General features: G+C 34.1%; 3 protein-coding genes across 26 annotated transcripts in view; 1 reads left to right on the top strand and 2 right to left on the bottom strand.

Annotated features, from left to right (window-relative positions):
* Window positions 1-40,036: 40,036 nt before the first annotated feature.
* Window positions 40,037-42,568, top strand: LOC132607930 (uncharacterized). Its single transcript, XM_060322013.1, has 4 exons — window positions 40,037-40,072; window positions 40,204-40,376; window positions 41,429-41,573; window positions 42,428-42,568. Exons 1-4 carry the CDS (start codon window positions 40,037-40,039, stop codon window positions 42,566-42,568), a joined length of 495 nt encoding a protein of 164 aa, XP_060177996.1.
* A 20,426-nt stretch (window positions 42,569-62,994) lies between these two features.
* On the bottom strand, window positions 62,995-71,679 carry LOC132607929 (uncharacterized). Its single transcript, XM_060322012.1, has 8 exons — window positions 71,637-71,679; window positions 70,248-70,382; window positions 69,303-69,361; window positions 67,877-68,014; window positions 63,972-64,131; window positions 63,836-63,878; window positions 63,524-63,615; window positions 62,995-63,389 (listed from the first exon to the last, which is right to left on the bottom strand). The coding sequence occupies exons 1-8, from the start codon at window positions 71,677-71,679 to the stop codon at window positions 63,292-63,294; spliced, it is 768 nt and encodes a 255-aa protein (XP_060177995.1). The 3' UTR covers window positions 62,995-63,291.
* The window catches only part of LOC132606276 (pentatricopeptide repeat-containing protein At4g33990), a 10,800-nt gene continuing 6,362 nt past the window's right edge, over window positions 67,652-72,089 (bottom strand). For 16 of the 24 annotated variants that reach the window (XM_060319698.1, XM_060319697.1, XM_060319689.1 and 13 more), the window contains 3 exons: window positions 71,637-72,089; window positions 70,266-71,423; window positions 67,652-69,302 (listed from right to left, as the gene is read on the bottom strand). The exon at window positions 71,637-72,089 is cut by the window's right edge. In XM_060319698.1, coding sequence (XP_060175681.1) covers window positions 71,796-72,089 — 294 coding nt within the window. In that variant the 3' untranslated portion in view covers window positions 67,652-69,302; window positions 70,266-71,423; window positions 71,637-71,795. Of the gene's footprint in view, window positions 70,021-70,265; window positions 71,424-71,636 lie in introns of all 24 variants that reach the window. The other 8 variants (XM_060319701.1, XM_060319696.1, XM_060319693.1 and 5 more) reach the window with 8 other exon arrangements.

Below are 72,089 nucleotides of genomic sequence, written 5' to 3'. Positions count from 1 at the left end.
AATACCCCGCTATAGCCGTATCGCCGTAGTGGGCAATTGCTCGCCACAGCGGCCCCAAGAGAACGTGGCTGGCCGCTGGGAGCGGCTAGCCCACCGCTACAGCGGTACCGCCGCAGCAGTACTCCTACCGCCACAGCGGCTCATTTTGGGCAGTGAGCTCGATTTTGTCCAGTTTTTTCCCCTATCACCCCACATTTCATCCAAGGCTTCAAAAACACAACACAAAACATGCACACATACAAAAAGACGTCCTACGAATCCACTCGCGGCCTCGGAATTCCCAAAGGAGTCCTAATTTCCCATAACAACCGGAAGGGTCGTTACAATTACTCACTAACAGAATTCTACTACTACCAGATTTTGCCACATGACATTATCTAAACCATTCATTTTACGAGTGGCATATATGAGTCATTTCGTATTACAACATAATGCATGTGTAGCTATGGAATTTTAGCTATGAATTCAAAAATTGTGGCTAATAGCTACTAATAGCTACAAAAATTTAAATTCCATGGCTATCTACAGATTCGAAAAAATTTCTTAGCCACGAAAATTAAATTGATAAAGCTAATTCCCTCTTTTTGCTATAATTGCTAACAATCGTGGCAATAATTACCTAAATTGATACAACTTTATTGCTACAATAAAGTTTTGTAGCTGATCATAAATTTTTGCCACGCGATAGAAGTTAGTGTAGCAATAGTAACTTTTTAGCCACAATAAATTATTTGAAACTAAATGTCGTAGCTAAATAAATATTTTTGCTTCAAATTATAAACAAGTGTGGCAATAGTTAAATGATATAGCTATAAAGTTTTTGGTATAATAAAATTTCATAGCTAATCATTAGTTTTTGCCACAAATTGAAATTTGTTGTAGCAATAGTAACCTTTTAGCCACAAAAAGTTATTTTAAACAAAATATTGTAGCTAAATAAATATTTTTGCGTCGAGTACTAACATCCATGGTAATAGTCAACTAATAGCTACAATAGTTTATCATGAAGAAATTAAATAGCAACAGGGTCATTGTTGTGCTAAAATTTCTGTAGCTAATCATTATTTTTTATCACGAGCTAAAGTTTACTGTAGCAATAATAATCTTTTAGCCACATTAGAATATTCAAAACAAAATCTAGTGGCTAAATGAATATTTTTTCTTCAAGTTATATTTGAGATAAAAGTGAAAATAGTTTGCTTAATAATTACACTTATTAGTCATGACAAAATGAATAACTATAAATTTAGAGTGTCAACGACAATAAACTTTCATAGTTAACCATAAGTTATATATACACATGAGGCTATCATTGAAATACTAGTATTTTAACCAAAATTTTGTAGGTACAAAAGATAAATATTTTTGCATCAGTTACGAAAATCATGATGAGAATTGGTCTAACAATATTACTTTTATTTTGTTTTATTATTTTCATATAAGAGCTTAGAGTAATTTCTTATGTAATCACTTATTGTGAAAAAAAGTATTCATATTGAAGACTTTAATAGTTGCAGAGATATTATGTATATAATCCTTAATTATTCTTGATAAGTATTTATAGTAATTTTGCATATATAAGAATTCAATTTTTAATAAGTGCTCATATATTGAAGAACTTTGCGGTAGTTTTAGTACATCAAATTTTGATAAATATAATAATAATTTTATCGATAATAACCGTTCATAGCTACAAAGCCACAAAACAATGATAAATTTATGATTGCGCCACTAAATTAAAAAGAGTATATTAAAATAATAACAATTTTTGATGAAAATGAAATTTGTTGATGGTTTTTGCCCTAACCTATGCAAAATAAATTAAGGCAGAATCTTTATCTCTAACATTATTATTCATAGTTAATTTTATATAATGTTCTTTTATTAAGTCATACTAAGAATTAAGAATTAAGAATTTAATATGGTTGATATCTAAGTCATAGTAAAACTAATTATATTATAAGTCTTATTAAATAAGTATGTAAGCTCCACTTATAATTTTAAAAACAGTAAATTGTATCTATTTAATAACAATAATTTTCTACCAATTATATAATTAGCTATCATAAATTAAATTATGAATCTAAAAAAATGATAATTTAATATGATTTGTATAATGAATAATCTTGTATTTCTTGTGACTATTATTTGATAGTTTATAACACTTTTCAATGTTATTAAGATTTATTTCAAAAAAGTAAATAATTTAACATGGTTAATATATGAGTGTATAAGAAAACAAACTAATATATCATAATTAATATTAAATAAAATATTGTTTGGAAGTTTCAAATACAATTTGGACAAACTTGTAATTATATTTAATTAAATTTGAATATTTGATTATGAAACAGACTCAAATAACTTTGTGCATGTATTTATCTACATTAATCGGTAATTATATTAATTTTAAATTAGTATAAAGTTATTCATGCTATGATCTAATGTTGTTTTAATAATTATCATCAATTTAACTATACAACATAAATTAAGAATTCAATAAAATTAAAATAAGGAAGTATATAACAAAATCAACAATACGGAGGATGAAAAAAGCTATAAAGGAATTCATAATTTAGAATAATATGGTTGATATCTAAGTAATAGTAAAACTAATAATATTATAAGTCTTATTAATTAAGTATTAGTTGTAAGCTCCACTTTGAAAAACAATAAATTATATCTAATTCTTAGCAACAATCTTTTACCAATTACACTATAATGGTCATGAACTATCTTATTAATTATCATAAATTAAATTATACAGTGAATCTAACAAATGAAAATTTAATATGATTTTTGTAATGAATAATCTTTTATTTATTGTGACAATTATTTGATAGTTTATACTAACACTTTTTCAATATGTTAAGATTTATTTTTAAAAAATAAATAATTTAATATGGTTAATATATGAGTGTATAAGAGAGTCCGGAACCAAAATTCCCCCGAAAAAAACTTTTTGAACCAAAATACCCCAACAAAAAAATAAGCTACCAAAGTACCCATAGCGTAGTATTTTACTGCGCTATAGCACTAACGGAGACGGAGCCGTTAAGTGCTATAACGCAGTAAAATAATGCGCTATCCAAAAGTTTCTCTTACCTATAACGCATTATTTTACTGCGTTATAGGAGCTTCCCATTTCCACCACCATCACACCTTCACTCCTCTTTACGTAATTACACTATCGAGGATGGGTCTCACATGTAGTCTGCCGGAGACTATCCCTAGGCCTAAAACTCATACCATCCCTCGCCATCGTCTCCGTCGCCCTTTTTCCTCTTAATAACCAGGCGCTACAAGTCATGATCATCTCCTCTTCCCCTAGCCCTTGCGCCCTTAACTACAACGTGCTTCTTCTTGGGATCTTGTCCCGCTGGCACGCTCAGAACCTCAGGCTGAACTGGGTCTGGAAACTCAACCTCTTCCTCGTCGGGAGTCGCCACCGCAGGCGCCGAAGGATGAACCTGAAATGTATATAAATATTAGTACCATTTCTTATTTATATTGAATACATTAACTTTATTTATTTAATCAAACATGTGTGTCAACGGGCGCCTGAGAAGGCTCCTGAGATGGGTCTGTAGGCTCCTGAGATGGGTGTGATGGTGAATATGAGGTAGTCTCCTGGACGAGATGTTGTTCGAAGTCCAAGTAACGGTTATAAAAATTAAATAAATATTTACCGTATATTGAATTAAAATTAGTTTTAAGTAAAAAACGTACATGCGCCTCGGTAGTCTCATGAGAATTCACCTCTGCCTCGGCAGGCTGATGAGAATGCTCCGGAATGGGCAGCTCCTATGGACCCACTGGCGCCGAATCCTAAAATATGAAAAAAATGAAATAATAAGTACTTTAAATGATCAAATATGTATATTAAATATTGACCTTATATTGAATAACACTAATTTTAATTAAAAGCTTACATGTGGATCAACAGTCACATGGGAAGACATCGCTGGCTCGGCAGGCCCATGAGAAAATGCCTGAGTGGGTGGCTCTGGTGGACCCGCTGGCGCCGAATCCTAAAATATAAAATAGTACTAAATAATGAGTAACATATATATATTTAAAATAAATAATTTAAATGAACAAATAAGTATTTTAAATACTAACCGGGATCAAAAACTCATCGAAGTCAAGAATCTGGGCTCTCTCAATTCCTCACAAGCCGCTCATCAGCTAATGAAGAGTGTAACGCCGCCCAATCAATGTTATCACGCTCCTCCATGTATGCATTCTGGCTCGGCTGTGATGAAGACTCGGGTATCTCAGCAAGTAAGAGCGCCGGCGTAAACGTAGGTGAGTCCCCAGGTGAGCTGCCACTAGACCGTGAACGCCCTCTAGAATGGGATCGGCCTCATTCGCCTCATCTACCAATCCTCCACCACCAGGTCCTCTAGCAGCAGCGCCGCGTCCTCTACGCGCACGGCGTCCTCCGGCAGCACGGCGTCCTCTGCCAGCACGACCTCCTCCTCTGGGAGCACCCGGTGCTGCCTGATACTCAGCCTCCGGAACAGGCTCCGCCATGCGCCTAATCTCGCCTGCCTGGCGGATACCATCTTCGAAAATCCTAACCATCTCCGCGGCAAGCCCCGCAAGCCCAGGGTAAGGCATATGCTCTAACCCCAAGATGTGTAAACGTTGTACGGCCATCAGCCGCATTTGTGATTAACAGAAACAAAAAAAGTTTATTTTTAAAACGTAATAATTAATTAAATTAGATAAATCTAAACACGATAAACTTACCAATGCCTCGTACTGCCCCGCGTGTGCTGAATATCCTACATCCCTAGGGGGACGCAAAGCTGGGTTGTCGATCAATCGGCGTGTGATCTAATGATACCAGCGCATGTAATGCTCAATGGGAGTCAAATGGCCGACCACCGCTAAAGTGCCCAACCTGTTCTCCCAACGGTGGAGATGGACATCCATAAAAGCCAAAAAATCATCATCAACGGCAGCCCGATCGTCCCGATGGTAGTGTCGGAGCTCATGACGGACATCAGGGGGTATACTCTGTGTATGCCCAAACTGTCGTAAGACACGCTCGGGCATGTGATCCTCTACGATGTCTAGGTGTATCAATGGACACCGCGACCTCCAAACCCTCTGACCTGCCCTACAGAAGGGGGGCAAACCATCTAATATAGCAGCGTACAGCGTCCATATAAATAGTTGCATAACATATAAATACAAATCAGTGATCACCAAGTAGAAAAGACGTTTAATTAAATTATTAATGTAAATTTAAATAGTTTTACCGCATCGTCCGTCATGTGATCAAGCTGGTCCCGGAATGGAAGAATACTATGGTGCGTATCGACATCCCGGTCAAAAACCGTTGTCCACCTCCTAGCATAAGGCATGTCAATCTCGAGGTGATGCCTAGGTTCGGGCTAAAAAGGCAGCATCCTCTCCCACGCCCATAACTGTAAGCGATATTAGAAAATACGATTTTTTTAGTCGTCCTTTCAAGAGGTTTGTTGACATTAAAGGAACACACACTTAAATATTACCTGGAGAAGAGCAAAAAATCCACACACATCTCTGACAGCACCAATAGACGCTCGGCACAGGCATCTGTAAAGATACGCCAAAACAGCATCGCCCCAGCTGTAGTCTCCCAAGCGGTCCAGATGCTCCAAGAAAACCAAGTAACGTAAACTGACAAAGGCACCCGATGAATTCGAGAACAAGATGCCCCCGAATATAATAAGCATGTACAAACGGGCATGAAGATCAACATCGTCCTGCGGGGTGCCGTCGTCAACCGGATCCAGACCCTCCAAATAAGTGCAGAGTGCACTAAGCTGAACCCGACTCTGTCCCGATATCTGGGCCGCGGCATCATGCACCAAGTGGGTGAGCCTAGTCAACTCTGTCACCCACGTCTGACTAGATGGAGGCTCGTACCGAGTGTACAGTGGCTCTCCATCAACCCGCAATCCAAAGAGGACCTCGACATCCTGAAGTGTAATCATGGCCTCACCAGTGCGAAGATGGAAGGTATGTGTCTCTGGTCTCCACCGCTCAACCATGGCTGTGATGAGCGCCCAATCATGCTGTACCCGACCAACGGACACGCAACGGTAGATGCCGCCCCGAAACAATAGCTCCAACACGCGAGGGTGTGGGGGGTGCTCGCGTAAAAGAGCCCACGCTCTCTGCAGCCTATGGGGACGGAGCCTAGTAGATATCCCTATAGTACTGGCCCATAATAACTCTGACCTATGATTGTCTTGCAAAGACAATACTGATCTATCAGCGGGCCCCGGGTGATCATCGAGCCCAGGGGGAACATTCGGATCCATGAAAGAGTCCGGTCTGTACAAACTAAATTAGTCATTATTCTTGAAATGAAAGATAAATTATATTAACTAATCGAAATTTAGCAGTAATATTTGTTTGGAACTCTATTTTGATTATGTGATACATTTTTAGTTGACCAAATAGCCAACACAACTACGATAAAATTAAACTAAGAGAGTATATTCGTCGACCACATATTTTCCTATAAACTTTACATTTTTATCGTTAGCTTATGTATTTATGAAAAGAAGAACTTTAACTATTCTTTTTTAAGATAATTTTTTTTTATTTAACATATATATTCACGCTTTTAAAATTGTATAGATTAACATTTCATAATCGTTTACAACTTGTTTGGATGGTTGTTACCTATTGTATTATATTATGTTGTTAGTTTAAATAAAATGTTTGCTTTGGTTGCTACTTTAATTTTATTGTTATGTAACGATGAAAGGTTCTATTTTATGTAACCACTGATTTGGTCCTATACAATACAACACAATACGATAAATGTCAAAACAATACATAACAATCATCCAAACAAAGTGTTAACAATATAATAATTCATTACCAATCAACTTCTTTGAATTCATAAAGAATATTTAACAAATACTCAATTAACAAAATAATAATTCATTAACAATTCATAAATAATTAACCAAATTAACAACTCATAAACATATAACAAATTAACAATGCATAAACATTTAACAAATTAACAATGCATAAACATTTAACAAATTAACAATTCATAAACATTTAACAAATAATGAATTAAACCAAAAAAAACGGAACAGTGGTCTAAGCCACTGCCCAGCCAGCCCGATCAAACCAAAAAAAAAAAAAAAACGAAATTTGCTTTTTTTTTTTTTGGAAATTAAGGACGATTAAATGTTAAATATGCATGCAATATAATGTATATAACAAAATAATAACAAAAGTTCATAGTAGAAAACCTTAATCCAAGATTTTTTGTAGAGTTATTTTAATTGAGTTGTACACCGCTTTTTCTCAAAATTCGAACTTAGAATCTTGCTCCTTGACTTAAATATACCGAGAATCTAAACTTTCCGGATGAAATTTAATAGAAAACGACGTTTTTAAGACGTGGGGACCACCTTAAATCGCCTCCAATGGCGTTTTGAATTTTTTTTTTTCACTGGAGGGGACCAGTGGTGGAACCCGATCGGGTTATAGTGGAGTTATATAGCGCAGTAAAATAATGCGTTATAGATGAGAGAAACTTTTGGATAGCGCATTATTTTATTGCATTATAGCACTTAACAGCTCCGTCTCCATTAGTGTTATAGTGCAGTAAAATACTGCGCTATGGGTACTTTGGTAGCTTATTTTTTGTTGAGGTATTTTGGTTCAAAAAGTTTTTTTCGGGGGCATTTTGGTTCCGGACTCTGTATAAGAAAACTAACTAGAATGCCATAATTCATATTAAATAAAATATTGTTTGTAATTTCAAATACAATTTATATAGCTTGTAGTTATATTTAATTAAATCTGAATATCTGACTATAAAACAAACTTAAACAATAATATACATGTATTTATCTACGTAGATCGATAATTATATTCATTTTAAATTAGTATAAAAGTTATTCACGATTGATCTAATGTTATCTTAATAATTATTAGAAATTTAACTAAACACTATAAATTAAGAATTTAATAAAATTAAAATAGAGGAATATATAACAAAATCAACAATTTCATAGAGGATGAAAAAATCTATAAGGGAATTCAAAATTTAGAATATTATTTATGTCATATGTATAGTTGACTTTTTCTATTTACTTAGAGTAAAGTATATATTGTCATTATTTTCACTAGGTAATTTTCTTTGTTATATACGTTAGTTTATTATAGAAATGTATATAAAGAAGTAAAAGAAAGCTAAAAAATATAAAGAAAACACAAATTAATAATTTAATATGGTTGATATCTAAGTCCATAGGAAAACTAATTATAACATAATTCTTATTAAATAAGTATTAGATGTAAGTTCCAATTAATTTTTACAAAGATAATAAAATTATATCTAATTAATATCAACTATAGTCTTTTAGCAATTACATTGTGATGGTCATGTCCTATCTTATTAATTTCATAAATTAAATTATATACTGAATCTAAAAAATGATTTTTTGTTTTTATTTTATAACACTTTTTGGATAGTATTATGATTTACTTTTAACAAAGTAAATAATTTAATATGATTAATATATGAGCGTTTAAGAAAACTAACTAGTATATCATAATTTATATGAAATAATTGTTTTAAATTTCAAATACAATTTAGATAAACTTGTAAATATATTTAATTAAATTTGAATATCGGACTAAAAATTAATTAAAGGAATATATTTTGGAATAATATTTATTCCAAATGAAAAGTTGAATTTTTTCATATATTTAAAGTAAATCAAATATTAATTATTATTACTTTGCATTAGGTAATTTTCTATGTTATATACTGCCGTTACTTTAATTTATAGGAGTAGTAGAAACGCAAATTACAGGCCAATTGGCGAACCAAAAACTCAAACCTAAATCCTCCATAGCCACATACCCTTTCCGACTCTCCCATACCCTTCTTCAATAATTGGCTTCTCTTTTCACTTGATAAAAGCAAATCAATCGAAGCCCTAGATCGCCCAACGGCCGCTATTCACGAGAATTTATGGGTTTAAGTCCCGAAAAGTGAACAACGAAAAGGATAAAAATGGAGCAAGAGAGAATCCACCGCTTTTATATTCAAAGTATGCTCAAATTTTTATATTTTAAGATTTTTGGATCTCAACTTACACCTATTTGACTTGAGTTTTTGAGTTCGGACTTATTCCAACAATTTTAAAAATATCGTGCCTTGTTTTTTATTAGTAGTGAGTGGGATTTTGAAAATTTTAAAGTTGTAATAATGCTGGCAGGAGCCATAGTTTGTCGATTGCAGCAACAAAACGACGTTATGGGGAGAATATCTTTTTAAGAAGTTTAAAAAGTCTACAGGTTTGTTTACTTTTTTTGTTCCTTTGCATTTTTTCTCTGTTAAATTTGTTAGTAATAGATTTATCCAAGACTTGTTTTGCGCTTGAATGCTATGTACACACACATATAATTAGTTGTTTATGTTTCTTAGTGCTAAAATAATTTATCATTATTAACAGGCAGATTTGTGGAATGAGAGCATATAAGTGACAAACTAAGACAACTATTGATCAAGCTAAGGTGTAGTTGAAGACCGTGGAAGGAGAGAAAGGGGAAGACTATACAGCTTTGGACTCGAATAAGATGGTGTCATAAAAAATTGTGTATTATGACTATATTGAAATTGAAAAATACAATTATCAGTAACTTTATTTTTTTTAGATCAAGTACAATTTTTTGTAACTTGAAAAGTGTTTTGGAATAAATAAATGAATTTGTTTATAAAATTCTTGTTACCTACAATGCTTGTGGAAAATTTAATTTGTAATAATGGAATTGTTGAACATGTAGCTATATATATATATAATTTCCCCATAAAATTATTTCACTTCCCATAGCAAATGAAGAAACATTGTAGCTATAATTTTATATATTTCATGGCTAATGATATAGATTCTTAGCTACAATATAAAAATGTTTGTGGCAAATACTTCAAATCATAGCTATGAATTTCTTGATTAGTAACTAAATATGAGTACTATTTCCACGAGATTAGACTGTAAAAATAGCCACAAATTTTGAGTTTAAGTGGCAAGTAAATTAAATATTTTGCTACAATACAATACCTTGTGGTTACAATATGAAGATAGCTACAAAATTTGTTTGTCGTGGCAAAAGAATAAAATCACTTGCTATAAGTATATTTTTTGTGGCAGAACTATTTACCATTACAGCTACAACACAAAAAAAAAATCATATGAATAAGTAATAGTCCTTAGCCACGGATCATGTAAAATTTATAGCTAACTTTTAGTTACGCTACATTTTGATATGAATGCTACGTAACAAAAAATTATGGCTAAAATGTTTAGCCATGGTGTTTTTTATAATTAGCTACAATGTACTTCGTAGCTATAGATACACAATGTTGTAGTTTGCGTGCCCTTGACCTTGAAATATAAATTCAATCAAACGATAAATGTTTTGTTAAAGAGGAGCAGCATGATTCACTCGTCTTCAACTACCTTTCGTTCACATGATCATGAAAAAGAGAGAAATTAGAATTCATAGATAGAAGAAAATGACCGAATAATTTTTTTGAACGAAACTGTTGTACGAAATATTTAAAATAGTGATCGACTCGATGGTTTCTCTCGCTAGAAGGTGCAATGAATAAATTTCTATAATGAATTTATCTTTTGAGAATTTAACAAAGTTATGTCCCTTTCGTATTAACAATTGCAATTCCATTTTCGGTAGTACTCCACAAACTTATATAATCTCTTGTTTAGAATAATAAGGTCATCAATAATATCTTTTCCGTTGGTGAACTATTAGTGCCTTTGCCTTTCGGTAAGTTTTCCACGCGGAAATCTTTACGACTTGAAATTTCCAACATTTCCCATGTTTTCACTACAAGAGTATTTTCGAAGTTTGAGTGAAAAAGAAAAAAAAAGTTGTTCAAAGCATGATCCCAGAAGACTTTGTTTGATATTCGTAAATTCAATAAAATCGTATGTCTAAACGTGCAATGCACGGTATTATAACGAATTCTGTATTGAATCCATCAACTCTAAAATACAACTACTACTTTTGATGTTTCAAAAAGAACCAATGGTGGAATAATAGGAGAGTCGACGACTCTACTCCGATTCATTTTATTTATCGTGATTATTGAAAATAATTGATTCAAAATACTGTACTTGTCATTTTAGAAAATCAAGATAGAATGAATTATTTTTTTGCTAATTATGACCTTACTAAAATGATTAATGTGGTTAAAGTAAGAGGAGTATCAAATTAAGATCAAATTCAGAACTTCCCAAAAGTCCAAATTATAAGAAAAAAACATAATTTTTTGCAAGACTATGTCAACATTTTTCATCTAATTGTAAAAGTAATATCGTCGGTTACCCTCATGAGTGCGTACAAAAAGCCAAAGCTAAAATCTTGAATTGAATAGTTAGTGCATCTACTATTTGTGAATAAGTTAGAAGTCATCATGTGATTTGTTTAATATCTTTTTCAAAAAGCAGCATCTGGATTTCCTCGTTGTTAGTTTTCTTTCAACGTATGACTACAGCAGAATTGGTCCATTGTTGGCTAGCAAATTTGGATAATAATTTAAGCCAAAAAAATAAAATTGGAGAGTAAAATTATGCCAGATAAGGTATATTTGATATCATGGCTAGTGCGGCTAGTGGTTGTTTTGAGGTAAGCCCTTTGTGGGGTGTGTGTGTGGGGGAAGGGGGGGGGGGGTTGCATATGAAAATAATTGATTTGTTTATCTTCTTGCTTATAGCCTAGAAAGTTTGAAATATATTATATGTTGCTTAACTATTTTTTCAGAGTGCTTGTACTGTAGGTATTCTATATGTTATTATTAGTATTAGTAGTTCTTTTCTTAGTTGTTTACTAACTCCAAAATTATTCTCTTGAAAGGAAAGCCACAATGATAATGTTTTAATAAAGGGCACGTTTACAGATGAAGGGAAAACTAAACTATATTTAATTAATCATTTAAATATGGGTTTCCAACTATTTTCTGTTACCTTTACGTCGTGTTATTTCATAGAACATTTCATACCTCAAATGCAATATACAAGCAATTTCAGTTTTTCTTTTCTTTTAATTTGAGGTAAATATGGATGCATGGTCCCCCCACCCACGCTAAAAAGTTAAAATAAACAACCATCCTAATCATTGATTAAGCAAGTTCGTGTTTTGGTTAAAAATGAAAAGTCAATAATTAATTACTATTAATGTGGAGAAAGTAATATAATTTGTTGTCACATCAAAATAAATGAATAAATAAAATAGGTATATAAATTTTTCTTGGTGTAATGGGTGCCTAGAAACAAAGTTGTAATTTTCTCTTGAACTTTTCACACACGTCTTTAATTAGGTACAGCATGGATTGATTCATGTATGTTAACGTTCGAAGAAACCTTCACTAAACATCATTATCACTTGTTTAAAAGCATTCTAGTTAAGATAGATTAACACTATTTAATACAGAGATAATGAGGTGCAGGGCGAGTTGGACGGCCTAATTAAATTGACTAAACATGCGATTATATCATTCAATATAATGCTGAATGAGACAAACTTAAATCGTCAAAACTTTAATAAAGAAAATCATTCCCTCTATAAGATTATAATTTTCATTATTATAAAGGCTAATGCATTCAGATCACTCATTATACTAGTATATAATTATGCGCTAGATAATCTTAAGACCTGATTAGAGTTAACATTTTCTTTTAAATAATTTTAAGTGGACCCCTGAATACAAGAGTAAGGGGAAAGAACCAAAAGAAAGTCCTTCCACGGCCCCAAAACCTATGGTTTTAGGATTAATGAAGTGGGTAAAAGTTATGAAAAATAGAAATAAAAAACCTAAGCAAACAAAAAACATTAGATATTTTCAATCTGTCTAAATTTGGAAGCTAGGAAAAATCATCAGATGGCTATGTTGATAGAAGGAAATAGATATCAGACAAAGTAATTGGGGTGTATTAAAATTATTGTAATAAGAAGAATTTTTTAATTTTTTTTGGTGAGATTTCAGTGATTGGCAACTAGTAGGTGTAGCTCAACTCCAATCTCTAATCATGGTTTAGCTAGAAACATGCTTATCCTGTTTTGCTCTTTTTAGAAATAAAAAATAAAAATTGTCAAGGTTATCCATAATGCGTACAAAATGTTGATGATAGTGATGTAGGCTACAACGATAAGTTGGAAGCATTTAGTTTGCTTCTACGGTTTTCCTTTGTCATGAAAATGACATTTGAGAAAAAGTTGTTAGTGATCGATTTCATGCTTTCAACTTATACTTCCTTCTGGTCCTGCTTTCTTTTCTCATTGCTTCATCATGTTCTTTGCTTTCGAACTACCCATGACTCAATAATAATACTAATAATAACAATATATACTATCATCGAGGGTTATGGTTAACGGAAAAATTTCCTTCATTCTTAATCAAATGTTTGGTTTTGAGTCTTGAAAATAAATTAAAAATGTTTTCCTTTTTAATTAATGGGTCTTACCATGGATAAATATGAACACCGAGTGGGAAAGCAATACTACTAAAAAGGAAAAATGATTTGTATAACTTAGAAATAACCCATTTTAAACGAAGATATTCTTCTTTCTTCCATATATATCCATATATAGAAGTAGACTGAGACTTTATATATTGGTATAAAATTTGAATATTAGATAAATTTAAACTCTGAACAACCTTGAGTTAGCATTTCCAAACTAGAGAGAAATGAGTACGAGTGTAATTACTTTTTAATTCGCTAACGTAATCAATCAGTCACCTGTATAAAAAAAATTAAATTAATTTACGAGATCAAAGGTTCCTAATCAATTACTATTATACATAGAGAATATTCACTATTATCTCTTAAATATATCATGTGTTTTAATTTAATAGTATATGGAGTACTTTATCTTTAATAAATTTAAGTCTAGGTGGGAATAACCAAGATGGTCATGATCTTCCCTGTGAGCCCGTTTGGATTGACTTATAAGTTGGTCAAACCAGCTTATAAGTCATTTTTTAATTTATTTAGGTATTGATAAAATAAAAAACAGTTTAAATTAAGTTAAAAAATGCTTAAAATAAGTCAAAATCAAGAAGTTACTCAATTCTAATTTTTTTTTTTTTGGCTTAAAAGCCATTTTGGTTTGACCAATAGTTTTACCCTTTTATCTCTTATATTTTTTGTTAATTCCAATACTACTCTTACTTCTAAAAATTCTTTAAACACTTTTATTCAAACACAAAATTATTTATTTATAAAATAACTCTCAGCACCTAAAAAGTACTTTAATTACTTATGCTTAAAAGTAAATTTTTTTCGGCTAATCTATACAGGCTCTATATTGCCGCCTTATTGTCTGGTCAGTGTGTGGCATCCAATGCGATGGTGCCATTTCCCTTGGACTGAATAATCATTTTTCTGTATCTCTCTTTAAAATAATTGATTAAAATATTTTGTAGACTGTGAAAGAGTATTTAAATAGTAATCGTAGAATAACGCAAGCAATATGCAAATAGGGCTTTGATTACGCTGGCTTGGGTGCAGTGCACAATATATGATCTACGCTCGTTTAAGCTACTAGTAATTTAAAGGAGCAAGCAAAACTTTGTGCTAAACAAGCTAAATAAACTTTACTATAAAGGAGTCTGCCATATGTCTCATTTAATGTCGCTTTTACTTTCACTTCCCCTTTCTTACTGCATTGTTATATAAATATATATATATATAATTTGATTGTGATTTTTAAGAAATTTTAATATGCACATAAAAAAATAAAATTAATTAATGAAATATTTGTTTGTTCCCTTTTATTCATCTCTTAAGTGATACATATATAAGTTATGCAAAAATTTATATATTATTTTATGTGAGATCAAATGTGAAATAAAAATACTAGTATTAATAATGCATGGATTACATTCTAAAGACCAAACAAATCTTCGTAATAGTAAGAAACTAGACGGCCTATGCCCGTGCTGCGCACGGGCCCAACACTTTAGATTATAGTGCATTTATGTGTATGTAGTTGTCTTTGAATAGTGATTATCTTTATATATATAAATATAGTATATTATATTCAAAACACGATTAATATAACATTGTAGTTTGTGATCCGTATCTAAAATTTTATTATATTAATGTTTGCTACGAATACAAAATCGGCAAATTTATTAATATTTTTTAAAAGAGAAGACTTGTTTAAAACGAAACTATTTTCCTCTCTTTGAGATAAAACAATAGCAGTATTTAAGCATCAGTTGATACTTTCAATTTTAATTCGATTAATTTAAAGGTGTAAAATACTTATTATTTTTTATCAAATTTTGATTTGGATAATTCTAATTCAAATTATTAAATTAATTTTACATGTTTAAAACGAAACAAAGTAGAAATTGATTTTCTATTTAAACGAACAAATACTATTTTTTAATTTTGGTAAATATTCTCGATTTAGCTCATTTTACTTATTCTATCTTATTTTAAAATATAAATACTTTAAGTATATTTATTTTAGTAAACATAACAAATAAATGACATGGCGGAATAGCAAATACAACAGTTTAATATGTAGATTAGATCTCAGGCTAATATAAAAAAGAAAGAAAATTGTACAGTTTGACTACTTAACCTTTTGAAGAAAAACAATTTCATTTGCTCCCACTAATGGATTGATACACACGTGATAATGAATCCATTATTATTGACTTAATGAGATACTTTGGAAATTACATGAATATTGTTTGTTTTTAATATGGATCACTTTTTTTTTTTGACATTATTAATTTGCACTATTTTTATGTATATACATACTATGTTCAAAACACGATTAATATAACATTGTAGTTTGTACTCTATATCTAAAACTTTATTATATTAGTGTTTACTACGAATACAAAGTCTGCACTTTTTTTTTTTTGACATTATTTTTTTTTTAATATGGGGTTCACTTCTTTTTTTTTTTCTTTTTTTTTATATTGCTTGATTTTGTTAATATGGGATCCACTTTTTTTTTACCGTGAGTTTGGAGATGGTGAGTTCCACTTTTTTTTTTTTTTTTTATTGCTTGATGTTGTTTAGTATGAGGTTCACCCTTTATGGGGTGCACGTTTTTTTTTTGACATTATTAGTTTGTACTATTTTTATGCATATAATATATATACATATACTATGTTCAAAACACGATTAATATAACATTATAGTTTGTGCTCCGTATCTAAAACTTTATTATATTAGTGTTTGCTACGAATACAAAGTCAGCACTTTTTTTAACATTATATTTTTTTTAATATGGGGTTCACTTTTTTTTTTTTTTGAATATTGCTTGATTTTGATAATATGGGGTCCACTTTTTTTTTTTTGCCCATGAGTTTGGAGACGATGAGTTCCACTTTTTTTTCTTCCTTTTTTTTAATTGCTCGGTGTTATTTAGTATGGGGCCCACCCTTTTTTTTAAGGGACAACGGAGACCCATGCTTCATATAGTTTTTTTTGTTTTTTTATATTGCTTGGTGTTGCTTAGTATAGGGCCCACCCTTTTGGACATTATTAGTTTGCACTATTTGTATGCATATATATATACTATGTTCAAAACACGATTAATATAACATTGTAGTTTGTGCTCTGTATCTAAAACTTTATTATATTAGTATTTGCTATGAATACAAAGTCTGCACTTTTTTTTTTTGACATTGTTTGTTTTTTTAATATGGCATTCACTTCCTTTTTATTTTTTTTATTTTTTATATATTGCTTGATTTTGTCAATATGGGATATTATGTTAAAAACACGATTAATATAACATTGTAGTTTGTGCTCCGTATTTAAAACTTTATTATATTAGTGTTTGCTATGAATACGCACGTGGCAATGAATCCATCATTATTGACTTAATAAAATACTTTGGAAATTACATGAATATTGTTTGATTTTTTAATATATATATATATACTATGTTCAAAACACGATTAATATAACATTGTAGTTTGTGGTCCGTATCTAAAACTTTATTATATTAGTGTTTGCTACGAATATAAAGTCGACACTTTTGTTTTTTGACATTGTTTGTTTTTTTAATATGATATTCATTTTTTTTTTTATATTGCTTGATTTTGTCAATATGGGATACTATGTTCAAAACATGATTAATATAACATTGTAGTTTTTGCTCCGTATTTAAAACTTTATTATATTAGTGTTTGCTACGGATACAAATTCTGCACTTTTTTTTTGACATTGTTTGTTTTTTTAATATGGGATTCACTTTTTTTTTATATTGCTTGATTTTGTCAATATGGGATACTATGTTCAAAACACGATTAATATAACATTGTAGTTTGTGCTCCGTATTTAAAACTTTATTATATTAGTGTTTGCTACGGATACAAATTCTGCACTTTTTTTTTGACATTGTTTGTTTTTTTAATATGGGATTCACTTTTTTTTTATATTGCTTAATTTTGTCAATATGGGATACTATGTTCAAAACACGATTAATATAACATTGTAGTTTGTGCTCCGTATTTAAAACATTATTATATTAGTGTTTGCTACGAATACAAATTCTGCACTTTTTTTTTTGACATTGTTTGTTTTTTTAATATGGGATTCGCTTTTTTTTTTATATTGCTTGATTTTGTTAATATGGGGTCCACTTTTTTTTTCGTGCGTTTGGAGATGGGTTCCACTTGTTTTACCTCTTTTTTTTTTTAATATTGGTTGGTGTTTTTTTTTTAATTTTTTAATATTAGTTAGTGTTTAATATGGGGACCACACAATTTTTTTTTAATGCTTACGGACGACGAAGCATGGGTTGAGACCCATGCTTCTATATAGTAGTAATACTAGATGGCTTATGCCCGTGCTGCGCACGGGCCCAACACTTCGGATTATAGTGTATTTATGTATATGTAGTTGTGTTTAGATAGTGATAATATATATATATATATATATATATATATATATATATATATATATATACTATGTTCAAAATACGATTAATATAACATTGTAGTTTGTGCTTCGTATCTAAAACTTTATTATATTCGTGTTTGCTACGAAAATTTATTAATACTTTTTAAAAGATAAGAATCGTTTAAAAGAAAACTATTTTCCTCTCTTTGAGATAAAATAAATGCAATATTTAAGCATCAGTTGATACTTTCAATTTTAATTCAATTAATTTAAAGGTGTAAAATACTTATTATTTTTTATCAAATTTTGATTTGGATAATTCTAATTAAAAATTTTAAATTAATTTTACATGTTTGAAACGAAACAAAGTAGAAATTGATTTTCTATTTAAACGAAGAAATGCTATTTTTTAATTTTTGGTAAATATTCTCGGTTTAGCTAATTTTACTTGTCATGTTGTCTTTTGCATGATTTTTTAAGGAAACGTGAATTAGAATTATAATTTGACTAATTTACCTTATTCATTATTTGATCTTCATTTGATATTAATCTCTTTTCACATTTATTAGAGTAAGAATAAAAATAAAAAAAATAATTAAATTGTATCTTATTTTTTAAATACATAAATTTTAAGTATATTTATTTTAGTAAACATAACAAATAAATGACATGGCGGAATAGCAAATACAACAATTAAATAATTTGAAGAAAAGTAATAATATGGGGTCCATGTTTTTTGCTTGCAATAATTTCATTTTCTCCCACTAATGGGTTAATATGCATGTGGCAATGAATCCACTATTATTGACTTAATGAGATACATTGTCTAAGCATTAACATTGTTTGTTTTTTTAATATCCCATATTAAAAAAACAAACATTGTTAAAAAAAAAAAAAGGTGCTTAGAAAATCAAGCAATTAAATCAATAATGATGGATTCATTGCCACATGCGTATCAACCCATTAGTGGGAGCAAATGAAATTATTGTACAGCAACATACGTAAAATACTTATATATTAAAATAACATAGAATTTAGTTACTTTTTTATTTTTTCCTTATTCTAATAAATGTAAAAAGAGATTAATGTCATAAAAGAAAAAATAATATTAAATGGAGATCAAATAATTAATAACGTAAATTAATGAAATGGTAATTCTAATTGACGTTTCCTTAAAAAATCGTGTAAAAAATAACATGACAAGTAAAATGAGTTAAACAAAAAATATTTACTAAAAATTAAAAAATAGAAAATCAAATTTCTACTTTGTTTCATTTTAAACAGTTAAAATTAATATAATAATTTGAATTAGAATTATCCAAATCAAAATTTGATAAAAACAATTATATGTATTACTTTACTATTACTACTATATAGAAGAACCGTTTTATAGAGGCAAGATTGTAGTCCATGTTCGGTCCTACATTTTTATTTAAGGGCAAAAAAATCTTTTGTGGTCCCACCCACTTTTTCATTTAAGGGTAAAAAAATGACGTTTTATATTTTATATTACCAACTCTTCTAAAAGGTAGATAAAAATACTTTATTATATTTCTATTTTTCTACTATATAAAAGTATCGGTTTACCCATGCTTCGTCGTCAGTCACTCTTAAAAAAAAAAAGGTGGACCCCACCCTCTCCAAACTCATGAAAAAAAAGGTGGACCCCACTCTCTCAAAACTCATGAAAAAAAAAGTGGATCCCATATTAAAATAAAAAAGGCAACGTCAAAAAAAAAAAAAAATGTGCACCCCATATATTAAAAAATAAAACAATATTCATGTAATTGTCAAGTATCCCCATCAAGTCAATAATAGTGGATTCATTGCCATATGCATATTAACCCATTAGTGGGAGCAAATAAAATTATTGCAAGCAAAAAACATGAACCCCATATTATTACTTTTCTTCAAAATATTTAATTGTTGTATTTGCTATTCCGCCATATCATTATTTGTTATGTTTACTAAAATAAATATACTTAAAATTTATATATTTAAAAAATAAGATACAATTTAATTACTCTTTTATTTTTATTCTTACTCTAATAAATGTGAAAAGAGATTAATATCAAATGAAGATCAAATAATGAATAAGGTAAATTAGTAAAATTCTAATTCTAATTCACGTTTCCTTAAAAAACCATGCAAAAGACAACATGACAAGTAAAATGAGCTAAACCGAGAATATTTACCAAAAATTAAAAAATAGCATTTCTTCGTTCAAATAGAAAATCAATTTCTACTTTGTTTCGTTTTAAACATGTAAAATTAATTTAATAATTTGAATTAGAATTATCCAAATCAAAATTTGATAAAAAAATAATAAGTATTTTACACCTTTAAATTAATCGAATTAAAATTGAAAGTATCAACTGATGCTTAAATATTGCTATTATTTTATCTCAAAGAGAGGAAAATAGTTTTCTTTTAAACGATTCTTCTCTTTTAAAAAGTATTAATAAATTTTCGTAGCAAACATGAATATAATAAAGTTTTAGATACGGAGCACAAACTACAATGTTATATTAATCGTATTTTGAATGCAGTGTGTGTGTGTGTCTATATATATATATATATATATGTATGTATGTATGTATGTATATTATCACTATCTAAACACAACTACATATACATAGATACACTATAATCCGAAGTGTTGGGCCCGTGCGCAGCACGGGCATAGGCTAATTGTTTGATTTTCTAAGCATTTTTTTTAACATTGTTTGTTTTTTTAATATGGGATTCATTTTTTTTATTATTAATATTGCTTGATTTTGTTAACATGGGGTCCACGTTTTTTTTTCCTGTGAGTTTGGATGTTTCTATTTACTTTTTAGAAGAATTGGTAATATAAAGTACAAAACGTCATTTTTTTGCCCTTAAATAAAAAAGTGGTTGGGACCACAAAGGATTTTTTAACTCTTAAATAAAAAAGTAGGACCGAACACGGACGACGATCTTGCCTCTATAAACCGACTCTTCTATATAGTAGTAATAGTAAAGTAATACAGATAATTTTTTTATCAAATTTTGATTTGGATAATTCTAATTCAAATTACTATATTAATTTTACATGTTTAAGATGAAACAAAGTAGAAATTTAATTTTTTATCTAAATGAAGAACTTCTATTTTTTAATTTTTAGTAAATATTTTTTATTTAACTCATTTTACTTGTCATCTTGGTTTTTACACGGTTTTTTAAGGAAACGTCAATTAGAATTATAATTTCACTAATTTACCTTATTAATTATTTGATCTCCATTTAATGTTATTTTGTTTTATGACATTAATCTCTTTTCACATTTATTAGAGTAAGGAAAAAATGAAAAAGTAATTAAATTCCATTTTATTTTAATATATAAGTATTTTAAGTATGTTGTTGTATAATAATTTCATTTGCTCCCACTAATGGGTTGATACGCATGTGGCAATGAATCCATCATTATTGATTTAATTGTTTGATTTTCTAAGAACTTTTTTTTAACATTTTTTATTTTTTTAATATGGGATTCATTTTTTTTTTAATTAACATTGCTTGATTTTGTTAATATGGGGTTCAATTTTTTTTTTCCCGTGAGTTTGGATGTGGTGGGTTCCACTTTTTTTTTTTTTTTTAATACTGGTTGGTGTTTAATATGGGGCCATGAAGAACTTCTATTTTTTAATTTTTAGTAAATATCTTTTGTTTAACTCATTTTACTTGTCATGTTGTTTTTTACACGATTTTTTAAGAAAACGTCAATTAGAATTATAATTTCACTAATTTAGCTTATTAATTATTTGATCTCCATTTAATATTATTTTTTATTTTATGACATTAATCTCTTTTCACATTTATTAGAGTAAGGAAAAAAATGAAAAAGTAATTAAATTTTATATTATTTTAATATATAAATATTTTAAGTATGTTGCTGTACAATAATTTCATTTGCTCCCACTAATGGGTTGATACGCATGTGGCAATGAGTCCATCATTATTGATTTAATTGTTTGATTTTCTAAGCATTTGTTTTTTAACATTGTTTGTTTTATTAATATGGGATTCACCTTTTTTTTTTAATATTGCTTGATTTTGTTAATATTGCTGGATGTGGTGAGTTCCACTTTTTTTTTTTTTTTTTTTTTTTTTAATACTGGTTGGTGTTTAATATGGGGCCCACATTTTTTTTTAACACTGTTTGGTTTTTGAATGTGGGATTCACTTTTTTTTTTTTTAATGTTGCTTGATTTTGTTAATATGGGGTCCACTTTTTTTTCCCGTGAGTTTGGATGTGATGGGTTCCACTTTTTTTTTTTTAATACTGGTTGGTGTTTAATATGGGGCCCACAATTTTTTTTGTAATATTAGTTGTTGTTTAATATATATGGGGCCCACAATTGTTTTTGCTTGATTCTGTTAATATGGGGTTCACTTTTTTTTCCCGTGAGTTTGGATGTGGTGGGTTCCACTTTTTTTTCTTCTCCTTTTTTTTTAATACTGGTTGGTGTTTAATATGGGGCCCACAATTTTTTTTAACATTGTTTGTTTTTTTAATATGAGATTCACTTTTTTTTTAATATTGCTTGATTTTGTTAATATGGGGTCCACTTTTTTTTTCCCGTGAGTTTGGATGTGGTGGGTTCCACTTTTGTTCTTCGTTTTTTTTTTAATACTGGTTGGTGTTTAATATGGGGCCCATAATATTTTTTTAATATTAGTTGTTGTTTAATATATATGGGCTCACAATTTTTTTTAAGGGCCTGTTTAATATGGGGCCCAATTTTTTTTTATGGGGGGGGCCCCACAACGGACGACGAAAAAGGAGCCCCAACCGGTGCTTCTTAATAGTAGTAATATATATATATATATATATATATATATATATATATATATATATTATGTTTAAAACACGATTAATATAACATTGTAGTTTGTGCTCCGTATCTAAAACTTTATTATATTAGTATTTGCTACGAATACAAAGTCTGCACTTTTTTTTTTTGACATTGTTTATTTTTTTAATATATATTGCTTGATTTTGTCAATATGGGATACTATGTTCAAAACACGATTACTATAACATTGTAGCTTGTGCTCCGTATTTAAAAATTTATTATATTAGTGTTTGTTACGAATACAAATTCTGCACTCTCCACTTTTTCTTTTGACATTGTTTGTTTTTTTAATATGGGATTCACTTTTTTTTATATTGCTTGATTTTGTTAATATGAGGTCCACTTTTTTTTTCATGAGTTTGGAGATGGTGAGTTCCACTTTTTTGACCTCTTTTTTTTTTTAAATATTGGTTGGTGTTTTTTTTTTTTAATTTTTTAATATTAATTGGTGTTTAATATGGGGATCGCACAATTTTTGTTTTAATGCTTACCGACGACGAAGCATGGGTTGAGACCCATGCTTCTATATAGTAGTAATAATGTTTTATTTTTACTTTAATAAGATAGTTGCAATTATGATAGGAAATATACTATTCCCTCTGGTCAATATTATCTCTCTTTAAAAAATTTATACATTTTTATAACTTAAGCAATTTATAATATTTTTTTACCATACGATTAATTAATTAAACTATTATTTATTTTTTGTTAAATGTCTTGCCTGATTAACAGTTCGTCTGTTGTAACAATAAGGATGAATTTCAATTTTATTTTTCAAAAACAATTAAGTGTCATTCTTATTTAGACTGATTAAAAAAGAAATAACAATTAAATTGGGATAGAGGGAGTACATATTTCTACTCGCAAACCAAACCTTGTTCATCGTTTCCTTTATTTCGGTTCATGTGGCATTCTTATATTTTTTATTTTATTTTTAGACATAATACATTTAGAACGCAGAAGAGGGAGGTAGGAATGGAGTGACTGACTAGGTTGTTTAATGTCATATTTAGAACGATTAAAATGTCAATGGAATGGAGGTGGAGTGCAATGGTTCTGTTGTACAAGAACAAGGGCAATATTTAGAATTTTAATAACTATAGGGGTATCAAGCTGCTAAGCCACACTATGAAAGTCTGGGAAAGGGTGGTCGAGAACCCGAGATGAGGGCGAGGAGGGGGTGTCTATATCCGGGAACCAATTTGGCTTCATGTCGGGGCGATTGACTACAGAAGCTATTCATCTTATAAGGAGACTATTGGAGCAGTATAAGGACAAGAAGAGAAACTTACACATACTGTTCATTGATCTAGGAAAGGCATATGATAAAATCCCTTGGGAGCTCCTTTGGAGATGTTTGGAGTTTAGAAGTGTACATGTGGCCTACATTAGGGCACTTAAGGACATGTATGATGCTGCCGAAACCTGAGTTATATACGACAGTGGGTTATGACTCAAAATACTTTCCGGTCGTGATGGGGTTGCATCAGGGGTCAACCCTTAGCCCGTTCTTATTTGCCTTAGTGATGGACGAATTGACACGACATATTCAAGAGGAGGTGTCGTAGTGTATGATATTTGCAGATGACATAGTATTGATTGACGAGAGGCGCATGATGGTTAACGATAGGCTGAAAGTTTTGAGAAAGACTTAGAGTCCAAAATTTTTAGGTTAAGCAGGGCTAAGACGTAGTACCTAGAGTGCAAGTTCAGTGACGTGACACATGTGGCAGGGGTGGAAGTGAAAGTCGAGGCACAAAGTTATGCCCAAGAGAGGAAGCTTCAAGTATCTTGGGTCATTAATTTAAGGAGACGAGAAGATTGGACGATGTTGCACATCGTATTAGAGCAAGGTGGGAAATGGAGGCTCGCCTCTGGGATACTGTGCGATAAGAATGTGTCGCCAAGGTTGAAAGACAAGTTCTACAAATGGTGGTTAGACCAACATTATTGTATGGGGCAGAATGCTGGTCAGTCAAAAACGCTACGGCTGATCATCCTTATATATATATATATATATATATCCTAGTATTCTCACACTTCCATCTGATCATCCTTATCTCTGCTGCTTTCATCTTATGGACGTAGCGTTCTTGACTGGCTAGCATTCTGCCCCATATATATATAATTAGAAAGGATGTTATACGGGACAAGGTCGGAGTAGCCTCTGTGGCGGACAAGATGAGGGAAGTGAGGTTGAGATGGTTTGGGCATGTGAAAAGAAGATGCGAGGATGCGCCAGTTAGGAGGTGTAACAGGAGTTAGGAGAGGTAGAGGTAGGCTGAAGAAGAACTGGGGGGAGGTGATTAGACATGACATGACACAGTTTCAGCTGAATAAAGACATGACCTTAGATAGGAAGATTGGAGGTCGAGGATTAGCGTAGATGGTTAGTAGATAGTTGTGTAGTATCACACTTTATGTAGGAGAGGTAGGGGGCTAGCCTCCTTTATTTTCTTCTCCTTTCTAGTAGTGTTATATAGGTGTCGCATAGCTCTTTATTTTTCAATGTGTATTACTATCTGTTGCTTTATTTGTTTTGTATCTTTATATTGTGTTATCCAATTTTTCTTACCATCCTGCATTGATCACATTCCTTTTGAGCCGAGGGTCTATCGGAAATAGCCACTCCACCCCACAAGATAGGGGTAAGGTCTGCGTATATCTTACCCTTCCCAGATCCCACTTGTGTGACTACATTAAGTATGTTGTTGTTGTTGTTACATGTATTACATTTTTTATTATTTTTAGGCATAATTTAGGAGGGTGCATGGATGCACAAGTAAAGAGGTGTGAGGGTTGGCTATAATAGGTTTTAGTATAGGTAGAGATAGGTCGAAGAAGAATTGGGAGGGGAGGGTGATTTGACAAGATATGACACATCTTCAACTTACTGAGGACATAATCCTAGATAGAAAGGTATGAAGGTCAAGGATTAGAGTAGAAGGATACTAGGTATCCGAATGTTGTCGTACTTTTATGTGGAGAGGTGGTGGGCTAGTCTTTTATGCTCATCTTCTTCTTATTTAATAGTGTTAGTTAGTATTCGCGTAGAATCTCAATTTTTTATACTACATGTTGCTTCTTTTGCTTTATTTATCTTGCTATTTTGCTGTCATTGTTTATTTTAGATCCTGCTTTGATTTCACTTATTTTGAACCGAGGGTTTATCGGAAACAACCTTTCTACCTCACAAAGGTAGAAGTAAGGTCTGTGTACATCTTACCAGGGGCGGACCCACGTTGTTGCAAGTGGGTTCAGCTGAACCCACTTCGTCCGGGAAAAATATTATTTTTTACATATTAATTTGGCTGTCAAAACAAAATATTGTATATGTAATGAAAATGAATCCACTTACAGGAAGCGGAAGTTGTGGTGCAGCGGTACAAGTGGGATCAAACTCCACTTCAGGTTGGTCGCGTGTTCGATTCCTAGTGTAATAATTTTGATAACGTAATTTCCCTCTGATTGTGAAATTACTTTTGGTATACTCTTACAGTGTACTGCATTACTTTACTTATGGATGTCTTAATAAGATTAGTAATTCGTAAGTATTTTACATTTGTGATTCTATTAAGTTGAGAAATCTTATATTTAGTTATTGTGTTTCGTTAGCCTAATAGGCTGTTTTTATTAAAAAATAAAATAAAAAAGGCCAGGATACTTCTTGTTTCAAAATTGATTATTCATTATTATTAGTTTAATTTTGTGCTTTAATTTGTTAATTTTTTTGATTAATCAAATACAATACTATTAAATTATAAATCTCAGAATTGAACACTTAAAATAAAATATAAAAATTGAAGATGCATAATGACTGAAACTTAATGAATTTTTAAACATGTTAGAACTTTATGAGAAATTTTCTAAAGGATATTATATACATGGTTTATTAAATTATTTATGTATTTAGAGAATATATGCATTGTAAAACCATTTAAACTAATAATTCGGCTTAAGAAGTTTAAAACTTGTAACGTGCATTTTTATTTTTTGAAAAGTGGTGTCATATCTTTATCGCTTTGTTGAACGGTTAAAAGTATAGGCATAACCTAAAAGTTACATTGATTGATCTTTTTTCTCGCAAAAAAAACATTGATTAGTTTTTCTTTGACCAAAAACAAAAACTACATTGGTATTAGACAACATTGTAAACCAAATATGATTATTAGAATAAAAATTAGAAGCACAATTAGTGTCGTAATAGCGCTCTTTTATAGTGTCTAAGGTCGCTGTTAGTATCAACTATTGGTTCAATTTTGTCACTGTTGAATCCGCTTGTTCAAATTTCTGGGTCCGCCACTACATCCTATCCTCCTCAAATTTCACTTATGAAATTATATTAGTGTTGGTATAATTAAAAATAATTACCGACTTTAATCTTAAATTTCAAAAGTAACAAGTATTTTAAGTTATAGCGATAATGAAAATGGGACGGAGTGAGTAACTAAGGCCTCTTCCCTTTGCTTCAGGACGTTGGCCATCTTGGAGAAATCAAAAAAACAAAAGTTAAAGAGGTTCTGGTCATGAGACTGCATTTCTGGGACCCATTCCTACTTTCCACAAAAACCTGTTTTTTTACTTAAATAATCACAACAGAATAGAATTTATAATGTATAAATGATCTCAACAACTTTTGCACCACTTGCCTTGCCTTTTGGTCTAAATGAGAGGTGGGGTTGGGAAAGGGACCTTTCCTAATCAATGCCTTTCTTGTCTACTCCTTAAGTTCACTATTCTCTTTATAAATTTTTATTTTTATTTATCCATTTTCACATATCAAGATAAGATTAAAAAAAAATATATTTTATCCTTAACATTTATTACTTATTTCAAATTATTTTTTCAACTCCAATACAATTATACACCATTAAATAGAGTTATTATGGTAAAATACCTATCTTAATCATTATTTCTGAAATAGCATAAAAAATTAAAACGTGATAAATAAAAGTGAACGGATGGAGTATTAATTTAGTGGAGTCAAACTGTATACAATGGCTAGCACTGAAAGGGATGGCTCTCCCATTGGAATTATAAGTTGAAACATCGACCTTTCTTTCTTTTTTGAAAGAATAAAACATCTAATTTTCTTCTTGGTAATTGATGAGTGATTTTGTAGGTTAAAACCAAACAATATCTCTACCCCTGATTGAAAAAAGTTAAAACTTGATATTTTGGTGTCACAATAATTTGAGTAACTATTTGTTTGATGCATGTGACTGTCCTTTATGACAAGCAAATATCACAATTACATCATTTTCACCTACAAGAACATGGACATATCATGAAGACGGCAAATATAATTAAAGGGATTCAACAATGGCCAACAATTTAGGTCACCCCACATTCAATGTTTTTATGGTATTCTTGATGGGCCCCATCTAGCCCAAAAGGAAGGATCCAAGTATCTTGGCCCATGTCTGTGCCCCCAAAATTTAGACTAAATAAGGGTGTGGGTCCCAATATCATAAGAAATGGAAAGGGGTGTCACAAGTTGTCTGCTTTTGGGATTTATTCCCACTTCATTGACTTGAGATAAAATTTTAGTAGGATTGATAGAGGGGACAAAACCTAGCACAAAAGTATGGATACTATCAATGAAATGTGTAGGGGCCCAAGATCTGAAACTTAACCTTACCTTATTGTGTCAGTGTGATTATGGCACATATCTACCCCACCATCTTCAATCACCTTGAATTTGATGTTGCTTCCTTTGTTCTCTTGCAACACATATGCTCTTTATGAAGTGGGGTCCGCACACTAAGATATGGCCCACAAATATAAACAGTTGATAGAGAAAGGTGAAGGGGATGCCATGGTGCACCCTAAACGTGTTAACCGGTTTAATCGGATCGGACCGGTAACCAGTTAACAAATTTGGCTGATTTTCGGTTAAAAAATTGAAACCGGCTACCGATTCCGGTTTAACCGATTTCGATTTACCGGTTGAAAATTCAAAATCGGAACCGGTCCGGTTCAAACACGTCCAAATCCTTTTTTTTTTGTATAGTATATATATATTATAGTATTTATTAGTATATTGCAGGTATATTTACATATGTTCTATGCTTAAGTTATACTACATATACCTAAAATATAGTAAGAATATACTATGCTTAACTTATAACTATATATAGTATACATATAATTTAAACATATATACTATATATTATAAGTATATTCTTAGTGTATCATAGTTATTTTTCAAGTATATAACTTTCTAGTTTTTAATTTAAGTAGATGTATATTATAAGTATATTCTTAGTATATTTTAGGTATATTCCTAACTTAATATAAGTAAAAATATGAATACAAGTAAGAGCCCGTTTGGATTGGCTTATAAGTTGTTTATAAGTTACTTATAAGTTGTTTTCAGTTTTTTTGAGTGTTTGGCTGGCCAGCTTAAAGTCATTTTGTGCTTAAAATAAGCTCAAAAAAATAATTGGGCCCATTTGACTTAACTTATCTAAAGCAGCTTATAAGCTGAAAACAGCTTATAAGCCAAAAAAAATAAGTTAGACTACCCCAACTTATTTTTTTTAGCTTATAAGCTATTTTCAGCTTATAGGCATAAGCCCATCCAAACAGGCTCTAAATAGAAGAAAGCTCAATGAGCCATATATTTTATTCATTCTTGGATAACATTTATTTGTAAGTTGTAGTTTTTTTTAACTGGCAAATAATACATGAGTTGCAAAGAAATGATAGAATAATAAAATCATCAATTCTCAATCATTTGGTTAATTTCCCCCATATCATATTCGGCCATGGAGATATCTTCAAAGTCTTCCATTTGGTCCGGTCCACTTGCTGTCAAATCTTCAATCTCTTCCTCTTCGCCTTCCTCCGCTTCTAAGTTTTGGTTGTGTCGCTCCAATCTAATCCAATCGCGAATGCACACTAGTACTTGTAAGCTAAAGCCGGATAATGAGTGTCTATGGTCTCCAATTTGTTGTCTTCCTTGGCTAAATGCACTCTTCGAAGCCACGGTTGATACTTGAACCGTAAGGATATCTCAAGCCATTCTTGAGAGTATCGGATAACTTGCTTTGTATTTCTTCCACCATGCTAAGACGTCCAACTCATCTAGTTCCTTGATATCCACATTTGGCTGCATCAAATAAAAGTGATATTCATCAAAGTTTGCACTACAAGATGGAGTTGGATGTGAATGTAAAACTTTTAAACCTGACAAACCCTTTTTGCTACTTTGAGAAGTAGTAGGGCGTGGAGCAACGGGTGTAACATGTTCTTCCAAATTAGAATAATGAGTAAAAACTTTTCTAAACTCGTCATCAATAGCGAGTTCGGCTTCAGCTAAAGATGGTTGAACTCCCTCTTCAATTTCTAAAAATGTATAAATTTGACCAACCAATGCTTTAGTATAAGACACTTTTAAACAAGGATTTAAAAGAGAACCCAATATAAATAAAGTTGGGATGGAAAAAAAATACTTCTTAAACTTTGTTATCATATCAAAAATAGCCGCTTGATAATCGGATTTATATTTATACTCTTGTAAAACTCTAACTATTTCCGCTAAGTAGGCTAAAATTCCGGTTACCGTGGGACAGAATTGTTTAGAAAAAGCAAGAGTTGCATTATAAAAAATTTCTAAGAGTTCAACACATTCCTTAACATCTCCCCAATCCGTAAAATTTAACCAATCATCACTATAAATATTATATTTGTTGTGAACTTGTTGTATGGGAATCCTATACTCATATGCTTGTTGTAGCATAATGTAAGTGTAGTTCCACCTAGTCTCAATTTCTACTTGAATTTTTCTACGTCTAAGGTTATTTTCCACACAAGCATTCTTAAAATCTCTAATCTTCCCCTATTAGCATTACAAAAAAGAAACGCAACCGCATCTCTAACTTTTTGAATAGAATCGTCAAAACGCACAAGACCATCTTTAACAATTAAGTTTAAAATGTGACCACTATATCTTACATGAAAAATATTTTTTAGCGGAGGGTTTAATTCTCTTTTTAAAAGACCAATCGCCTTTGTATTATTAGAAGCATTATCTAAAGCAATACAAAGTGTTTTTCTATAAATGTTAAAAAATCTCATAATAGTAGACATTGAATCCGCTAAAATTTTTTCACCGTGACGACCTTTTCCTTCATCATATAAAAAAGATATAATTCTTTTTTGCATAACCCAATTGTCATCAACCCAATGACATGTAATAGCAAAAAAATCTAACTTGTTAAGACTAAGACCCAAATCAGCGGTAAGAGAAACATTACAATTTAAAGAATTAAATACATGACGCAAATACAATCTATATTTTTTAGGCCAAAGTCATAGATAGACCCCTGAACTTGTCCTGATTTTTCATTTAGACCCCTTAACTGAAATGTTGACCATCTGGACCCTCGAACATAAGATAAACTGTGCCATTTGAACCCCTCGTGCCAGCTGGGCACACGCGTGCAGTGCACTGCTTTAAACAGAGCGTGAGAGACCAAATTTTTTCTTTTTTTAAAATTTTTAATCATTAAAAATTAATTTTAACAAAAACTATATTTTAAAATCTATTTAAATAATTAAAAACATTGAAAAACCCAACTCATCATCTCCAATAGCCCACTTCGCCGCCGCCGTCGCCGCCACTGCCTCCGCCCCCTCCGCCGCTGCTCCACTTCAAAATCTATTTAAACAAATCTCCGACATCATTTTTTTTAATTATTTAAATAGATTTTGAAGCGGCGGCGGCGGCGGTGGGGGCAGCGGAGGCAGCAGCGGCAGTGGCGGCGGTGAAGTGGGCTATCGGAGAGGATGAGTTGGGTTTTTTATAAGATTTTTTTAAAATTATTTAAATAGATTTTAAAATTAATTTTTCATAATTTTTTTTTTTTGTTGACATGACTTATTTTTATTGGTCTATTTTTCCATGTCACTGCAAGTGCACTGCACGCGTGTGCCCAGCTGGCACGAGGGTTCAAATGACACAGTTTATCTTATGTTCAAGGGTCAGATGGTTAACGTTTCAGTTAAGGGGTCTAAATGAAAAATCAGGACAAGTTTAGGGGTCCATCTATGACTTTGACCTATTTTTTTATACAAATCTATAACATCCGCTCTACAAGTACTTCTAGGAATACCCTCAAATAACGGATTATAACAATGTTGAATGTAAGTAACAAACCCCAAACCCGAAGCAAAGGAAAATAGTAAACAATCATAAGCTACCATTTTAGCTATTTCTACACGCTCTTTTTTCTTGTCATACTTAAAAATTTTACCGGTTCGTGGGTCTATCATCATTTAAATACCCCCTACATTTGAACCCGTTTGCTCTCCCCAAACAACCATACGTTTCTTTCTCATATAAGCATTTAGTGTACCCATTCCACCATCCTTACTAGTTTCTTGCTTAAAAGTAAATACTTGTCCACATAGGGTACATTTAGTTATTTGGCTTTCCCTATCGTTAGTCATAAATTTCCAAATTTTAGCGGTTAGCTTACGAGTTCTAGGCGGTTTGTCTTGTGTATGTGATTGTGCAGGACATGTATCTCCTATGGGATTTTCGGGGGCTTGTGTTTCATCATCATCATCATCATCATCAATTTCATTAAAAGTGTCGATATAATATTGTTTTATTGCCTCATGACCTAAAAGTGGATTATTTCCACCAACATCAATATCTAAATTAGGTGTTTCTTCCACAAATGTTTCCTCATTAAGCCCACGTCTAACAATACCACTACTACCGGCACCACGTCTAAATCTCTTCGCCATTATTAAATAGAATTAATTTAAATCACACTCAAATAAATACAAGAAAATAAATTGCAACAAATTAAATTGCTAGAATTAAATTGCGTAAATTAAATTGCGAAAAATAAAGATAGAGTTGGACTAATTTCCAACAAAGTGAAGGCGGCTAGAATTGCAAATCCACCAAAGCTACTTCGGATTGTTGCAAAATCACCAACTCCACCAACAATATTATAATCGCAAAATTAATAATTGAAACTATAATAAGACTTTATAATATTTATTTGAGAGAAATTTAAAGTGGCTAATTGTTGCAAAGTAACTATAATTGAGAGATTGAAATTTGAGAGAAAGAGAAGGGTGAATTGGTGTGGATTAAAATGGAAATGGAGAGGGGTTTATATAGGGATGGGGGATGTGTTAAAGTGTTAAAAAAAAGTTTGGGGGTTGGGGGGGGGGGGGGGGGGGGGAATAGGTTTGGGACCGTTGCCCAACGGTCCATTGGGCTGCCCGCCTGCCCCAACAGCTCTATTTAATTTTTTTTTAATTCCATCGGTTTTACCGGTTTCGGTTCCAAAAAAATTAAAACCGGACCGATATATAATAAACGATTAACCGGTTCCGGTTTTACCGGTCCAATTACCGGTTTGAACCGGTTAACCCGAACCGGTTGACGGGTTTAGTGCACCCCACAACATGTAGAATAATAACCTTTCACATTGTGTTTACTTTATATGGGAATTTTCATGACTTTGTCATAACCTTACTTTTTTGGTGAAATAGGATCAATTGGTAAAAGTAATGGAGTGGAATGAAAGCTAACTAAAGAGATTTTTTAATTTCTCTAGTTGAATCATCAAAAACAGATAACAATGAGTTGTTGGAAAGCAAAGACTTGGAAAGAGATAATGGCTGAAAAATCCAAACTGTTTCTGGACAGATGTTGATGCATACATTATTTTGTTGGGGTTTGCAGAGTGCACTATAAAAAACCACACATTACAACTAAGGAGATTACTCAAATACTTAGGTTAACATCTAGGGCAACATGATTATTATGCTTTACCTTTTCAAGATTTAGAACCTTAAATTCCTATTCACCCCACTATTAACTCAACTACCCAACATGTACAATTTAGTGGGTACACTTTTTCCTCATTGGTGGAGCCAGAGGTGAGGGGTTGATATAAAAGGACTCTTTCAATATAAGTCTAGTGGGAATCCATTACACTTATAGAACAGTTAAAACTTTTTCTTTGTGGAAGCATTCTTAACTTTTTCTATGTGGAAGTATTGATAGGACTTAAAGATATATGCCAAATTGCCAATTGATCTACTTGTCATCAAACACTTGAGTATTCATGGCTCTAAGGGAACTATATAATGTACCTTTTCACTTTTCCCCTTCATTGAAACACCAAGTAAGATTTGGAAAAAAGATAATGGCTTGAAAGTGACCGAACCTAAAGATACTCATTAACTTCATTATTACTATTACTTTTTACACAATTAAAATATTACGATTTCTACTTATTAGCTTTCATTTTTAACCTAGCACTTTCACTTGATGAGTAATTGTAGTCATTTTGACCAAAAAATGATGTGGAAAAATTAAATCCTAGAGTGCAAATTATTACCAACAGCTTCAATGGCAAAGGTTATGGGACCAAATTAACTTGGACATGATAAATGTGAAAATCCACTCAATAGCTCTAATGAAATTAGTCTCAATTACTTATCATCTTCTTGTCTAATTTACATAAGTGGAAAAGGATTAAATGGTTTCAAGTCAAATATTTAAAAGTCTAGTAACGAGCGTGTCGCATCTTCAACAACCATACAGTTGAAATATTTGTGACAAAAGCTAAACTTGAATTCGTTGAATGACAAAGAAAAAGACGACCTTAAGAAGTTACATATCTTGGTTCTCTTGATCATTTTAGGAAAGAAAATCTGCAAAACAAATTCTAAAATAATAGTTTTCATTTGAGATTTTCAATTACTTAGTCCAAATTTTCGTTTTAATCTTCCAATTTCTCTTTTTTTTTTTTCTTAAGCTCATGTGAATTCACGATAGTACATATCCTATAAAAGCTATCACTATCATTAATAGACTAGATCCATGGTGAATCTGAGCCTCCAAAATTATGGCTCTTACTTCCGATCACTCTGACTCCCTAATAATAACTTACCACTAGTTAAAATGGAGTTAATCACTCAAAATATTTTTCAAGTTTTAATTTATATATGGATCCGTGAACAAATATAGCCACTCACAAAAGGGGACCAGACAGAAAAGAACTTTCATCGCAAATTTTGAATGTAGCAAGCATCACATCAATTTGTAGGTAGGATTATATAAGGTAGTATCATGTTTCTAATAAATAAGCTTTTACTTAAACGGATACTATTGCAACTTAATTGTTTATTGTCCGTTTTGAACTTGGTTCGACTCAAATTTGAAAAGAATTAGAGCAGAATTATTTTTCTACTATATAGAAGCATGGGTCAAGGATAAGATCATCGTCCATCTGTTTTTTTGATATTAAATTCAAAATTGTGGGCACTTAGGCCTTCTTAACATTTTGCTTATCTATTACTCCTATACACCCTTTCCTACCCAATAACTTTGTACTTTTTCACGTGGGCCTTATCAAACCATTCTCACCTCTGCATATTTCACAAGCAAATTTCTGTAATAGTATAATATATATGAATTATGTGATTAATTTTTTAAAACTGTGTAAATTAAAAAAATTATGAACTTAAAAAATACTTTAAAATATAATTAACTAATAATCTCAAAAATACTCAAGAAACTTATCTTGCACACTATCCAATCTCAATCATGTAAAATAAGATTTAATAATATTAAGACTTTATTCAAGATTTTAATAATTAAGACTTATTCAGACCAAATGAGAGTCTAAATCATAATGTAAACAAAAGCACTAATAGCCTAAAGGGTGAATCATTCAGATTCAAACTCCCATTAAGCACAAACAAATGAGGTCTAGGAAAAAGCTGACAAGGAGCACTTTATTAATTTTCCAATTTCAAATAATTATTTATCTAATTTTATTTTAAAGTCAATTTGATTTAAAAAAAAAAAACAATTTTTTCAATTTCTACAGCGAATGAGAAATCGATTCACTTTTAAATGGCCCAATTTCGCTAAAATCTCTTGATTTCGGGTTCGAACCCATGCTCAGTCAAAAAATTTTAAAAGTGCATTTGAAGGGCAATACACACAAAAAAAGAAAAAAGTACAACATATATATCCTATCTGAAAGCTAGACATTTTTTTAATTCAACAATTTGTGAAAAATATAATGAATTAGGCCCATAATAGTAATATGAAATATCGAAATGATTAGTACTCCCTCTCTACCTATTTATATGACACTCCTTGCTTTTTTGTCAATCCTAAAAAAAAAGACATCTTTCTATACTCAGTAACAATTTAACTTTAAAATACTCATTTTATCATTAATAAATTATTTACAGCCACACAAATATATATAGCTCATTTTAGACCACAAGTTTCAAAAGTTTTAGTTTCTTTCTTAAAATCTGTGCTCAAACACCTTCATATAAATTGGGATGGAGAAAGTAGCATTTTTCAATATTTGGGATCAAATAATACAATGTGATTTCTTGCACAAATTAATGTAATTGTTATTGCCATGGACTTTTCTACAACGACGGGATACATCAATTCTATTAGGATAATTTTCTTAATTTGTAGTAATAGATAAATTCCTTAATAAAGTAAAAGAGAAGAAACAGTTACAAGAATTTTTTTAAGACATCCAAATCATGATAATAAGTTGATAAAATGGTAAAGCTACGCTTAGAGAAAATTTACAAAAGAAAAATTAGGAGAAAAATAAGAATTTAAATGAACGAAAAAAACATTAATAGAAGATACTTCAAATTTTTCCACCGGAGAACCAAACTTTCAATACAAGGGAGAGGCAAACTAAGTAAAATAATATAATGATATTTTCAATTAATTGAATTATAATTATCTTTCTGTAATAAAAATTCACCAAATATGTATTCAGTTTTTGTTAGGCCCATGCTAGCACGGGCTTCCGTCATCTAGTACAATATATATAAGCGGCTTTGGGGTGGGGTGGGGGGGGGGGGGGGAGGGGGAGGGGAGAGAGGACAAACACGGCTCCCCAAGCTTGTACAAACAGCTTCACGAATTGTACTCGCATTAAATTTTTGTACCATGAGCTATATAATTTGTACACTTTATCCAACTATTTTTATATCCCATGTAAACATGTGTCATAGTACTTAATAATTATTCCCTTCTTATATATAGACGTATGCACTTTAAATTTAATTCTCCGACACATTTATTTCCTCCGTGCACTTTTACTTGTTCACTTTTGACTTTTCGTGTTCTAGCTGAATATTTATTCTCTTCTCATATATAGACATATGCAGTTCAATTTTAATTCTCCTACACAAATTTATTTCCTCCATGCACTTTAATTTGTTCACTTTTGACTTTTCACATTCTTTGAGAATTAATAAATCCCACGTGGATATATGCCATAATACTGAATATTTATTCTCTTCTCATGTATACATGTGTGCACTTCCATTTTAATTCTCCGACACATATTTATTTCCTCTGTACATTTTTACTTGTTCATTTTGACTTTTCACGTTATTTAAGAATTAATAAATCAAGTACTTCTTCCGTCCCATATTACTTAGTCACATTACTATACTTGACTTTTCACGCTATTTAAGAATTAATAAATGAAGTACTTCTTCCGTCCCATATTACTTAGCCACATTACTATACTTGACTTTTCACGTTTTGTAAGAATTAATAAAAATGAAGTACTCCCTGCGTCTATATTAACGTAGACATGTGTCATAGTACTTAATATTTGATTCCCTTCTCATGTATAGACGTATGCACTTCAAATTTAATTCTCCGATACAGTTATTTCCTCGTGCACTTTTACTTGTTCACTTTTGATTTTTCGTGTTCTAGCTGAATATTTATTCTCTTCTCATGTATAGACATATGCAGTTCAATTTTAATTCTCCTACACAAATTTATTTCCTCCGTGCACTTTAATTTATTCATTTTTGACTTTTCACATTCTTTGAGAATTAATAAATCCCACGGGGATATATGCCATAGTACTGAATATTTATTCTCTTCTCATGTATACATGTGTGCACTTCTATTTTAATTCTCCGACACATATTTATTTCCTCCGCGCACTTTACTTGTTCACTTTTGACTTTTCACGTTATTTAAGAATTAATAAATGAAGTACTCCTTCCGTCTCATATTACTTGGCCACATTACTATACTTGACTTTTCATGTTCTTTAAGAATTAATAAAAATGAAGTACTCTATTCGTCCATATTACTTAGTCACATTAATAAAAATATATGTCTATTTTTCTATTCGATATTTATCTTCTTTTCTATTTCTATTATCCCCGTTTTCCTTTTCTGTCAATACTTTAAACATGAAGAGAGGACGAACAATAGCAATGTAAATTTATATCAAAAGTTATTTTAATGCTCCTATAGATAACTTATTCACTTTTGACTTTCACATTCTTTGAAAATTAATAAATAAAGTATATTTTATCATAATATTCATATTTATTGGTATATAGTCTCAATAAGCTCAGAAAATGATTTGAAAATGAATAATTAATGTGAAGGATAGAATAAGAAGAAGATTTTTTTCCCCCTTGATATGTTAACGTCGACAAGTAAAAGTAAAGGGAGGGAGTGACTTTTATCCCCGTTTTCCTTCATTGTCAATACTTTACTTATTTACTCTCATTTGCGGTCTCTGATTATTGTTTCTTTATATTTATAAAATGTATTACTTTATATTTTCATTTCAGAATTAAAATTTGGTGATTAGTGATATAACATATATCTTTCTAATTTTGATTTCTTTGTAACAATTAATATAAAAAATTTATAATATATTTTTTTAATTAATTTAATAAAAATATTTTAATCCAATATATACAACAAAATGGTTCTTATGTTTGGATATGAACAATTACTTAATTGAAATGGATATCAACCTGTCGGTATACATATAAGATATTAAAGAATTTAAAAGAAATTTTTTAGAATCAAAATATTAATTTCCCTCATATTCTTGCTAATTTTCTTTTACATCAATGAACAACTTTCATTGTCATGATAATGATAAAAAAAGTCTGATTCTTCCATCTCAAAGACTTTTAATTACAACTAAAGTGATGGTACATAAAATACATTTTGTATATATAATAACAATTAGAATATTTTTAAAAGTTATTTTCAAAATACAAACCTTAAAGACTGACTAATTAAAGTGAATAGACATGCTCGGCCCGTGCATCGCATGAGCATGTATTGCTAGTACTACTCGAAACATGGGCTATTAACTACAAGTGAAAGCCCACAGATTGATATGCTCGGACTGGACCTTTCAATTTCCATTTTTTTGCGCGGATTGGCTTTCTTTTGGGGTGGTTTTTAAATTTTGGCCCTAAAATTGGTGGTTTTTAAATTTTGTCCTTCACTTGAAAAGGTGGCCAAAAATACTAAGGCTCTGGATTCAAACCTCCGCTCAGGCATAAAAATAAAAATAATAATAATTTCGCAAGGCAAGGATTTGAGAAAAGTCTGCCTTATGCGACATAATTAAAGTTATGCCGGATCCGGCATATGTTGCCTTAAGGCATAACTAAAAGTTTTTCTTATAAGGCAACCTATGCTGGATCCGACATAACTTTAGTTATGACTTAAGACAACTTATGCTGTCTCCGGCAGAGGTTGCCTTAAGGCATAACTAAGCCTTAAGGCATAAAAGTCTGCCTTATAAATTGCCTTAAGGTATAAAATTTATGCCGGATCTGGCATAACTTTAGTTAAGCCTTAAGGCACTTATGCCGGATCTGGCATAACTTTAGTTAAGCCTTAAGGCGCTTATGCCGGATCCGACATAACTTTCCCCAAGCATTGCCTTGCGAAATTATTTTTTATTTTTATGCCGGAGCCGGGGTTCGAACCCAGAACCTCAGGGTTTCTACGCGAAGGGCAAAAATTAAAGACCAACAATTTGAAGGGCAAAAATTAAAGACCACCCCGAATGAGGGGCATTCCTGCGAATTGCCCTTCAATTTCTAACCTTTTTTTTGTGCGGATTACCCTTCATTTGGGGTGGTCTTTAATTTTTGTCCTTCAAATTGGTGGTCTTTAATTTTTGTCCTTCGCCTAATATCCCAAGGTTCTGGGTTCGACCCCAACACAGTAAAAAAAAGAAGGAATTTTCGCAAGACAGATGTTTGAATTCGCAAGTGAGAGTTTTGAAGGCAAAACTCTGCCTTCTGCCCATGCAAAGCATAATTTTGCCTTCGGGCCAAAACTCTTTGCCTTCAAAATTTTTCCTTAAGAAAAATCTTGAATTTTTGGGTATGTCGAATATGCATAGGGGCGTGGCATCAGCTTTTGATCTATTGGTTGTATATAAATCAGAACATTCATATTGTTTTGACACATAAAAAGAAATCCAGTATCATGATTTTTTCTTTTCCCCGGCACCGTCCTAAGTACTGACATACTTAGTTTGACATGTTTGGGTTGATTTCAGTTTCCAGTGGGAAGAATTCACCTTCAGCTGAAGACTAGAACCGCAGCGCATGGTAGAGTTGGAGCTACGGCAGCTGTTTGCTCTGCTGCAGTTCTGGAATACCTGATTGCAGACGTTCTTGAATTAACTGGTAATGCAAGCACGGATCTTAAAGTGAAGAGAATCACCCCCAGGCACTTGCAACTTGCCATGCAAAACTCTGCCTTGCGAATCCAAACTCTATCTTGCAGATTTTTTTTAAAAATTTTTGACAGAGCGAGAATTTGAACCCGAAATCAAGAAATTTTTAGTGAAGGGCAAAAATTATAGACCACCAATTGACCCCAGCGAAGGGCAATCCTGCAAATTGTCCCTTTCTAATGGGGTCATTTATACAAATAGGCTTTTTTGTCCCACTGTTCAATTTGCAATTTGTGTAGAAGTAGACAATTCAAGTTGGGGCAAGGATATAAGTAGTCATCCGGTGAAATTATTGATAGTCGGATGGCTATATAAAATCAAAAGACGTATTGTACCTAAAATGTATATTATACACTATATTTATTATACACTTTATATATGCAATTTTCATTCAATATATATACACACCTTATATACATTTTCCTGTACAATTTGTATATTATAAATGTATAATCAACGAGCACTCAGTGTATAATGTATACACATTATATACATTTTTCTGTACAATTTTTGAGTATTAAAAATGTATAATCAACGTGTACCCAGTGTATAATGTATACACACTAATTATACTTGTATATAATATTTACACAATGTATGAATGACGACAAACTTGGCTGGAAAAAATATAATTCCCGACAGTGACATTCAGATCCGATTAATTTTAATTTAGATATGAAAGTTTTAAGTACGTTTTCGATGAGATTCATGAACATGTAACGATGTGAGAGACGAATGAGATAACAAAAAGAGGATGTGAGTATGAATTTCGATTTGTTTTGCATTTTTAAACTGGCGGTCTCAGCAGCGGGCTTTAAAGCTCCGCTACCAGATCTGTCTCCCATGTAGCCCTCTTGGCCGGAAAATGGTGGCAGGGGAGGGTCATTTCAAGCTCTGGAAAATAACTATGGCTAACAAACAAAGAACAATACGACCGATGAAATTTTAGCAAACAACTCTGGCAAAAAACACAGAGCAAGGGAAAAACAGTGGCGAAAATTGGAGAGTGATGGTGCGTGACCGGATTAAGATGAATATAAATCAGATCTGGAATTTTCTCTGGCTACCATCATGCATTTGAGAAAACGAAGAATAAAGAGCCAGAGGAGGGAGGACGAGCAGTGGTTTGTGTGTCGTCGTTAGTTACTCTAGTTCGCTGCAACGCCGGTGTTACTTTGCCAGAGAAGAAGGTTGAATGACTGTTCTCCAGAAAAATGAAAAGAGAGAAAGTGTTTCAGGGATTCTAATCTCTAAAAAATAGGAAAAGGGTGTTAAAACTGTGTGTTAAAATTTTAGGGTTTGGCTATAACTTGTCTTTATTTTGGGCCTAAAGTGTATTTGAGGTCATATAGTCCAAAGTAGGGCCATTTAAATTGTTGGCCGCCACACATGTCCTTTTCTCTTTTAAGTTTCAGGAAACAAATATGGACAAAAAATTGCTGGCATAAACCCATGTGTGAAGTTTTGATGATTGATAAAGTGAATATATAAGGCACAAAAATCAGGTCTAGAATAGGCCCATAGACATTTCCATGGCAACAAAGCAGCAGAGGCAAATGCAAACACATGGAAACAAACGCGACAAGGAAGTAATTAGAGAAACAGAAATAATGAAGATGAGGAGAAGAGAGGTGAAGTGACTTAGACTCAGAAGACATGTTCAGAAGGAAGAAGTTGTTCAGTTAAAGAGTTTGCAGACAAAGAACCAGGTCCTCAAACATGTTCCATCAGATACAAACAAGCAGACAAACACAGTGATGTTTAGTGTATAGCATGAATGATATATGAATAAGACAACTGAACAAGGCAGCAAGGGAGGGAAGATGACTCAGTGAAAGAAGCAGTTCATTGAAGAAATAGAACAAGTATGCAAAACAAGTTTTATACCAAATAGTCATCATATGCAGAAGGAGGAATGATCACATGTCATCAGGTGCAGTGGATGAATGACCTAGAAGCGAAGACATTATATTAGGAACAACTTAAAGTGATCAGGTGTGAGTTGACCAGTTGCAGACACAGAGCTTACAGTTATATGAAATAGGTTTGTCAATATGTTCCAGCCAAAATCTTAGAAGCAGTTCAACGGCAGATGAAGAATGAAAGAGATTGGTGGAACAGGTACAAGAATATGTTCTATTTCAGACAGTGCAGAGACTCAGAGACAGACGAACTAGGTGGATGAAATAGGTTCCTGAACATGTTCCAGGACAAGTCCTACATCGACTAGGATTTGCAGAATTACGGAAGGAACATGGCGGTCAAGTATGAAAGATTCCTTGCCATAATTGTAGGGATTAGTAAGCCTACTACAAGGAAAAGAAGTCAACTCAACAAGGCAAGAATCCAAGTACAACACAAACCCTACGTGCGTGTCGTTGACCGACTAGGAAAGGGTTTTGTGTTCAACCAACCAGCGGAGCATAATGTTATAAATACCCAGGTCTTTCTAAGAAGAAGTTTGCTCACCCACAAAGAGAGAATTTATAATATTGAGCGAGGAGAGGATTTATCCGTTATATTTAAGAATTCCGGGTAGCGTCCCTATTACATAGAGAAAGATCGATGGAGTTGTTTTACTGGAATAATGTTTCCCAGTTCTAAAGTCTAGATTTGTGCTATCAAAGTGTATCTTTATCAGCTTATTTAGAAGCATAATAAGTAGATAGAAGTGTTGTAACTCCAAGTAGGAAGTTTACTACTTGGAGATAGCTTGCTAGTCAGAGTTTGGGTAGCAAGGCTGTTGTAGTTGGGATTAGGTTGCAGAGTTTGCAACTTAATTTGCAGTTGGCTCAGTTGTAGTGAAGTTGTTAGGGAAATCCTACAAGTCTGTAGGTTGTGATTTTTATCATCTTTTGAGCCAGGTGATTTCCACGTAAATATCGTGTGTCCTTTATTTACATGCAGTTTATTATTTTGCAAAGACGCTAGCATAGAACAGGTACAGTAACATGTTCCATCCTATAAGCAAAAATAGGATACGCATAAGATAGGAAGTAGGTCGTGCGACTTGACAAAAATCCTCTGATCCTAAAAACACGAATATAACCCATATTTCATCATAGCTGGAGGGCTCCACCATTCAAGTTTGAAGTTTTCGCAATATATATTAGACTCACTTCTATATTTTTAGGTCAAGTTTAGGTAAGCATCAATTCAAAGTCAAGCTTCGAGCCAATGGGTCGGAAACCCAAAAGTTGATACATTCCTGGATTACCTATTCAATTACGAGTTCAATTATATGCGTAAATTCACATTTGGAGTCAAGAGTCAATTGTCTCTTAATTTGTAGTTTTATAGTTTATGCCTAAATCCTCAATCTAATCAATTGAAATTCATGATTTGTTAATGTTAATACCTGAGTAATTATAATATAGTCTCAATGAAGTGTTACAATAACCTATCCAAGCCCAACGTAGTAGGGAAAATTTCTTTCAAAATCCTCTCAAATATGAGAGGATTTTGGGCCCTGCAATGTGGACAATGCGATGCACGCCTAAGCACGAGAAATACCCTTCACGATGGTTGTACGGTACACTCTCATCGCATCCAGTGGCCCGTGCATTGCCCGTGCGGCAAATGCACTAAAGCGCAACCTTGCATTTTTCTGAAATTGTCGAACTTGACAACTTAAAGATAAATTATCATTATTCACACAAAGATCGCATTTCAACAAATACTTTTTGGAACACACATTAGACAAGTGAGTACAAGTATCATTAAATATAAACTCACTATTAAAAGTATCCTCACACTCAACACCATTAATATAAAAATAATGCATGCTCATCTTCTAACTTACTTAAATTACTACCACCATCAATCGAGTCATGACATGTGGTTAAGCTAGATTCAAAAAGAGTTTTCTTCCCACAAAGGTGGAATATCACACGTGTCACGACCCAACACGTCGTGATGGCACCCACACTAACCTCCACGGTGGGCGAACCATCCCCTTAGTCAATTATTCAATCGATAACCCAATTATAAATCAATAACAATGAAGTTAAACCATAAAATGTCTAGTCATGCCATAATAAGATAAAAGTGCAAAAATCTAAGCTATTACAACCCCAAAGATTCGAAAGTCATTGTACAAGGACTCTAAAACTTAAAGCTGTCTAAGAATAAATAACTGTCTGAAATAGCATAAGTGTCTAGAACTGAAGTAGACATCAAATAAGAAAGATCTTCAGGTGACATGGCATGGATAGAAGCTCACTTTCACTACCCAACCAGAGGGCCATGACGGGCACCCGGTGCTAACCCACCCGGGCACCTCTTATCGTGCATTCATATTCACATCTTGGTGAGCCACATGGCCTACTCATGATTTCCATACATCAATAATACTAATCTTATTGGGCAACGACACATTTATATCATCATCAACAACAATGCCCATATCCATATACGCAAGCCGACGAGGCTGACAAAATAATATACAAAATATGAGCCGACAAGGCTAAAGGACATCTAGCTATACACAACTATCTACGAGCCTCTAAAGAGAATATGTAACATCAAATAGACGGTACAGGACCCCTCCATGCCCATATGTATGTACACAAAATAATAATACCAGCAGCTGCAGCTCCGGATGAAATGGCGCTCCTTTAGGCAGTCCCTGAACAAGTAATCTATGGATCAAGTCCGTCTCCCTGTCCACCTGCGGGCATGACGCAGCGTCCACAAACAAAATGATGTTAGTACGAATAATGTACTGAGTATGCAAAGCATAATCAATAACATAATGGAAGCATAAGAAATAACATAAGATAGGCGAATCATGAAATGAAAGAGATAGGTATACCTCTAGCGACATTCGTCATATTTACTTACCCTCTTTCCAATGGGAAACTTCCATTTCATACATTCATACATTTAGATGTATCCTACCCGACCATGGAGGTTCAGTGTCTTACATACCCGACCATGCTAAGGTCCGGTGGTATACATACCTGGCCCTACCAAGGCTCAGTGTTATCCATACCAAACTGCAGTGGTGTGCGCACGATAGACATCATACATACACACATAGGAGCACATACATGTCCTCAACATCATCATCATCACATCATCATCACCATTATTTTCATTATATCCTTCCTTAAAGGATCAACTAACATAGGATGGGACCAATGGTATCGTGGGAATATCAAGATCATAAGCTTTAGTGATTCTAGGAATGAAATCATCATGGAAGATACTATGGATTTTACATGAAGGTATACATCAATGGGATCATGCCTTAAGAAAGGAGGGTTAGCCTTACATACCTCGTCGTCTTCTTAACTACTTAACGTTCACCACCCAAGCTTGAGAAATCTACATTTAAAAGGATTCATACCATGGTTAAGTCTTAGAGACACTTTTAAATTCAAACTAGAATAGTTCATGAGCTAACTGAAATTGGGCAGCATTTCCCGTATTTGATCTACTTCTACCAAATCCCAAAACAACTCACAATCAATACTGGCATTATCAACAATACCACAATCAAGAGACTTCACTCAAATTAAGCATCATTTACTCCCTACAACTCCTTTCAAGATCACTAATAATAATAATCTCAAAACACTTCATATACACTTACATGCAATACTTCCTCAACATTATTAGACTCACCCACAACAAGGTTATACTGATAACATGCTAAGAATATCAATTCAAGTTAACATATAGCTCAAAATATCCTCGAATTCCTACTTGAACTCCATTTTCATTTTTTTCTTCCTTCACCCACATGGTATAACAATCAAACAACCTCAACAATATGTAGAACATGTATAAACTTACCTTAATCTCACAAGAACAAGTCTTGAATCAACTTACTCCACCAAAGTGAAAAATCCTAACATCAACACCTAAGGAAAACATGAGTTCCACAAGCCCTAGCAAGCTTTTTAGCACTTGAATCTCTTAATCCTCTTGGATTTGGCTTAGATTAGTCTATGGAGTTGAAAAGAGGGTTTTTGGAGAGTTCTTGAATCTGATTTAGGGAAATAAAAGGTCCAAATGAAGTAAAACGAAATATATAAAGCGTGACTTAAAAATGCAACGGGCAATTCTGCGCCCACTTTGACGGACTGTCAAAATTCCTACGGTCCGTCAAAGTGCACCGTCAAAGGGACCAGCTTTGCACAACTCACTGTAACCGTTATACGGTGGTGCTCCACCATTTGACGAGCCGTCAAATATCCTACGGTCCGTCAAATGGTAAGTCAAAGTGCCATCTTCCGATAAGTTGCTCCTTTCGATTCGTTTGACTCCCAATCCTTATGGAACCTTCTTGGCACTTGCATAACACTTCATTAACCACACAAGAGGCCCCATAGCCCCTCCTCTAGACATTACTAAATAAATATTAGCTTAATTATAGCGAAAACCTTTCCGAACACGACTTACATTTCACTTCATTCAACAAACTAAACTTCACATATTCATATGACTTCGAAATCTTATAGTATGCACCTTAAGCTATCTAATACTTTCCTTAATCTCGTAAGGGTTTCATAGTCACCTTAAGCTCACGTTAGCCTACTCACAAGGCAACAAATCCAAAATTTTCGAGATGTAACATTCTTCGCCCCTTAGGAACATTCGTCCTCGAATGTTAGGTTCATGGGGATTCTATAAAAATTTCGCTAGAGTTTCCCCTGTAAAATGGCACTACCATCCTGTCACAGCAACCTAAAATACACTGCCTCACAGGGCTACAACAGCAACATCAATAACCATGGCCACACACGATCAGGAAAACATCAAGGAAAGCACTACATACCCGCGGGCAATGGCATCTCTGCCTAAGTCTCCTCTGGAGATGGAAATAAATGCGGGTACCGGAACTTCATGTCTTCTTCTGCTTCCCAAGTTATTTCCTCTCTATTATTATTTCTCCATAAAACTTTTATCGAAGCTACATCTTTGGTTTTGAGTCTCTGTACTTGCCTATCTAGAACGGAAATGGGAACTTCTTCGTATGATAATTGCTCGGTGACTTGAACATCATCCACTGGCATAACTTTATAAGGATCTCCAATGCACTTACGAAGCATCGATACATGAAAAACTGGGTGAACTGATTCCAAATCAGGAGGTAGATCTAATTCATAGGCCACTTGGCCTATCTTGCGTACAATCTCATAAGGTCCAATATACCAAGGACTAAACTTGCCCCTTTTTCCAAATCTCATGACGCCCTTCATTGGTGACACCTTCAGGAATACCCAATCTTTCACTTGAAACTCTAAGTCCCTTCGACAGTTATCTGCATAGGATTTCTAGCGACTCTGAGTGTCACGACCCAATTCGCGACTCGTGGTGGCACCTGCACTATCCCTCCGAGTAGGCGAACCACATTACTAATAACAAATTAAATAAGCAAAAAATTAAATAAGAATAAGTTATCAAGTCTTAAATACTTATCATAACTAGAAATGTCACGACAACCCCAAAATCTGGTCAAATATATGAGTGGATGAATGCAATGCAATGCAATGTAATAGTCACCTCTCTCACTCCACTCTCGTACACACATGCTAAGAGCAGTGCCTCAAAGCCATGACCCATGGGGGATCCGCGACGTCCATGTACCACTCGTGCTCTCCGGCAGAAACCTCGGAGGCTATTAATCACTCTCAATCTCCGGCAAAGACCCCGAAGCCTCTCTGTCACTCTCCATTTCCGGCAAAGACCTCGGAGTCTCTCAATCACTCACCTCACCAATCATCACAACAATAGTATGGAAAGCATGTCATGCATGATATCAGTCTCAACAATATCACCAATATAAATCAACAAGTACAAGTCGTATTACTGTCCATCGTTCAATTATCAATATTACCATTCCTTTTCATGTGATAAGTGAACTAGTATGTGACGGAGATAAAAACAAGTGATAATCACAGAAATAACACATTTGGCGACAAGCCCACATAACAGCTGACAAAACCAACCTAAATGGAATTCACCTCCACTTCATGCCCGAAGGCCTATCATGCTATCCCTGTCACTTTCTACAACTACATACGATTCTCTAATCAAAGTCTAACTAAAGTAGACCGTAGCCTACCTCAATGCCGAACGGTGCCACGAATGATCAAACCAATGCCTTTCCTTTGTGTAGAGCCTCTGAACGATCGAAATCTATCTAATGTACGATTTACATTAGAATCCGAATTTAAGGACGCCCATAATGCTATGTTTATATTCGAAACCCAAAAATGCACCCCGAAAAGTGACCTCGGGCCCACAAGGGCAAAACTGGAACTTTCTTTAAAAATTATTTTACCCATAACTTAAAGGTCATGTATTCAGAAAATTAGCCAATTCCATACACAAATGGACTCTCAAATCATCAATTCTCATTTCTTAAGACTAGGGCTCAAAACTTCCAATTACCCCAAAATCCTAACTTAAGATTAAAATCTAGCTTACCACATCTCAAATACCATGAATTCGAAGGTGTACATATAATCCCATACACCAAAAGTTAACTAAGATAAACCCGTCCGATAAAATTGAAATTTCAACATAGCACGATAAGGCAATTCTAATACCCGAAACAAAACTACGAAACCAGTGACTTTCAATTAGAAAAGAACCAACGTACATGGACCATTAACCTTGCATTACTTCTACCAATATCACCCAAATGATTAGTTCATCATTATTTAATCATTATCCCTTAAGTCATTGTGCAATCATTATGTCACCCACTAAATTTTCACTTGATTCTAAATGCCAATAACAACACACGTACCAATTGATCTCTTGAGACTTAACTCCATTGTCCACATTATGTTTTCCTCTAAACACATGAATATGAAACTAGAAGAAACCAAACCGAAAACAGTGACCAACCCCTTTTCAAATACTCAGAAACTCATTTAACCATTCCACACTAATCATTACGTAATGATTACACATATAAGCAAAATTCCAAGAACAAGAATGTAAAAGTAATCTACCTGTTTTCTCTAGAATTTAGGTCCACGAAAAAAATAAGAACTGTTGTTGCCGTCCACTATGTCAAAGTGTTTCTATTTTCTTTATTTTTCATGCCCACAGTAAATGAATTCTTTTTAAACCCTAGGATTCTAATATATATGGCTCATAAGAAATGGGTTAAGCCTCATAACTTAGCCCAATAAATTCTACAATTTACTTACTCACTTAACCATTATAATAAATGTAATCATTCCGTCAAATACTTTATTTACCAACTTAGACCTTATATGTGTGAAAACTCATATTCCTATAAACAAACTATTCACACATATTAAATAAATCTATTTAAAAAAAAATACCCGCCAATTAAATCACCGTGCCGCCAATTCCCGCAAGTCAAGAATGCCCTTTAAAACTACAAAATGGGTATTTTAGCGAAAACGAGTTCAAAAGTGCTAAACGACCAAACTCGTTACACTGAGCTGCTAATAATCGATCTTGTATAAGCTTGACTTTATCTATAGCTTGCTGGACCAAGTCTGACCCTATCAATTTTATCTCTCCTACTTCGAACCACCCAATTGGAGATCTACACTTGCGCCCGTATAAAGCCTCATACGGGACCATTTGGATGCTAGAATGATAACTGTTGTTGTAAGAAAATTCAATAAGCGGTAAGTGATCATCCCAACTACCTCCAAAATCCAATATACATGCCCGTAGCATATCCTCAAGGGTCTGAATGGTAAGCTCAACTTACCCATCAATCTGCGGGTGAAATGTTGTACTAAGAATCACCTGAGTCCCCATACCTTCTTGGAAAGTTTTCCAGAAATTGGCTGTAAATTGAGTCCCTCTATCGGAGATAATAGATACTGGAACACCGTGAAGTCGTACTATCTCTTTAACATAAAGCTCTGCATAATCTTCTGCTACATATGTAGTTCTGACCGATAAGAAATGAGCTGACTTCGTGAGTCTATCTACAATCACCCATATAGAATCATACTTACGTCGAGAACGGGGTAAGCCTGCAATGAAATCCATGTTAATTACTTCCCATTTCCAAGTCGGAATTTCTATAGCTTGTAACAATCCACCGGGCTTTTGGTGTTCAATTTTCACTTGCTGACAATTAGGATGTTGGGCCACGAATTCCGCTATGTCTTTCTTCATCCCATTCCACCAATATATTGATTTAAGATCATGATACATTTTCGTTGCTCCGGGGTGAACGGAATAACGGGAATAATGAGCTTCTCTCAATATTTGGTGACGTAATCCTGCAACATCAGGGACACACAACCTGCATCGACATCGAAGAACTCTATCTCCAGAAACCTCAAAGAATGACTTCTTCTTCTGAGGGAGTGTATTTGTGTAACGAACTAGCATGGGATCCTCGTACTGGCGCTCTTTCACTTCAACCACTAGTGACGAGACCACTGAATTCTGAATGGTAGCTCCCACATTGCCTGAGTCCACTATCCTAACTCCTAGGCTAGCTAATTGCTGGAGCTCACGAGCTAACTCTCTTTTCTCTAGCTGAACGTCACATAAAATTTCCATAGATCTACGGCTAAGAGCATCCGCCATAACGTTCGCCTTCCCGGGATGATATAAGATGTTAACATCATAATCTTTCAACAACTCCAACCATCGCCTTTGCCGCAAATTCAATTCCTTCTGCTTGAAATTATATTGGAGGCTCTTATGATCAGTATAAATATCAAGATAGACGCCATACAAATAATGTCTCCACATCTTCAATGCATGAATCACTGCAGCTAACTCCAGATCATGGATTGGATAATTCTTCTCATGTTTGCGCAATTGCCTTGAGGCGTAGGCAATCACCTTACCATGCTGCATCAATACACATCCCAACCCAACGCCTAAAGCATCACAATAGACAACATAGCCTTCCGATCCCTCTGGAAGTGTCGGGACCGAGGCAGAAGTTAATCTATTCTTTAGCTCTTAGAAACTACGTTCACAAGCATCCGTCCATTGAAATTTAGTTGATTTCTAGGTCAACTTCGTGAGTGGTGCAAAGATAGAAGAAAAGCCTTCTACGAACCTTCTGTAATAGCCTGCTAAGCCCAGAAAACTACGTACCTCCGTAGGTGTCGTAGGCTTTGGCCAAGTCTTCATGACCTCAATCTTTTAGGTATCTACCCGGATGCCATCGGCTGAAATAATATGCCCCAAGAAGGTCACTGAATTCAATCAAAACTCACACTTCGAAAATTTGGCAAATAACTCTCAAGTTTGAAGAACTCTAAGAACAGTACGTAAATGATCTGCATGTTCTGCCTCAGATTGAGAATATACCAGGATATCGTCAATGAACACAATCACAAATAAATCTAAGAAAGGCCTGAACACATTGTTCATCAAATCCATGACTTAGCCCAAACGACATTACCCATAACTCGAAATGACCATATCTTGTTCTGAAGGTCGTCTTAGGATTATCTTACTCTCTAACTCTCACCTGATGATACCCGAATCTCAAATCTATTTTTGAAAACCATTTGGCACCCTGCAGTTGATCAAATAAATCGTCAATCCTTGGAATCAGATATTTATTCTTGATCGTCACCTTATTCAGTAGCCGATAGTCAATGCACATTCGCAAGGAGTCATCTTTCTTCCTCACAAACAACACGGGCGCTCCCTACGGGAAAAAACTAGGCCTAATAAAGACTTTTTCAAGAAAGTCCTTCAACTGCTCCTTCAACTCTACGGGAGCCATATGGGCTTGGTATCTGGTAGCACATCGATAGCAAAATCTATCTCCCGCTCAGGAGAAAGGCCTGGAAGCTCATCCGGGAATAGATCCGGAAACTCATTCACCACGGGGACAGACTGAAGAGTTGGTGATTCGGCTTCTACATCTTGAACCCGAACTAGATGGTAAATACACCCTTTAGCAATCATTTTCCTTGACTTGAGATAGGAAATAAACCTACCTCTCGAGGACGCTGTATTTTCCTTCCATTGCAAACCAGGTTCTCCCGGAAACTGGAAGCGAACCATTTTCATTCTACAATCAACATTAGCGTAGCAAGAAGCCAACCAATCCATGCCCATGATAACATCAAAGTACACCATTTTTAGCTCATGTAAATCAATCATAGTACAATGGTCACAAATCACAACTACACAGTTTCTATATACTCGACTAGCTATTACCGGTTCACCAACGGGTGTCGATACCTCGAAAGGTTTGATTGACTCGAGTTTGACCCCAAATTGACCCGCAATATATGGAGTAACATATGATAATGTGGAGACCGGATCTATCAATGCATATACATCAAGAGAAAATATCGATAATATACCTGTGATGACATCAGGGGAAGACTGAAGATCCTGCCGTCCAGCCAAAGCATAAATATGGTGCTGAGGACCACTAGAACTGGGAGCTCTCCCTCTACCTCTACCATGGCTGACTGGCACCTGTGAACCTTGCCCCGTAGGGCGTATAGATGATGAAGACCCGGCTGCCGATCCTGAAGGTTGGACCCTACCCTACAACTAATCGAGGGGCAATTACACATGATATGGCTTGGTTGACCGTATGCATAGAAAACATCTAAACCTAGTCGACACTGGCCCCAGTGTAGCTTCCTACACCGGGAACATTGTGGCATGGGTGGCCTTGCCTGACTCGAATCGCCTCTAAAATGAGAACCTGAAGCCCTAAAACTCTGACTCGGCCCGGAGTGAGCAGATCTATCAAATCTCTGGCCAGTAAATCGTGGAGGCGTACTAGTCATAGAATGGTCGGAATGCCTAGAAAACTGCTATCTTTGCCCTCCTCTGAACTCACTAATCGGACCCGAAGATCTAGCCCTCTTGCTATACCTTCTGTCATGCTCACGCTCACTTCTTTGTTGTTGTTGGCTTTCCTCTAAATTCTGGGCATGGGCTTGAATGCGAGAAATATCCATATTGTTCTGAAGGGACGCGGTCAAGCACTTATCCATAAAATGTGGCCCCAAGCCACTCACAAATCGGTGCACTCGATCACCCATATCCGCTACCATAGCCGGAGCATATCTAACCAAAGAATTGAAGTGAAGACTATACTCCAAGGCACTTATACTCCCTTGTCGAAGATTCAAGAACTTATCGGCCCTAGCCCGCCGAACCTCTAGAGGCAACTAATGTCGGAGGAAGGCATCCATAAATTCTTGCCATACTGGGGGAGGTGCATTAACTCCTCTTGAAGCCATCCAAACCGTATACCAATGAACCGCGACATCCCGCAATCTATAGGATGCGCTCTACCAATTCAATGTTTGAAGCATGCATTAACCGAAGTGTCCTCAACATCCCATCAATAAAGCTCTGAGGGTCCTCATCTGATTTTGACCCAAAGAATTCCGGTGGGTTTAGGCAAATAAAATCACGGGCTCTTTCACTAACAACCCTATCACCTTGACCTGTACCTTGCCGTTGGGTCTGAGCGGCAACCAGCTGAGTGAGTAAATGAATGGCCTCTTTCACATCTTCTCCCGAAGCATCTGGTAGAGGAGCTGGGGTTGGGGCTCCCTCATGCTCCTCAGAAATAGGCAATGAGTGAGAGGACTGAGATTAAGCCGCATTCTGGGAATCACCCTCCTCTATAACCGTTGGTGGTACTCTTTCGGCCCGATTTTCTGCCACTGTCTTGCCCTTTTGGGCTGCCGTAGCTTTTCTCTTCACAGGCATTTCTGAAATACATAATACACGACTAAGAAAAGAGAAATCCCATATTATGGCTATATCGCACGATCTATGAAGAAAAAAGGTCATTCATTCCTAAAAATGCCCACAGCCTCCTGTTTATAAGTGTGGCGCGCAACACACCTATAAACAAGACTCTACCGGACACGGCTCGTCGACACACCCTAGGACAGAACTGCTCTGATACCACTTTTATCACGACCCAACCAGAGGGCCATGACGGGTACCCGGTGCTAACCCACCCGGGCACCTTTTATCGTGCATTCATATTCACATCTAGGTGAGCCACATGGCCTACTCATGATTTCCACACATCAATAATACTAATCTCATTGGGCAACGACACATTTATATCATCATCAACAACAATGCCCATATCCATATACGCAAGCCGACGAGGCTGACAAAATAATATACAAAATATGAGCCAACAAGGCCAAAGGACATCTTGCTATACACAACTATCTACGAGCCTCTAAAGAGAATATGTAACATCACATAGACGGGACAGGACCCCGCCATGCCCATATGTATGTACACAAAAGAATAATACCAACAGCTGCAGCTCCGGATGAAATGGCGCCCCTTTAGGCAGTCCCTGAACAAGTAATCTATGGATCAAGTCTGTCTCCCTGTCCACCTGCAGGCATGACGCAACGTCCACAAATAAAATGACGTTAGTACGAATAATGTACTGAGTATGTAAAGCATAATCAATAACATAATAGAAGCATAAGAAATAACATAAGATAGGCGAATCATGAAATAAAAGAGCTATACCTCTAGCGACATTCGTCATATTTACTTACCCTCTTTCTAATGGGAAACTTCCATTTCATACATTCATACATTTAGAAGTATCCTACCCGACCATAGAGGTTCGATGTCTTACATACCCGACCATGCTAAGGTACGGTGTTATACATACCTGGCCCTACCAAGGCTCAGTGTTATCCGTACCCAGCGGCAGATGTGTGCGCGCGATAGACATCATACCCGACCGTATAAGCTCGGTGTTCTTAGTAGTCATACTTTAATATATAAATATATATATATATATATATATATATAGGAGCACATACATGTCCTCAACATCATCATCATAACCATTATTTTAATTATATCCTTCCTCAAAGGATCAACTAACATAGGATTGGACTAATGGTATCGTGGGAATATCAAGATCCTGAGCTTTAGTGATTCTAGGAATGAAATCATCATGGAAGATACTATGGATTTTACATGAAGGTATACATCAATGGGATCATGCCTTAAGAAAGAAGGGTTAGCCTTACATACCTCGTCGTCTTCTTAACTACTTAACGTTCACCGCTCAAGCTTGAGAAATCTACATTTAAAAGGATTCATACCATGGTTAAGTCTTAGAGACACTCTTAAATTAAAACTAGAATAGTTCATGAGCTAACGGAAATTGGGCAGTATTCCTTATTTCATCTATTTCTACCAAATCCCACAACAACTCCCAATCAACAATGGCATTACCAACAATACCACAATCAAGAGACTTCACTCAAATTAAGCATCATTGAATCCCCACAACTCCTTTTAAGATCACTAATAATAATAATCTCAACACACTTCATATACACTTACATGCAATACTTCCTCAACATTATTAGACTCACCCACAACAAGGTTATACTCATAACATGCCAAGAATATCAATTAAAGTTAACAAATAGCTCAAAATATCCTCGAATTCCTACTTGAACTCCATTTTCATTTTTTTTTTCTTCCTTCACCCACATGGTATAACAATCAAACAACCTCAACCATATTGTAGAAGATGTAAAAACTTACCTTAATCTCACAAGAACAAGTCTTAAATCAACTTACTCCACCAAAGTGAAAATCCCTAACATCAACACCCAAGGAAAACATGAGTTCCACTAGCCCTAGCAAGCTTCTTAGCACTTGAATCTCTTAATCCTCCTGGATTTGGCTTAGATTAGTTTATGGAGTTGAAAAGACGGTTTTTGCTAGAGAGCTCTTGAATCTAATTTGGGGAAATAAAAGGTCCAATTGAATTAAAACGAAATATATAAAGTGTGACTTAAAAAACCCAACGGGCAATTTTGCGCCCACTTTGACGGACCGTCAAAATTCCTACGGTCTGTCAAAGTGCACCGTCAAAGTGCCCAGCTTTGCACAGCTCACTGTAACCGTTATACGGTGGTGCTCCACCATTTGACGGGCCGTCAAATATCCTACGGTCCGTCAAATGGTCCGTTAAAGTGCCATTTTCCGATAAGTTGCTTCTTTCAATTCGTTTGACTCCCAATCCTTATGGAACCTTCTTGGCACTTGCATAACACTTCATTAGCCACACAAGAGGCCCCATAGCCCCTCCTCTAGACATTACTAAATAAATATTAGCTTAATTATAGCGAAAACCTTTCCGAACACGACTTACATTTCACTTCCTTCAACAAACTAAACTTCACATATTCATATGACTTCGAAATCTTACAGTATGCACCTTAAGCTATCTGATACTTTCCTTAATCTCGTAAGGGTTTCATAGTCACCTTAAGCTCACGTTATCCTACTCACAAGGCAACGAATCTGAAATTTTCGAGATGTAACACTCACCCTCTGATATGAACGGGAAATGGCCTCAGGCTAAATGTGCGGTCTGGAAGAAGTTTTCGGGACGCAATCTGCACTAAAAAAAGGGTACAACAAGGTAGTATCAATACAAACACTATGTACCGGTAAATATCATAGGCCGACTAAGATTAGTATCACACATACGTTCTTAAAACCAACAAAATAGGCAGATAGGAACAACAGCATAGTAACACAACAATATCAAGAGTCAATCATCAACCAGTCCACAATGCACCACAAGAATGAGTTAAGTCCAATGCAATGCAATCAATGATGGTATCTCAACTATAAACACATGCTAAGAGAATTGTTCGCACAATAGTCATGACCTGTAGGGGACCCATAGTGTCCATGTACCACTCGTTCCGGAACTGACCTCGGATCACAAGCCAATAACTAGGTCACATCCTCACCCCCTGTCAAATGCGCCTCATATATATATATCTGTATCCGATCACAAGATGAATCTCAACGTGGTTCAAGTCCAGAACTCAATATGAAGCATAATCAATCAATAATATCAGTGTCAATGAATACAAATCCTTATGCCACAAGTCATATCAAGATCATATAAATCAACTTAACAATAGTAGGAACATACAATCTATCTCACATATCAAGAAGAGTATCTATAAACCCCTTCCTTCCAATTCACAACAAATACACCTCATGTTCAATACATAAAGAAATGGCGACAAGCCCACATAATCAGAAGTCATACCAATCTAAGTAGTATCAAACCACATAATCAGAAGTCATACCAACCTAAGTAGTATCCAACCAGACTTCATGCCCGAAAGCCTAATCATGCTTTCTCTCGTCAATTCTACTACATATATAAGCTACTAATCAAAGTCTAACTCAAGTAAACCATAACCTACCTCGGATGCAGAATTGTAAGGAATACCAACTACTTCGCTGGAGCTTTTCCCTTCTGTAGTGTCTCGGAACGCTCAAAGTCTAGCAATATAATGCTAAGTAAGCAACATACCATCTAATCAAATGAGAAACAATATTTGGGAAATGATACCCAAAATACCCCTAACCATCCAAAGGGCGAAACTAGAATTTAAGGGTGAATTTATCGTACCCTCTGTACAAACAATCATAATCCTCCAATTTATAGTTTCCTAATCATTTTAAACTCTTCAAATCAGAATTTAGGCAAAAAAACTCCAATTTGGGTGAAACCTTAATTCTCAATATATAATCTTAAAATGATAAGGCAATTCCATTCTAGAAGGTAACAACCCACACTACTAGATTGTGTGAACAGTAATATAATCAATAATCCACAATTTAATCAAGGGTTTACTAATTCTAGGATTTTAGGATTTTCTTACACTATTAGAGAATCTAGAACTAGCATGAGAACTTAAAGGAGGAATGGAAAGGAACAAAGTAATGGTTAGGACTTACCCTCAAAGATGCTTACACCAAAGTAATGAATAAAATCGCCTCTATTGCTCTAGAACTGTTTATGGGAGTTTGTGACTAATGACTTGTACTTAGTAATATAAAAATAGGTTTACTGTTTTTCGATGATCGCAGCAGCGGTTGGTATTTCCGCCCCTGTGGTCCCGCTATAGCCGTCAAACACCCCGCTATGGAGGACCTCATTAAGTGATACGACTCGCCATAGCGGTCCAGACAGCACCGTAAAAGTCCCGCTATGGCGGCCCACTACCTGCTATGGCGGACTCCCCCTAAACCCAAGTCATCGTGGTGGAGGTCAACGCTCCGCTGTGGCGGTCTCGCTGTAGCGGCACCACGCGCGCTACGACGGTCACACTAGAACCAGAAACTTCTGTTTTTTCACTAAGTTTTCTCAAAATCCTGAGATCAATCCGAGACCCTACATACACAAACCAGACATGCACACAATGGTAAAAATACGCTAAGAACTCACCCGTGGCCTCGGAATTCCCAACGGAGGTCTTATTTTTTTAAGTCAAACCCCAAAGGGAAAATAAAATAAGTTTTCAACCAAGTATACAAAATGCAATCAAACGCCTCGGGAATCGAACCATCCACCCTACCAAGTCATAATCAACCCTCCGGACCTCACGAATCGACGGAAATTCGAAAAAGTTCTGTTTACCTAGAAGTCAAGTATTGTTCAAATTCCTTCACTTAAGGATTCTAACTCCTTAAGTTTTCACTAGACTCGCTCCTAGTCTCGGAAACGGATCAGCAGCTGTAAAATGGTCAAAATGCATATAACGGGTCGTTACAACATGATCAACCTCAAAATTTATCTTCACAAATTAAGAAATAAAAAAAAAACACATGATATTTACAACAAGACACAAAAATCCTCAACTAGTGGTGTTTCATTACAAGTAAGTTGATCCTCACAATCTTTTTCAAAAGAGTTAAATGTTTTATTATTAAACACATTCATAATATATCATCTCAAGACTAGTATCAACAACAAGAGAGTTTTCTTGACATAATGAAAGACTATAATTACACAAGATTTAAAGAATCACTCTTTAATATCTCAACTTCAACAAACGTACCATCACTAATTGTCTACCCTCAAAACTCATAAGAATTATTAACAAACTTTACAAATAAAAAATTTATTATCATCACAAGATAAAGAATCTTTAAGGTCAAAAATATTTTTAGCTATCTCCAAAACTCATCTTTTCATCACATTCATCCAAAGAATATAGAATTGAAGAATTAACTATTTTATCTTGAAATTTTCACTTTTAAGCTCGTAAGTTCTCTTAAAGGTAGCTAGCTCTTTTTCCAAATTCTTTAAAGAGGATTTTTTTTTCTCATGATGGCTCATACAAGTTCTCATCTCCAAGAGTTCCTTCAAAAGATACAACACACATATATAAAGAAGAAAAGTTAGTATTTGTAACAACTCAAATCCTCTTTTCGAATATTTACATATCGTTGCATGATTTGAGACTTCACATAGGTGTATATTATATTTTAAAGTTATTGGCGTGGTCAAGTTGGAACATGAGGGACTCAGGGGTGTTTCAGCACCATAGAAATCTTAGTTGATATTGGAGATTTATTGGTATTGGTGCCTTTTTTGTGATCGCCAGGGAACCAGTTGCAAACGCAAAGCGCATGCGAGATATGCATCATTATCGCAGTGTAGGCAGCACACCTGTGAAGGGAAAACCAACTCAACCCCCTACCAATTCTTCTTTGTATTCGTAGTTGACACTTGTGCTATCGTGTAGTCATGGCAGGGAGAAAATTGCGAAAGCGAGAAAGGGCCTCATGAATGAGATGAAGGACCAGCAACTCATTAAAGTTGAGATTGAAAATTCAGCAACATTTTTAGATCACAAACTTAGGATTTTGGGCTAAGAGCTCTAAAATTTGGATAAAAAAAAGGTAAAGATTCAACCCAAAATTCTAGGTAATGATTCCCTATACCGATCTAGTAACTATAATTTTATTGAATTTAAACTATGGAATCATGCTATTTAAAGAGATTAAAATTGGGGATTTTGGACCTAAATGTAGAGTTAGAAAATTATCAATTTAACCTATCAATTGATATCAAAATACAATATTGAATTGGACTCCATAGCTCATGGATAACGCGTTCATGCAATCAATTTTAGATTTCAAATCGTTGACCCAGGGAGTGGGTTTGAGTTGCTTAAGGGTTGATTTTGATCCCGAGGTGTTAAAAATTTACTCCCTCCGTTTTAATTTGTTTGTCAGATTTTGACTGGCATGGAGTTTAAGAAAGTAAAGCAGACATTTGAATCTTGTGGTCTTAAATTAAATATATGTGCAATGTATCAAAATTTCCTTTAATCTTGTGGTCTTAAGCATGTCATGTGAAAAGTTGAAACTAAAAAGTTGTCAAAAAAGGAAAGAGACATTCTCTTTTAAACAAACTAATAAAGGTAAAATAAACAATTAAAACAAAGGGAGCATGAGATTTATTTCCCTAGACTAATTTGGACCCGTTATTAATAATTTTAAATAGATTGAGGTCATCGGAGATCGTTCGAGGGGATTTTGACATTTCAAATAAGGTTTGCCTACTGGATTTAATATGAATGGAACTTCAACTGTTGGTTAGCTTGATTTTCCTTTAGAGCTTGTTACATATGTTTCTTGTGTGTATTTAAACAGTCTAGTTTGTGTGAGTTGGCAAGCATGAGCTAGGTTGGCTAGTTTGTACTTTGTAGGATATAGAGTTGGATGTGAGGGGTTTAGTGTAGGTTTACACATGATTTGATACTTCCAATAGATTTAGTGATTTGTTATGATATTGCTCAGCCGTTTAGCATGTTTTATTATTCAGATGACTTTCTGTTGATATTTGTGGTTCTTGTGATATTTGTTAGCCGATTCGCATATGTTATCACAACGTTAGTGGATTGAGCTTGAATGGCGTCCTTATGGCACCACTGTGGGGTTGAGCTTGACTGATAGTACTTATGGCACCACAGAGGGTTGAGCTTGAGTGACGTCCTTATGGAACCACTGTGGGGTTGAGCTTGATTGAGTACTTATGGCGCCACAAGGGGTTGAGTTTGAGTGAGTGCTCTCATGTCATCATAGTTGGGTTGAGCTGGGTTTGAGTACCCTTGTACCCATAGATGGGTTTGAGCTTAAGCGGTGTCTCATGGCACCATCTCAAATTAGCAGATGCATATGATATTAATTTTCGTTATGCATATTCGTGATATTAATTCAAGCTTTACTCATATATTGTTTTATATGTGTATTGCTTTTATTGCGTGTGTATACACTATGAACAATATATAAAGACTTGCTCAGGTGTAGGCTTGGAGAGCGAGTTAGACCCATAATAAAAAAAAGTAATTGTGGTTGACATTCCAGAAGAAATAAAATAAAATATATGGTAGAGCTAGGTCAGTGCGCAGGTCAGCACGAGGGTGATCCAATTGCAGGACAATGATTTCAGCTTCATCTCTGTTTTATCTAGTAGAGGTGAACCGCCATTAGACCATGGAGGTAACTTCTTCTATTTAGCAAACTATAGTATTTCCCTTTATCGAGTTGCGTCTCGTATTTTTGTAGTCAGATTTAGGCCTCATTTGTTTGCACTTATTGGAGGTCTGGATCTGAATAGTTCAGACCTTAGGCCATTAAGTGCATTTGTTTGCATTTAGATCTAAGCACTTATTGAGTCTGAATATGTCTTAATCATTAAGATCTTGAACCAAGTCTTAATATCATTAAGAGGTATTTTTGTATGAATTTTTTTTACCACCAGCTCTACCCCCACCCCAACCCCCAATCCCACCCCTCCACCTCAACCCCACCCCCACTACCCACCCTCCACTCCAACCCCACCCACCCCTCCACCTTAACCACACCGCCCCTCCACTTCAACCCCATCCCACCACCCACCGCAATCCCACCCCACACCACCCAACCCCACTCCCCACCACCCCATCTCCCACCACTAACCCAACCCCACTACCTCCCATCCCTCACCCCAACCACCCACCACCCACCCACCCCTCCACCCCAAACCACTCACCTACCCACCCCCACTCACCACCTACCACGACTACAAAATGTCTCCACCATTACTAGTGAACATATATGTTTCATTTTTTTTTAATCAAATAATATTTTATTCTATTAAATCTGTATTTATTTTCTAATATTTAGTTACTTTTTTATTTGAATTGTATATTTATTATGTTTAAATAAATACGTTATGCACATTCAGACGTTGAAAAACAATAGTCTTAATCATTCAGTGTTCAGACCTAGAGATAACATCTTAATCATTCAGATGTGCACTAAGATTCAGACGTCTTAATCTTAATGAAAACAAATGAGTCCTTAGTAGCTCCATCACTTGGTCTTATTTTGAATTATTTGGGCAGAGTTTTCACTATGGTTTACGCTTTCCTACTCATGATCTTTTAAGACAGCTTATTTAGTATTTCTGTCTTCTTATTCTTCGTTATCCGCGTGTTTTCCCCAACTTTAGTCTGAAAAATCTTATTATGTAAAGAAAATGTCTATATAAAGTATGATTGAAGCTCCTAAATCACGACGTGATGTAAAATTCTCATGTTAGAATCCCACATAAGTTAAATATATGGATTGTAGTCTCACATACGATCTTGAATAAACCTCACTATCTAGATCAGACACCTTTTGAGATTTAGTCTTAGACAAAATCCGTTTTACTCTAAATCTGTCATTGAAAGTGAATTTGAAATATAAAATTTGTTACTTTACAGGAGGATACTTTATTCTTTCTCCAACTGAGAATCTACCCTCATTTCTCCATCTTATAAAGACAGAGTCCGGAGCCTAAAGGGTATAAAAATACACGGTATTTATCAAAAGGGGATGACAAAAAATTAATATACCAAAAGGGGTATATCGTGAATCAGCCCACGATATACCCCAAAAATATTTTTACCTGTCAGACACGATTCAACGAAAATAAAATAAAATTATTGTATAACGTGGACTGATCCACGTTATACAAGTTATATTGTTAACATTTAACAAATGAAAAATATATAGGATGCAGTAATTACCCGTCTCCCATTGGAAGGGTTTGGAGTAGTAGGCCGACTCTTATTTGGGGTGGTTGGCCTAGAGCTTTGGGGGGGGGGGGGGGGGGGGGGTTGGCCGACTAGCAAGAGATGCGGTTCGTAACAGAGGAAACCGATGTGGTGAAACTGTTCGCTTGTCTGTTGGTCCATTACGCCAGAGTACAAAAAGAAGGATAAAATTAATTACAACCAGCAATGAGAACGAGAAGGTCGAAATTATAAGCACAGGGATGCAAAGATATTATATAATGCAAGAAAAAGATGGTAGAGACCTAATTCCTTTTTCGGTGTGGTTGTTCCGGAGAATGAAAAATTTCCAGACTGCTGAAGAAGTCGTGGAGAAGGTGATGGGGAGAATCCTTTCCTGCAGCGTACAAATCTTTACATGGTCATGCATGGTAAAACATAAAGGGCTTTTAACACATTTGACCGCTCGGCCAAAAATAATTACAGCCCCTAACCACTATACAAACTATACACTACTACATTTGTGGGCTATTATTTTGATGGGCGGCTGAGTGTAAATATGGTAAACATAAAAGGTATCACGTAGCTGGATACAACAAGCAGCGAGAAAAAATTACCCAGCTGTAGATGGTGGAGTCTCTCTAATTGTTGCTCGCACAGCTGCGTTAAAAGAAACCAGCTTCGGTCATATCATTTTTTCGCAAACTATTTTAACAGAAACTCAAAAATTGAAGGCAATGCATAATATGTTACCAATTCTAAATTGATTCCAATCATCTTGATCGTCAAGACTACACCCTTGGTACTTTATCTTGGTGGTGAGATTAGCACCATTCGCTGTCTCGCCAACTGGAAGAAAATTTTCAAAAATAGTTGAATGTTCTATGTTCTGACTTGAGAGTGACAAATACTGCTAAAGGAACAGAATTGAAAGATGTACACTCATGTGATGTAATCATAAATACCTGGTAATATATATCGGTTGTGTTAATATAACTTGATCCACGTTATACAATTTATATAAATTGTATAACATGGATCATTCCACGTTATACAATTTATATAATTGTATAACGTGGATGAATTTATATTGTATAACGTGGATCAGTCCACGTTATACAATAATTTTATTTATTTTTTCGTTGAATCGTGTCTGACAGGTAAAAACAATTTGGGGTATATCGTGGGCTGATCCACGATATACCCCTTTTGGTATATTAATTTTTTGTCATCCCCTTTTGATAAAGACCGTGTATTTTTATACCCTTTAAGCTCCGGACTCATAAAGACAAGTAACGACCATTTTTAGTAACAACAAATACGATATTAACATATATGCCCACCGACGAGTTATGAAGAGTCACTTTTGCACTTCTCAAACTGATTTTTCTTAAACCTAATCTTAAATAATCGAAACGTAATCATGTCTCATCAATTCAGTCTTAATTACTACTGCAAAATCAAAAGAGATACAACTCAATGTTCATATCATAACGAAGCTATCAAACAAAGATCACCAGTGGCGGACCCAGAAATTTGAACAAGCGGGTTCAACAGTGACAAAATTGAACCAATAGTTGATACTAACAGCGACCTTAGACACTATACAAGAGCACTATTACGACACTAATTGTGCTTCTAATTTTTATTCTAATAATCATATTTGGTTTACAGTGTTGTCTAATACCAATGTAGTTTAACTAATCAATTTTTTTTTTTTTTGCGGGAAAAAAGATTAATCAATGTAACTTTTAGGTTATGCCTATACAGTTCAACAAAGCGACAAAGATATGACACCACTTTTCAAAAAAGAAAATGCACGTTACAAGTTTTAAACTTCTTAAGCCGAATTATTAGTTTAAATGGTTTTACAATGCATATATTCTCTAAATACATAAATAATTTAATAAACCATGTATATAAGATCCTTTAGAAAATTTCTCATAAAGTTCTAACATGTTTAAAAATTCATTAAGTTTCAGTCATTATGCATCTTCAATTTTTATATTTTATTTTAAGTGTTCAATTCTGAGATTTATAATTTAATAGTATTGTATTTGATTAATAAAAAATTTAACAAATTAAAGCACAAAATTAAAATAATAATAATGAATAATCAATTTTGAAACAAGAAGTATTCTGGCCTTTTTTATTTTTTAATAAAAACAGCCTATTAGGCTAACGAAACACAATAACTAAATATAAGATTTCTCAACTTAATAGAATCACAAATGTAAAATACTTACGAATTACTAATCTTATTAAGACATCCATAAGTAAAGTAATGTAGTACAACTGTAAGAGTATGCCAAAAGTAATTTCACAATCAGAGGGAAATTACGTTATCAAAAATATTACACTAGGAATCGAACACGCGACCAACCTAAAGTGGAGTTTGATCCCACTTGTACCACTGCACCACAACTTCCGATTCCTGTAAGTGGATTCATTTTCCTTACATATACAATATTTTATTTTGACGGCCAAATTAATATGTAAAAAATAATATTTTTCCCGGACGAAGTGGATTCAGCTGAACCCACTTAACGTGGGTCCGACCCTGAAGATCACTATACCTATATATATCAAAATAGGTAAATGAGAGTCAAATATGGTTAACCAAATAACTGGAAATGATAGTGCCCTTGACGTTACATTTAGATTATTTGTATAGAGAGCTAGTGGTCGATTCAAATTTAGATGTCGTAAGTTCTGAATTGAGAGATTGAATCTTAAAAAGTATATCTAACTTATATATTCTTTGCGCGCACATATAAATAAATATAATTCAAATCTAAAATGCTGAATTTGGTCGAACTCATGGACCCATAATTGGATCCGCCAGTCTAAGAACCAATAATACCAACCTGCCAACTTGCACTTTATTATTTAACAGATGGTTGATATATACATCATTTTCTCCCACTAACCTGAAAAATAATTCCATTTCCATGTGCTCATTTCAGAAAATTTCTTACAACACATTATCTTGTGGTGTTTGCAGAGTGCACCATAAAAGATGAAACTAAGGGGACTACTCAATACTTATATATATGAACGTCTAGGGAACATGATCATGCTTTACCTTTTCAAAATTTAAAAATTTAAATTCTTATTCAACCGACAAATAACTCAACCACCCAACATGTACAATTTAGTGGGTACTCTTTTTCCTCATTATATTGAACGAAGAGAGAGACACATATATTAGTCACTTCTAATGCAAGTCTCATGAGAATCCATTACCCTCATATAATACTTTTAACTTTTTCTATGTGGAAGTATTGATTGGAAAAAAAAAAAAAAAGAGGTGCCAACTGATTCATCAAACATTTGAATGAAATGCTTTTTTCATTTTTCTCCTTCTTCGAGACAGCACAATATTTGGGAAAGGCTAATAGCTTGAAAGTGACCAACATAAAGGATATTCCGAGTTTAGTAGTACTAAGAAATACCAGTAAAACTATTTTTTTTTCCTTTGAAAAAATGTAATGAACTCATTTTGATAAATACCAAGTATAATCAAGGATGTCCTACTTAAGGATCTTTTGGTACGGTGCGCACCTTTGGGTGTTTTCTTGGAGATATCAACGGAAACATAAAAATAAAAAGAACTTACCATCAAATCAATTAAATCGAACCAATCAAAAGTCAAGATCATGCTATTCATTGGGAATTGAAGAGCATATATTGAATGATTAATTTTGATTTCTTATTATCGTGAAATTTAATTTTAATTTTTTGTTATCGTGAAATTCGCCCTCAACAAGAAGATAGCAACATTCTGAAATCTAGTGAAACTTCATCCTCACTTTCATTACCAGGGAAAATCAAAATTAGGAATTCACTTGGAACCAACAAATCTTGGTCAACTATCAAGTCATGATTGGAAAACAAAAAAAAAAAGAATCAAGTCGAATTCCATTTTCTTTACTCCTTTCGTCCACTTTTTTTTACTTACACATAGTACTAAAAATAGATGTCAACTTTTACTTATCCAATTTTGAAAAATCAAAAGATATTTTATCATTTTATACCTATTTATCCTTATTAGTAAGTATACTATTCATTTCCTAATATTTGGATGACTTACAATAATTCGGAGTGACATAGTAAAATTACTATTTTATTTATTGGTTCTTAAAGGATGTGTCTAAGTAAAAAATGAACAAATAAACATGGCCAGAGGGAGTAATTGAGTAGGCTCCATAGCCCACCTTCCCTTCCCCTTCCCCCATTAAAAAAAGTTGAAAGCTATGAGACCAACTTATCGTTCAGATGATATTTGTGAAAGTGCAGTCAATTTCTCTAATACAGTCTCATCTCCATGTTACTCAAATAGTGATGATGATACGCACAGAATGAAGATCATGCGATTTGGAGCTGAAATGAAAGGAAATTGCAGAAAACAAAGTAAGCTAGCTGAGAAGATATAACTAGGAATTCTCATGCATAAGCTCAAAACAGCAGCTAGTTCAATACACATACCCTCTCTTCAGAACACGTGAATGAGGAGGACCAAAAATAAAAATATAAACATCTTCATACTAAACTATGTAATTAACTAAACTCTTATTAAAAAACACTCAGTGGTCTATCTGTCAATTCCCAAAGTTTGCCAAAACTTAGCAACCCCCTTGTAATCAACTTATAAGTACCATTCTCCAAGTGTATTCACCATCATATACCTTACCACAATCCTTTTCAGTGTCTCCCTTGGTGAAGTGCCTCGCCCATTCTCTTAACATGGCTAACAATGTTTCGACATAGAATTCAGATTCAGCAAATTCTGGATACTTCAAAGAAGCAAGAGACAGTAGACTTCTCAGCCAAAAGATCTTCTGGTGTAATCTCTATGCTGGTCAAGATATACAGTAGAGACCAACTGTGTAGATGTTAGAGCAATCAAAATATCAAAGTACTTGTGAACTTATTAGTTGCATCTATTTTATTTGAAATGTCATCAGCAGTATCCTGTCAGTTTGCAGTTCCACTAAATTCTCCCAACCTTCCCAAGAATGAAACTTCCACCTCTAGCTCAGAAGAATATCCCTTATCACTTGTATCAGTAGCTTCAAAGAGTTGTATAAGCTCCAGAACTCAAACATCGGTGGAATCCTGAAAGTTCGCATAAAACTTTTCCAGGAATAACTGATATGTTTCAGAACTCCCCATCATATAGTAAACTAGTACCATAACATAAGTATGTTTTCTTGACAATGAGTCCACATTTTCAAACCGTTGAATTGCAGCAGTAAAATTCTTAATACCAATATGTTGAATCATAATTCTTAAAGCCCACTTCAACCACCCATCCATTTAAAAAGGACCATAGTTACAGAGCATTTGTTTCAGTAGTATAGGATCAAAAATAACTTCAAGGTCACTTGATAGATCATAAAATTGTCTAACTTCCCAGACTGACCATCTTCATAAGAATCATTAACTTTTAATCATTAATACAGTATTAATACCCCTTCCTCCACATTGATGTGCACTCTTGAATGTGTTAATTGAACACTCAAATCAATCAGTTGGATGTTTCCAATACAATATTCATGTATTGGACTCTTGACTGCCTTTACCGTCAACCAAGTATTCTCATGTTCATAACTTCATACAACACAGAGAGCATTGAATACCAGACGAAGCTTAACTACATAAAAGTGCCGGCAAAGGGAATCTTCTCTTCTCATCCCAATGTAGAACAATCAAACAAAGATTACAATGGTTTCAATAAATAACTCATTTCCATGAATTGAAGTACTTAATGGACATAAAAGGTCCCCATGGAAAGAAACTTTCTTAAGAAGCCAACCCAACACGAAATTGTACTGTGAAAAATCGGAAGCAAGTAGGGCTGAATTGCATACAGGAAGCTTATCATAATATTTTGCACAGTTGGAGAGCAGAACACTTCTCCACTTTCAGAGGTTCGCTTCTTCCAATATCGTTCCCTTCGGCGAAATATCTGGGGTAGCAAGTAGTAACAACCTTTGATTTTGGTTTGGTGCCTGCCATTCTCGTGCTCGATCGGTTGTTTGTAGAGAGCTGTGCACTGTGATAGAGAGCGAAACATGGAACCTGCCAAGATGAAATGACAACATGACTTGATGGCATTCCTGTTAATATTTTCTGCTGTCCTGTTGCAACAGTAATTGCAGTTGAAAACCTTGCTTTGACACATGAATTAATCCGACACCCAAAATACTTTCTTAAATTATTAACTCAAGCAAACACTAACCAAGAAGTTAACAAAGCACATTAAAGGCATACCAATCTAGATACAGATGTGTCTGAACAGATAACACTTGTACATGTGATGATCTTAACAATAAAGGAATAAATAGCACAAATACACTTGTACAACATGAAGCCTCGACTATAATGGAAGAAAGAGCACAAATAATACCTTAAAGAAATATTTGGGTCCAAAAGTAGACATCAAAGTCCAAGAGTTAGCTAAATGGACTCAACAGGTGACAAATGTAATAGGTTTAAATATTTTAGTTCTTTTCTTAATCATTTGGTTTTTTTATTGTGTTGGCGAGTGGGGGAATAAAAGAGGGAAATTCCTGGAGCTCTTCAGGTGCAATCATTTAAGAATATAGAAAGGAGGCCAATGAAGCGTTTGAGGATACAGGTTCGAGACTTCAGAATACAAATCCTAGAGATCAGCAACTTACACAACACGAAGGTAAAATCATAAGATAAGTTAGTGCATTCCCATGATCTAAAGTAAAAATCCACAACTGCATATGTTCCTCCATGTGGCAAAAACTAGCCTAGTCAAACTGACATCCTGACGGAAAATAGTAGGATGTTCAATTGAAAGATAATAGCAAGTTTTTCACAACAAAACATACATAGCAAGTTTGTCACAATAAAACATAGCAAGTTTGTCACAATAAAACATATATAGCAAGTTTTTTCCAACAAAAAATATAAGCTAATATCAAAAGTTTCGTGACACATACACAAAATCAATGAATAGTTTCAAAAAAACACAGCTTTTTCATACTCAATAACCTGTCACAAAATTCTTACCAGAAAATTCAATAACTGTTTTCTCATCTTCAGGGCTGGTGGAATGAGGCATAAGCATTGTTTGAGTTGGTCCAGCACAACCAAGAGACTGACATACACTATACACACCTGTGCAATCTGCAACAGGAAATATTTTTTTTGATTAAGCACCGGGTGTCCGGGTCTCTTTGAACCCCGACTAATCCCGGGGGTGCATAGGCCCTCGGCAAGGAGTTTCCCGCAAGTGCACCACGGGTAATTCAGGGTTTTACCCCAGTCCGATGGCCCTCAGAAATTGTTTGCACCCAGTGGGTTTCGAACTTGAGACCTTGAAAGGGAGCACCCCAAGGCTCAAGCCAATTACCACCAGGCCAACCCCTGAGGAAATATAGGGAAGTGATATAACTGAAAACTCTATTTCCTGAGGTTTTCTTTATTATGCCCCACATTTCTCAGACAACAAATCAAAAAGGTTATCGATAAATTATCTAATAGTTTGAAGTTGGAAAAAATAAGCATGTCTCTGCTAGGGATGGCAATGGTGCGGGTTGTCTTAACCCGCAAAATTTCAACCCCGCCCCCCGCATTTTTTTTAAATTCCCACGAAAGTTGCACTCAAATTATACTAAATACCAGTTTAAATCTAATTAACTTTTGAGCAGCTATTAAATATCTAGATTTAACTCTTACATTATGAACTACCTGAAAAACAGAAAAACACATAACCATCTCATAATTAAGTTTATTTAAACCATTAAACTCTCCAGAACAAACAGTAACTAATAATGCATCAGATAAATAACCAAAGTTGGCTAGTGTGCACTGTGCACTAGAAACATGAAATTACCTTAGATACATAGTTCTTAGTCTACTTGATCTTCCCCAAAGTTTTTCTTTCAGGAATAGTTGGAGTAGTTTTTTATATTATGATTGACTATTCCAGATAAAGTTTATGCATGAAAAGTCTAATAACAATGGACACACAAATAAGAGATAGGGAGCACTGCCGAGACAGGAAGAACGAGGGCAAAAAAATAAAAATAAATAGAGATAGCCTGAAGTTATAAGTATAACACTCACACCGCCCCGCACCGAACCCGCATATGTCTAAACCCGCACCGCCCCGCACCGAACCCGCATATGTCTAAACCCGCACCACCCCGTTGCTATCCCTAGTCTCTGCCACACAGCAGACAAGCATATCAAATAGTTTAAGTCAACTTAGCTTATTCAGAAGAATGTCTGGTAAGACGTTAAAACTAACAAATCGATATATACTCTTCTTTCCAAGAAAATTTGTTAACAGTGATTTAAAGAAGTGTAAAATTTCTTAATTTAATAGCAACTACAACACTATAGAAAAGTAAAAATGCGAGAGAACCAAACGATTACCTTCATAAAAATCTCTATTCCATTCCAGAGTGCGAGAATTCATCATTCACAGGACAGTACCGCAGCTTGAGAAGAACAAATTACATTTCTTGCAGCAGCTATACTATGATGATATCAACCTGAAGGTTAAAATTTCTCTGCAAAACTATGGGGCGCATGTTACCAGTAATCCCCACACGAACAAATACCATTCTTGAAGTGATGAAAGCGATTGGAGTCCCTTACAATAATCTCTCTCTCTGTTATCTTAGAAATTAGTTTAGTCACATTGTGACAGTCGCCACAAACCCGCAAGTTCTTATAGATCCGTAATGGACTTTTAGGAGGAGTGTTTAGAATTCCATAAGCAATAGCCAATCTCTCACTATGACTGGTAAGAATTTGTTCCTTTTCATCATCCTCAACATCTTGCAATACAAAGGTATAGTCTGGAGTATAACCTAAGGTCTTCAT

This window comes from Lycium barbarum, chromosome 8 (genome assembly GCF_019175385.1).
Source record: "Lycium barbarum isolate Lr01 chromosome 8, ASM1917538v2, whole genome shotgun sequence".
Classification (NCBI taxonomy): Eukaryota; Viridiplantae; Streptophyta; class Magnoliopsida; order Solanales; family Solanaceae; genus Lycium; species Lycium barbarum.
Note: the sequence above shows the minus strand (reverse complement) of the source record. Positions and strands in the feature narration are given on the sequence as shown.

Coding starts and splice junctions, on each gene's coding strand:
- LOC132607930 (XM_060322013.1), top strand. CDS start 40,037: ATGCATAGGGGCGTGGCATCAGCTTTTGATCTATTG. Junction 40,073..40,203: donor CATCAGCTTTTGATCTATTG/GTTGTATATAAA, acceptor GGTTGATTTCAG/TTTCCAGTGGGAAGAATTCA. Junction 41,574..42,427: donor TTACTTTGCCAGAGAAGAAG/GTTGAATGACTG, acceptor TATATGAAATAG/GTTTGTCAATATGTTCCAGC.
- LOC132607929 (XM_060322012.1), bottom strand. CDS start 71,679: ATGAATTCTCGCACTCTGGAATGGAATAGAGATTTTTATGAAG. Junction 64,132..67,876: donor GTGAATACACTTGGAGAATG/GTACTTATAAGT, acceptor CTGTTCCTTTAG/CAGTATTTGTCACTCTCAAG. Junction 63,390..63,523: donor CACACCGAAAAAGGAATTAG/GTCTCTACCATC, acceptor ATGGACCAACAG/ACAAGCGAACAGTTTCACCA.